The sequence below is a fragment of the Carya illinoinensis genome, chromosome 8 (genome assembly GCF_018687715.1).
Source record: "Carya illinoinensis cultivar Pawnee chromosome 8, C.illinoinensisPawnee_v1, whole genome shotgun sequence".
In the NCBI taxonomy this organism is placed as follows: Eukaryota; Viridiplantae; Streptophyta; class Magnoliopsida; order Fagales; family Juglandaceae; genus Carya; species Carya illinoinensis.
In genome coordinates, this window is record NC_056759.1 from 7,411,609 (window position 1) to 7,465,584 (window position 53,976).

General features: G+C 33.4%; 4 protein-coding genes across 4 annotated transcripts; 1 reads left to right on the forward strand and 3 right to left on the reverse strand.

Annotated features, from left to right (window-relative positions):
- The first annotated feature begins 8,414 nt into the window (after nt 1-8,414).
- On the forward strand, nt 8,415-11,102 carry LOC122318439 (thaumatin-like protein 1). The gene is made up of 3 exons (XM_043135787.1): nt 8,415-8,932; nt 9,026-9,701; nt 10,566-11,102. Exons 1-3 carry the CDS (start codon nt 8,866-8,868, stop codon nt 10,768-10,770), a joined length of 948 nt encoding a protein of 315 aa, XP_042991721.1. The 5' UTR covers nt 8,415-8,865; the 3' UTR covers nt 10,771-11,102.
- A 1,304-nt stretch (nt 11,103-12,406) lies between these two features.
- LOC122318438 (endoplasmin homolog) lies at nt 12,407-18,432 on the reverse strand. Its single transcript, XM_043135786.1, has 15 exons — nt 18,263-18,432; nt 17,938-18,055; nt 17,694-17,847; nt 17,491-17,571; nt 17,231-17,342; nt 16,997-17,123; nt 16,761-16,899; nt 15,652-15,769; nt 15,212-15,417; nt 14,908-15,123; nt 14,637-14,802; nt 14,191-14,332; nt 13,923-14,073; nt 13,401-13,805; nt 12,407-12,957 (listed from the first exon to the last, which is right to left on the reverse strand). The coding sequence occupies exons 1-15, from the start codon at nt 18,327-18,329 to the stop codon at nt 12,682-12,684; spliced, it is 2,478 nt and encodes an 825-aa protein (XP_042991720.1). The 5' UTR covers nt 18,330-18,432; the 3' UTR covers nt 12,407-12,681.
- Nucleotides 18,433-20,251: 1,819 nt separating this feature from the next.
- Nucleotides 20,252-28,273, reverse strand: LOC122318405. Its single transcript, XM_043135709.1, has 2 exons — nt 27,780-28,273; nt 20,252-23,816 (listed from the first exon to the last, which is right to left on the reverse strand). Exon 2 carries the CDS (start codon nt 23,705-23,707, stop codon nt 20,651-20,653), a length of 3,057 nt encoding a protein of 1,018 aa, XP_042991643.1. The 5' UTR covers nt 23,708-23,816; nt 27,780-28,273; the 3' UTR covers nt 20,252-20,650.
- Nucleotides 28,274-35,896: 7,623 nt separating this feature from the next.
- LOC122319211 (synaptotagmin-2-like) lies at nt 35,897-41,064 on the reverse strand. The gene is made up of 12 exons (XM_043137169.1): nt 40,467-41,064; nt 39,676-39,774; nt 39,512-39,562; nt 39,286-39,409; nt 38,781-38,899; nt 38,561-38,662; nt 38,119-38,193; nt 37,817-37,893; nt 37,497-37,743; nt 36,786-37,136; nt 36,408-36,539; nt 35,897-36,177 (listed from the first exon to the last, which is right to left on the reverse strand). The coding sequence occupies exons 1-12, from the start codon at nt 40,731-40,733 to the stop codon at nt 36,046-36,048; spliced, it is 1,776 nt and encodes a 591-aa protein (XP_042993103.1). The 5' UTR covers nt 40,734-41,064; the 3' UTR covers nt 35,897-36,045.
- Nucleotides 41,065-53,976: the final 12,912 nt, after the last annotated feature.

The window sequence follows — 53,976 nt, forward strand, 5'->3', positions numbered from 1 at the left end:
TGTTGGTGAGGCAACTGTCAGTTGGTTGTCCCTTTTTTTTTTAACATTTATTAATGCAAATATATTTAAATCATTATTATATAATAAAATCTAGAGTACTCATTTCACGAAGAAAATGTTGTGGCTATAAGCTGGTAACTTCAAGAGCAAGAGTTAAAAGTAATCTGAACTAAAACCCACAAAAAAGCGATGGCAGTGGCCCTATGGTGGACCCTATCATGATCATCGAATATCCTTAGAGCAAGTTGAGTAATCTCTACATCAAACAAACAAGCTCAACTTTCAAATCACATGCAGTAACAATCAACTTTCTTATGGTGGACCCTTTGATCATTGATTAGCTTAGAGCAAGTTGAGTAATCAGCACTACATCAAGCATACAGGCTAAACTTTGATATCACGGAAAGGGTTAATTTTCTTATGACAACAGGCATATGTCACAATTTAGTCAGCCGTCTTGACCCATGCATAGACCTCCAAATTTGAATTTGGATGAACCATTAGTAGGTGAACCAAAAGAGCTCTACTAGTGGTGAAGGAAGTGCAGGCCATCGGATTTGATCGCATCATGTTGGAAGGATATTAATGACTGTCAATTAACCAGCCATGCTACATCACAACAGATTGGAGAATAGCATATATACCTCGTTAAGGACATGATTGCCACCGCTCTTAATCATCCTCCTGATCAACTCACAAGATACACGTACATAAGTGCCAATTATGCAGTGCCTGCATGCACATGAATCTCGTAAGCTGGGTCGGTTTCCATATACAATCATGGGAAGCATTACTGTATCGAAGATCCCATCTCATGTACTCTCCGTTGACCCCTCTAAACATTCCACCCTTTGTCTCTTTCGTTCAGGAAAAAAAAAAGTTGGAGTTAATAAGTAACAGCTAGCAGCCGATCGATACTAATTGCAACCATGCACGAGTTGGCCGCCGCCTGGCCATTCTTATTTTCAACATCTATTCTCATGTATTTTGGCCAGCTGTCTACGTACTTTAGGAGGGTAACATGAGGTTAACTTCCTAATAGGCCAGGTTGCCGGCTATTTTCCCGAATGAATTTCATCATGAGTATTAAAATCAAGCCTTAATATTGCGATTCAAAAATTAAGGCTGCCCAACTAGATAGATACACAGGTAGCATATGAGCTGGCTAGCGATCTCTCAATTATCTTTATTCGCATGATTTTGCATGCATGAATACACGTACATGACACACACACCCCTATATATAGGTAAATCTGTATGTATACAAAAGCAAGGCGCCAGAACCCTCGAGTCGATCTTAGCTAGTGTTGTGGCACATAAAATATAATAATGTATCGTCGACTTAATTAATATTAATATTTTTAATCTGAATGCATGATTGATGCTGGCATGGATGGCTTAGTCGACACTGCAGATCACTACTGATCAGTGCGTACGTAAGCGTAGATTCGACGTTGTTTGTTGGATTAATGTTCTAATAATTAAATTGTGTGCATGGCATAAAACACGTTGCTTGCATGTCGTCCTTGATCGCGCATGGCATGGCTTTCGGCACGATTAGTCCCAGCACTTTAATCTGTGTTGCGTGCTTGTTCAACGTGATCAATCGTTATTGCATTTGCATGCCCATATTTTCAAAGTTCAATTGGATTAATTAGTCAATGGTACTCATGAATTCGCCTCTCAAATCTCAACTTCTAATCCCTTCTAATTAAGCTGTTCAGCCCCGATAGTTTTATGAAGGACGAAGCCAAGCCGCGGGCGCCGAGGGAGGCCCTGGACTTTTAACAATTTTGCATGTTTTAAGTTTAGGAAAATGATATTCTCACCGACACAACACTTTGTCCCAATTATGAGTATTTTTCTTCCTAAAAGTATCTGTCATGTGTATTTATTTTTTACTAACACAAATAATTTAAAAAAAAAAATAAAACCTAACACACTATTCAGTACTCATTTCGGCATTTTGATACCCAATGTCCGTGAGACTATCACTCCCGGCCGGCCATTAGTTTACGATACGGCGGAAAAAAAAAATTTCTATTGTATTTAATTTGAAAAAATTATAATTTAATATTCATGTATTATTTCTCTTTTAAAATTTATAATTATCTTAATGAAATATATTTAATAAAAAAAATCTACTATGTGATTCACTATTATATATTTCTATAATTTACTATTATATATTATTTAGAAAATCCAAAGCTTTGTTTATCCTTCACTTATAATTATCGCTTTTTTAATAATTCATATATAACTCGTTTTTAAAATTTATTTAAATTGAAATTTATGAAAATATTCGATCGCTCCAAATTTATAATTAATCCTAATTAACTTCGTCCCGATTTTATGAAAATACCTAGCGGGCAAGAGAGCCTCCACTCGGTGCAGAAGCCAGAGTACTCCATGGAGAAATAAATGAAGTTTCAAACTTTGGGGCAAAGGTTCATGTGGACGCATTCCCATAGGCTATAGCCACAAGACTGCATGCAGTACGTTATCTTTTTATGTTTCACATGCTCTCAATCAACGGCACCTTTTTCTCGTAGCAGCAGCAAGAGAGGGGTCAACAAATTTATAAGAAAAATTATATTCTTCATCTTCATATCACATGATATGATCACATATTAAATATAAATTTTTAATTTTTTTCTTTTATTAAATGAGTGGTACGTATAATGATTAGTAAAAGAATTTAATTATTTTAAAAAAAATGAAATTTAAGAAATAAAATAAAAATAAGCTATAGAAGATGATAAATAATAAAACTCTATTTAGAATGTGACTCAACCTCGCTTTTACATCGTCTATATATCAAACAAAACTCTATTTATAATGTGACTCAACCTCGCTTTTACAACGTCTATATATCTAGCTAACTGGGACACGTTTGTCGTTGAAATTGGACAAACTATTTTTCTGCCTAATTCATGAACATTCAGTGAATTTGGTCACAAGAAATAATTTTATAATCTGCTTAGATTATTATTGTACGTCAAAGTTAATGTTCATGAACCTTCTCACAGCTTTAAGACTTTTGAGACAAGTTAGCTTTCAAAACTTCAATCATCGATAGATAGATGGCAATCTAATTAGGAAAAAAGGATCAATCTTTTTAATAATTAAATAAAAGCCCCGAAAATGTCACGAGACCAACCTGGCCCAAAGCATTATTATTAATATTGTCCATGATCCATCTAGCTAGAACCTGAAGTATCCTTGCATAATTAAACCATAAGGATACGGGCCGTACGTGTAATTTCCTTAAGAAAACAAAGAAAATAGGGGCTTAAGCTACTGTTAAGCTACGTTCTTGAATCACTACTACTTGCCTGAATAGTGAATACATCTCGTCTTGTCGTCAAGTTTTGGGATTACTCCAGATTCTCCTAATTAATTTACTGGCGCTCTAGCTCAGATCAATTAAAGTCACGTCGTTAAGTCCCAACGGCGGTAAAAGCTAGGTGCCCGCTAGCACCATCGATCCCAAACTATATACCGTATATACCTGATCCAGAATATAATTTAAAGATTCATGTTACAGGTACCCAATAATTCATTCGAAAAAGTGTTCCGAACAGTATATTTCCCTTTTTTTTCTTTTTTTAAGGCATTTTTTAATCATTATAAACATTTAAAAAAATTGACAACATTATTTAAAAAGACTTCTTTAATTAATAAGTAAAAATAAATAAAAAAATTCAGGACAATCTTTCGGGACAAATAGAATTTCTCTAATCTAAAAGGCCGCACTACATCAATAGAAACAGCTCCAGATCATGCTGTCTATATACGAACCCCTTATGGAATCCAAAACTAAATCCGATAGGGTCCAGATCGATTCGGATATTTTCAGTTTTTATACAGCTTTTAATAATAGAGAAATGCTAAAGCTCCCGAATACGGGAGCTTTTTTATGATAATAATAAAAAAAAAAATAGTGATTAAGTAAATTTTTTTAAGTGGTGGTGTGAATTTAAAAAAAAAAAAGAATTTAAGAATATAAAAAAATAATGAAATAAATTAAAAAGAAGGGTGGATAATATGGGAGCTTTTTTCAGTTCTTATAGCATCACTCCTTATAATAACTGTACGGGTCTCAAGATAATTTATAAACTGACGTGGTTTCACATGATGCGTTATATCTATTTTACATTAAAAATAATTTTATAAATTGATATACTGTATCAAACTATGTAAATTTATAAATTTACTTTTATATCATCTTTTTGTAACTAAAATATTTAATCTCTTATAGATAAGAGAGCTACAAAGGCATCAAATGAAGACGCAGAAAACTTGGCTACGAAGATAATACAGATGATCCACCTTTTGCTATTTTGTGAGAAACTAATTAATGGTCAGAGACTACTGATCATAATTTTCTTTAGTACTGGCCGCTAGTATATGTATGCCTCTTTTGCATGCCCACGTCGGCCATTATCCACTTTCTTCACCTTTAATTCCCATCAAAATCAAGGTCAGCTTAGCATGTTCCGTGGCCCCGGAAGAATATGCATGATATAGATGATGTACACATGAGATGACTCGTCAGAGTCTAGTCATATATTGTTCAGAGAGACTGACCACGAACTGAAGTATTCGAAGTTCCGAGATCAACAAAAGGAAACATGAAGTTTCAAACTGCAAAGGCTGTCTGCTGGTAGGTGTGACGTGACGCAGATCTTCAGTAAAGAGAAAGCAGAAAGAAAGAAAGATCAATGTGAGTCGGCCATGCAAAAAAAATTGCATACGTGCAATAATTATCCAAACGGTTCTTTACACGATAGATAACATGTGTCAGTTTGCATTCTAAATTTGACGTTGAGAGAACATCATTACTGAGTCGTAAAGAGATCGGTTGTTGGATCGTCATCTTTTTGAGATGTAGACTTCGTACGTCCTTATTTCGAGAAATTTCAGCATTCTCGTTACTCGTGGCATAGATTATATATCCAAACTGCATGCATGTTACTTTAATTCCAAGCTTCCAAGGGGTTAAAAGCAAAATTGCTTTACAGAGTTAAGGTTCCCTTCCACTTGACGTGATATATTATATATGTGATCGATGGTAAACCTGTTTTCCCCAAACAGGATGATGATCTGTTGTCGATATTGAATTTATTACCAAAATTATGATGCGGGATGGGCAATAAAGCTACAATATCAAAATGTTGATCAGCTTCCAGCACATGCATGCACGAGACTGTTGGAGCTTTTCTTTTCAGTACGTAGTGTAAATAGAATATGGTCCAAAAGATACAGCGGTAGCTTAAAAACCATAAAAAATTTGGCTGTTTAGGACACATGGCCGGCCGAACAGACATGGGCACGTCACCGACCATGAACTTTAGAGCAAGCAGCGTTGGCATCCCACTTTTTCATGTCATCATCACGTATAGTACTTTTACTGGGTCAACCACTTCTAGCTGCTAGTTTGGATTGAAATAATTGATCTGGTTGGGCTTTCATGCATCCTGATCAGTACTATTTTCTGATCTTTATGTTCTTTTTTTCTTACTTCTGCTTCTAATTCTGAATATTCAAATCTCACATGCATTAATTCAATGAACCACCCTTCTTTTATAAAGCATAATCTCCCAATTAAGATGAAAGCTGTACGTAAAAGTTTTCTTCTATAAACATTAGTACTATAAATATTATATATATTATCTGATTCACTATATATCTATCGTAAAGATCCCTCGAGACTAGACTATTAGCGAGCAAAGTTGCCATAATTCATGTATATGGTGTTGCACGAATTTTTTAAATTTTTTTAGTAAAATAATTTTGATATAAGCTCTACACATCGATTTGTTAATATAATTTTTCTTTAACGTTTAGATCAGCCCAATTACAAACAGCCATCTATAGCTTGCTTATGTAGAGATGAGATTGACGTAGTTTTGAACACATCATGAGCCCTTGTCGCGGGACTGGAACTCGACCGAGTCCTGCTGCAAATTCATAATAATACGTACTCAAAGCAGGCACCAGTACTCTCCAAGTGAATGAGTTGTGGTAACTATAGTTAGGAACCCACAATGAAAGTGCATTCCACGTCACCAATACCAACACAGTGACACGGATCAAGATCAGCATGTTTCGTTTGGTGAGCCTCAAAGTGTGCATGCAAAGCCGGCTCCCCCGACCTTTTTTCTTTTCAGGGTTCCCGGCCACTTCCACCTATGCATGGGCGCATATGCCCCCCACATATATATACATGTGTGTATATATATATATTGAGTAATACTAGATATATATAATTATAAGTTATGCAAACGTTGTGAATTCTTTTTAAAAAAATCATAAAGTCGATTATTACAAAATTAATTTTTTTATATAAGTCTTATATTTATTAATTAAATTTTAAAAAAAAAATATACAACACTGCAAATATAATTTCTTATATATATATAAAGCGGTTGGGTAAAGACAATTTTTGATTCGCTGAGCTTATAATGATCCGCTTTGGACAAGCATCTTTAGATGTGGTGGATCTAGATCAACGTATATCGATTCCACCTGGCTAGCTAGCTAGCTAATAAACGTGTTAGGGCCATTATGTTTAAGAATCTTGGCTTTTGGCTCTTATATTCAATGATTCGAAGTGGAAAATCTTCACACATTTTAAATTTTCATGCCTTTTGACAGCTTTCCTAGTACTATGCATGCATGGAATTGGATTCCAACTGAAAATGAGGAAAGGAGGACAATTTTTAAACATATATATGGATCAATCGTGAGCTTGTTTGATTATAATTAGAATCACGTAATTGAGTTTATTCAACCAACAATAACTTTTTGAAGTTGAAAGTACCTAATTATATATTAATTAATCACGTCCAGTCGACCGACCGATCGAATTAATCTCATCAGAAACAAAAGAAAATATTCCCACCAGATTTCTCTGTTTAATGGTTTGTTGTCTCGACCAAAGAAACAAAAGATATTGAAAGGATCGATTCCCATTTTGAATTAATTATATTTAATTTGTAGTTCACGAAACTACTTAAGATCGATGTTTAATAATTAAATTCCAAGAGCAGTAAAATACAAAATCACCATTAAAATAATCAACAATGGTATTGAGGATTTATAAGTATGATAATTAAAAAATGTTTTCTTTAAAAAAAAAAAAGGAAAAAAAATAAATTTTAGGCTGTGTACACAAAAGAAATAGAGGGAATTAAGTAGTTGTACATATTTGCTAGACAGCTCGCTACGTACGTAAAAGGAGTATTACTGCATGCTTCAAAAACAATACCAAAACCATATTAAAAAAAAAAAAAAAAAAAAAAAAAAAAAAAAAAAAAAAAAAAAAAAAGAACGAAGTTAACATTTATTTTTTCTCATCATAAAACAATTGAGAAATTCCGAAAGGACGGTTACCAAGTTTGTCGTGTTGGTCTCTGATTGTGCGAGGCCGAAGGGACAGGTACCAAGCGTTGGGAGTTTGGGACGGTGGGCCGGGTTCATGCTTCATGGTACTGTTGGAAACGTGTCAACTCAGCAGAGGTCGTTATATTTATTTTTAGTACTCCAACCAATCGTCAGCACCCAGCTGCAGCAATTATTTTTAAGCTAAACTTTTCTAAAGCAATTAAAAAATTGATTATGTAGTTAAGAGCTAGGCTTATAATATTTAGTTAAGAGCTAGCAGTATGTTTTTTAAAAACATAGAAATAAAATTAAGGAAATATTGATCGAAGGGAAATTCTAGAAATGATGGGACGTCGGAGCTAGCTAGTTAAAATTCATTTGACTGTTTTCTGGCTCGTGTTTTTTGGCTAATAAACTTTACGAACACAGGAAGTAAAAGTCGTTTCAAAATCAACGACTACTAGAAAAGTCAAAAGATTTTTTTCATATGTATCTTTTCGATCTGGTTTGACCATGATCATGTCCTAAACTCACTTACCGGATATGCATTATCTCTTAGTAATAATATATTGAGAAATAGTTGCCTCAAAGTTGACAGTATATATTGTGCACATATCATTAAATAAATAATATATATATTTAGAAAAAAAAATTATTTATTATTTCATTTATGAATACACTCGTTTAAGTACACACTAATTAACATTAATATATATAGACTGCGATCAACCACAGCAGTAGGTTCGATCAGTTAATTTCACCATCTAATTTATTAGTAGAAACTGGAAATTAGCTAGCATGCAGGTCCCCACAGACAGTACTATTTTCGGGATCAGTGGGAATGGATAAAAGTAGTTGTACAAGAAATTTCCTCTTATCTGAAGAAATGGGCCCTCCGCAGCATAATGATCTCCTGTTTTGATACCCATCCAATCCGAAAGTTGTTTTTTTCCTTCCATAAGCATTGATGCTCCTGATCTCTTTTAGGCTCTTTTAGGTGTCATCTAATCTATATATTTCATATTTACTCTCTGGGCTCTCTCTCTCTCTCACAGTTGGAGTGTTTGACCATCGTCCTGATGGAACAGTAGATTTCGTTCCAGCTTCCAGATCACGTATATTATATATATAGAGAGAGAGAGAGGTGCAGACTTGGCGTATACTAATCTCTTTAATTCCCATCATCAGAATTCTTCCTGCCATTTCCATTTCTGCCGTTAAAAAACAGTACGAGCATTGCCTCAATACTTTCATGGTTTACAAATCCCATCTTTTTCTTCATTCCTCTTCCCTCACAATCACTTGTATGCATCATCTATCCTATATTTAATCCCTCCCTACATTACCCAGCATCTCTATCATCGTCATCTTCTTTCTTCTTCTTGTCAGCAGGCAATGCAGCTTTTCTTTCAATTCCTTTGAGAAAGTTCTAATTGCCATATTCTTCATCTGTATCGTATTAATTGTATCTCCGAAATGGATCTCATTGTGTCCTACACTTCTCTTTACATCAGTCTCGTAGTTTTGTTTGCATTTTGCAGAGGTAATGAATTCTCAAAGGTTTCCAATAATCACATTATGGTCGCATATAAATCTTGTTGCTTTCACCTAATTAAATGGTCTTTCTTGCTACCAGGTATATCGGCGGCTTCATTTACGATAATAAACAGGTGTGAATACACGGTATGGCCGGGGATTCTATCCAATGCCGGTAGCGCCGTATTAGATAGCACCGGATTCGAGCTCCAGCAAGGCAGGTCTCGCTCCTTCCAAGCCCCGCCGAATTGGTCCGGAAGATTCTGGGGCAGAACCGGTTGTACATTTGACACCAACACCGGTCAAGGGAGCTGCGTCACTGGCGACTGTGGCTCCAACCAGGTCGAGTGCAACGGTGCAGGAGCGACCCCACCGGCAACTCTCGCGGAGTTCACGATCGGGTCTGGAGCCGCGCTGGACTTCTACGACGTGAGCCTGGTCGATGGGTACAACGTGCCCATGATCGTCGACACGAGCGGCGGATCGGGCACGTGCCTTTCAACCGGGTGCGTAACCGACTTGAACCGACAATGCCCGAACGAGCTGCGGTTCGGGGACGGTGCGGCGTGCAAGAGTGCATGCGAGGCGTTTGGGAGCCCCGAGTACTGCTGCAGCGGCGCGTATAGTTCACCGGCTACTTGTAAGCCGTCGATTTACTCCGAGATGTTTAAAGCCGCATGTCCGAGATCGTATAGCTACGCTTACGACGATGCCACGAGTACATTTACGTGTACAGGAGCAGATTATACGATAACATTCTGCCCTTCGGGAACAAGGTAAGGATGGTATTCCCACCTTTTTCCTTTTTATTTATTTATGAAAAATGTTTTAGCAGATATAACCATCATAAATTTATAAATTAATATAATTTAACTTACTATATTAGATTATAAAATTTATATAATATATTATATGAAATTATATAAACTTATTTATTTATTTATAATTATTTCATGATTATTTATTTATTTATTTATTATAAATATGAATGTTTAATATTATAATGATCACAAAGATGGAGTTATTGGGTGAATTTATCTCCTTGCTTTTGTCTTCCACAATCTAAATATATAGGTCACTTGAATTTACTTGTGGGATACATAAAAGGTGATTGATTCCAATAGGTCTTTACAATATAAAATGTTGCTTTTATAAAGATTTTGAATAATATATATAATCTCAATATTATGTCTTTTTTACAATTCAGACAGACCTGTAGAAAGTCTTATTTACAAGCCGTATCGCTATACAATTCTTTACATAATTGGAATTTTCTGAAATAAATCCAAAGTTATGGATAAAAATAGATTGCTGCACTGTTGGGGACAAACATTGATATCATTTTCCTAATTGTAACAAGAGAAATGATATTTTTAATACTAGAATATGTAAATCTCCTACACTCTTTTTTTAAAAAGTAATTAAATTTTATATTTACATGAGAAAATTATTTTTTAATAATAAACTATTTTTTTTCAAAGAAGTATGCAGGAATTACAAATTCATTTGTATTGAAAAGAATATAGTTATAGTTACATATTCTTGGTTTTCAACCAAGACAATATCAATTACTAGTTCTATGTTATCTTCAATGAAATTCATGTAATTTTTCCAACCCTTTTTTTTCCCCTTTTGAACAGTCAAAAATCCGCAAGAGATGCATCTCCAACAACAAGCACAACAAATAGCTCCGGAACAGAGTCACAGGATGTGGTGCCAAACGAAGACAACAGTCCCTCATGGCTTCCAAACTTCTTCTCTGGAGACTCATCCAAGACTCTTTCTCCTTCTGCTTCAGTGATTGCTTCCCTGGCTTCGTTCCTCTATCTCTTTTTGCTGCATTAGTCTCTCTCTCTATCTCTCACACATTCACTCACTGTGATTGCAAAGCCCAATTTTTTGCGGCACCTGTGTAGATAATTATCAGAATTTAAACGTCGAGTCCAATTGTTCCCTCTTACCTTGCGATGAATTTGTGATTAAGAAGTACTATTCATCATCTTCTGATATTGTATCAAATGATTCGCAGATAAATTAAAGATAACAAGTACTTATTTAATTATTTGATACTGTATCAAGAGATAATGAAAATATAGTATTGAAAAAAAATGACGAATAGTATTGTTGAAGTCTAAAAATTCTGAAGGGAAGAAGGATTCCTTCTCGCCCCACTGAAATTGTTCTAGACTTGGATTGGTGTTGAGTGTGGCCCCCGGCAGTGGTTTGGTGCAGCTATATGGTATCTGTGCTTACGCCCATGACGGTAAACAGTAAATAAATAGAGAGAGACACATAAATTTACGTTGTTTGACACTGACCTTACGTCCACGAGGGTTAAGAGGGAGAATTCACTGTAATAAACTTGTTTTACAATCTCTCATGATCACTCATCCTAACTGTACAATAGAACTCAAAAGTCTGGCTTTTGGTGGAAATCTCATCATTGGAACCCTAGTTGTGAGGTTGAAAAGGCCTTATTGAAAAAGTCTGGCCAAAAGTCTCCGAAGTCATATGCGTCTGTGCCTTTTATCTTATATCTCAACTGCTTTAGGTCACCTCACCCCTCCTTTATGTCCCTTCCCCTCTTTTCCTCCTGACACATTATCTTCTCTTGTCCCTTCTCTATTCTCTTTCTCTCTCTCTTCTTTTATTTTTTAGTGATGACCCTTTGATAGATTGGGTCTTAAAAACCATTTTGAGTCTGGTGTATATTTTATCCCGTATTTTTATTTGTTAATTTATACCACAAGATACAAAGAAATCACTTATTTTTTCTTTATTTATAATAAAACTTCATTGTTGGAGCCGACATACATGTGCTAGAAAAGAAGTGTTTGCTTAGCTTTAAATCTACGTATCTTGATAAGGTGATCAAAAACTAAAGTTTGCTGCAATTGCAAGCTTACTGATTGTATATTATTACTTTGGAGGCAATGGGCATGTAATCATTTATTTATTTTGGTCAAGATCCATTCTATGTTTGCCACACTTGTTCTTGGGAATCATGAAGCTTCTGAATAAAATCCATTCCACTAATTAATAAACATATGACATTAAAAATGCAAATGAATACTCCATTTGAAGCGGAAGGGGAAGGGATGTTGAAATTGCCAAGTATTACAAACTAGTTCCAGCTTTGGATTTGCTCTATTTATTTTTGCATGTCCACTTCACAAGTACAATAACTAGACTGAAACTAAAGGGGGAGTGTAGAGTGTCACAGTATTCATTTTATTTAATTATTTGTTACTCTTTCAAAGATGGATATTAGAGGACACAAATAACAAGTAAAAACCTCATGTACAAAATTGAGCTGAACTTCTTGCCCAGCATGAAGGGACAATGAGGATTGGATAACTAGACCATCTGCTAGAGAAAGATGATGCCCTCGCTATTAAACATCACGGACAAATAGTGGAGCATCTTTTCCCAAAATTTTAAAAGGAAAAATCTTGTTTTCCACAAATAATTGCCAAAGAAATAAGGAAATCACAGGTGAAGATAAAATGTATTAAACAGTTTTTGCAAGACACGCATCATAATTTATAGACTCATTAACTGGGTGGTAGAGGGCAAAATTCAGGGCGGTAACAATTACAGTTCCATCTATTGATCTAACGTTTCCTCTTAGTGAGCTTCTTCTACCAACGGAAACAAAATGCGAGTAGGGCCTTTTAAGTCACCTTAACCGCAGTGAAAAACACCCAAAAAAGACAAAAGAAAACAAGTGAGGTTGTCTGATAATCTTCAAGCAATCTACAACTCATCCTTGTCAAAAGAAGGCTTTGAATCTGCATCATCCTTCTCAGCTTCAGCCTCGGGTGTAGCTGCGGCTTCTTTAGAATCAGTTTCAGTCTCAACTTCTTCCACATCATCTTCCTCCTCAACTGTTGCATCAGGATTAATGTTTAGGCTAGACTTCACCGAGCTGTAAATACGAGATGCAAAATCCTTGGGGTCACTCAGCGTGAAGCCGCTCTCCATGAGTGCAGTCTGGTAGATGAGCTGCGCTGTTTGCCTCACGCTCTCATCCTGGACGGCAAACAAAGCATGTTTTTAACAGAAATTAGCAAAAATTGCATGCCTGATTAAACACATTGAATGGAATACCGTACTTCCCTGAGTTAAGTAAAAATCAAATATGTTTTAGATATCCAATGCAGTGCACTAAACATATTGGAAAATGCTACTATACGTCACCCTTGTCCCACTCATATCCTATTCCTTGAATTTATCATCATTTTAAAAATCACGAATTGAACCAATGGACAAGGAATGCAGCCACATCAGCAATGAAATAAGTATAATGTATAGCCTAACTAATCATGGTATTTGCAAGGGATTCCATATCCTCCAATCACTTCTTACAGGGATTGCTGCATGTGATGCACTAATTATCTTTCTAAACCAGAAAGTTGAGATTTTGTTGTTTGAGAGTAGGTCAGATCGAGAATGGGGAAAGTTCTAAAATGTACCTCAGGGTTCGTCACCACTCTCTCCCGGAGCTCCTTAATAATTGGGTGCCTTGGGTTGATCTCGAGTACCCTCTTTCCGCGCATATATGCTTGCTTGTTAGCATCGGATAAAGTCTGCGACTGCATGATCCTCTCCATGTTTGCACTCCATCCATACTTTGACGTCACAACCACACATGGAGTGTCAGCCAAACGGTTGGATATCTTCACATCATCAACATTGTCACTGGCAAGAGCACCCTTCCACCATTTAGTGAGTTCCTTGAACGACTCCTTGAGTTCCTTGTCTTTAGAGTCTTTCCCAAGTTTCAGACCCTCTTTGGACACATTCTGGAATTTTTTGTCTTCATAATCCATAAGGTATTGCATCAGGTATTCATCAACAGGATCGGTAAAGAAAATGACCTGCAGCAATATGAGCGAAACAAAGATGTTACCCAGCATCAAGATCAGGGGAATGAAACACAATACCAAGTGCAGACAAAACAGAAAAAATGATGCCAAGTCTTTTTGCAATAGTACCTCATAATTTTTCTTCTTAAGCCGTTCAAGGAATGGAGACTTTTCCAATTGTTCCTTGTTGGTTCCTGTTATGTAGAAGATATCCTTCTGCCCCGATCTCATTCTTGAGATATACTGGTCTAGAGAAGTCAATTTGCCATCTGATTTGGTACTGTAAGAGAGTTCAAAGATCAAAAAGTCCCTCAGATCCCCAGAAAGATGGATTACATTCAAATGGCAGAAACACTAAAATGACATACTACTAAAATAAAAAATAAAAAAGAAGTACCTCTCAAATCTGAGAAGTTTTGCCAATCGATTCCTGTTAGTTGCATCTTCAACAATACCAAGTTTAATGGACTTGCCAAACTCATTCCAGAATTTGGTGTATTGACCCTTCTTCTCATCGTCATCACCAGATTTGTCAACTTCTGTTCATCCATCAAGATTCAACAACACCAACCAAAACAACAAATCAAGTGAAAATCAGCAACACTTCCAGATCGTTTAATAATTAGCAAGAACAAAACCAAACGTTGTAAATCAAAAAGCAGAAATTTGCATGTTGTTTTCTTTTATAACGTACTAAAAGTGTATGTCAGGGTTGCCAATAACAAAACAGGAACAGAATGGTCGCTTATCCAACCGATAAGCATGACACAAATCTCTAAGTTGATAGTCTGAAACAACAGATGAAACTGTTTTCCAAAACTCAGAAGAAGCAACTGCATTCACCTTTCTTTTCTTTGTCATTGGATTCATCTGGATCCTCATCAGCTATTTTACGGATCATATCAAGAGCCTTGCGGATGAGCTTCTTCTTGATTGTTTTCAAACTGCTGTGTTGTTGAAGCATTTCACGTGATACATTGAGTGGCAAAGTGTCAGAATCAACAAGACCCTGCTCAAAATGTAAACGTAGTTGAGCAGAAATTATAGAAACCACATTTTTCACCATTTCATTGACATAAATCTTCTTTCAGCAATCAAAAATACTCTGATTTACCATTAAAAAGTTCAGATACTTGGGCAAAAGCTCATCAAATTCATCTGAGATGAAAACCCGCCTAACGTACAACTTCAAGTTAGATTTGTTGGCATTGTAATAACTCTCGTATAGATCATGAGGCGCCTTGGGTGGCACGAACAAAACTGCCTTGAACTCAACATCACCTTCAGCTGTAAAGTGACTCCATGCTAAAGGTTTCTCTTCGCCAAAGTCCTGTTGAATGCAGAAGGTACAACTAATGAAGAGAACTAAAACATTAAGTTACTCGGTAATCCAGCAAGTAATCAAATATGCAAATTACCTTTGCGAGAGATTGGTAAAATTTGGCATATTCATCATCTGTCACCTCCTTCGGGTTCCGCAGCCATATAGCTTTAACATCATTCAGAAGCTCCCACTCTGAAGTTGTTTCCTTAACCGTCTTTGTCTTTGGTTTCTTTTCAGCATCTTCATCATCACCTTTCTCAGAATCCTCATCTTCCCCTTCCTCGGAAGAAGCGCTTTCGGCTGTTCAGAGCAATTGAGCAAAGAGAGGGGAATCAGAGTTTGTAACAAGAAAAGATGCAAACACTAGTGCATAAGATGAATTTTGGCTACCCACGAAAGTCTTAGAATACATTAATAAACCTATGCATATTAAATACATACATACATGACAAAAAATATATTTTTTTATATGTACGTATATACACACATAACTAGGGAGTAAGTATAAACATTTCAGTCAGTTGAATTGCATACATGATTCCTCTTCATCGCTAGATTCATCTTCATCAGCTGGAACCTCTACATCAGACTCCTTGGTTGACCAGATAAAGATGGGGAAGTTGATAAACTGAGAATATTTCTTCACCAATTCCTGCAAAAAAGGAACAACCGTGCATTATTATCTTAACTTCATTCAAATAATAAACCAAAACTGGATACCGACAGAAACATTAATATATCCCTTATAATATATAATCTAACAAGAAAATGATTGCAATTGACATAATTCAATAAAATAAATATCGAACCTTTAGTAAGCAACCAAAGCATAAACAAAATGTCATCAGAAGACTTGATGATTACAAAAAAACACAAACAGCAATTGTTCGGAACAAGTCTGGATGGCTGGAACGGATAAGCATGATAAAATCCAAGAATTATCATGTAACAAAATGCATGGTCAAAATGCCACAAAGAAACTAGATACTGAATTATTTTAGAATATATCAATTTCCAAGGTTAAGACAGCACACTGGACTGTTTAATTATGTCAAGGAAAGGGAAAATTTAAAGCCTATAATAAAGAGCTTTACATCAAATTAGAAAATGGATGTGAATGTTCTGGCTGATACTCCTATTGGTTCAAAGTATCTGACGATTTTGCAGACATAAAGGAATTAGCAATGATTGATATGGCAAAGGCATCAACAGCACATTGTCTGGGAAAAAGTTATAAGAGCAGGACAGAGTAAATATTGTTGATGACTGAAAGAAAAGTTTAAGTGCCAGCAACCAGTCGACGATGATCTCAAAAAGGATTAAGAAAGAACCAACTAACCACTGCTTTCTATAGATGCCCAAACCAATTACAAGAAACGGGACAAGGAAGTATCAAGCAGTAATGACAACATAATACTGTAACACTAACCAGCAGCATATTAGAAAGTTTACAGGTGCATGGCAGATCAAAACTATCATACCAAGGAGGGGCAAAATAAATCTCCAACTACATGAAATGATAGTCAAGTGAGTGCTTACCCTATAGCCATAATGCATGTTTTCATGTTTAATACAAGCATCACATGCAACAACTAAAGAGGCAACAAAATTTTTCAAGGTCAAATATGTTCAATAATACGCACTTTTAGTTTGCTCTCCTCCAAATACTCCCCAGCTTCATCTCTGAGGTGCAATCTAATCTCAGTTCCACGTCCTAGTGATTCATTCCAGGTATCCTCAGATACGGCAAATGCCCCATCAGCCTTCGATTCCCACACATACCTGAACGGTGGGTAAATAATATGATTAACAGTTATGTCTGTTCTACAGTAGGGGAAACAGATTCAATTAAGCGTCATATTGAAGCAACAAGTCTTACTGTTTATCATCATTATGTTTGCTAATGACTTCAACATAGTCCGCAACAAGATATACAGAGTAGAAACCAACCCCAAACTGTCCAATGAGATTGAAATCCCCACTTGCCTGCATTTTCTCCACAAACGCTGTGCAGGAAAAAAAATAAGATCCAGATAGTCAACACCCAATGGTTATCGATAACAAAACTTTGGGCGTAAAGTAAGGTACTTCGAATTTAGCGCGACATAGATACCTGAAGTTCCAGACTTTGCTATGGTACCCAAGTTCTTGATTAAATCCTCCTTTGTCATTCCAATACCTCTGTCACGAATTGAAAGGATTTTCTTCTCCTTGTCCAATTTAATCTGCATTATATAAGTTCATACTTCCATATTCAGCATTGGATGCAGTGAATATAACGGAACCATTTATGCTTTCTTATCCCTCTCTTTAGCGAAAAAAATTCTAGATTCACTCTGGTGTGTGAAAATTGCAATGTATCGTCATTCTGACCTGGATCTCAAGCTTCGCGTCATCACCTTCACCCAAAATCTCTTTGTCCGTGAGAGAAAGGAACCTGATCTTGTCCAGTGCCTGCAATATACAAGTAAATAAATTTTCATTATCAAAATTAAATCCTACTATAAATAAATTTTCATTATCAAAATTAAATCCTACTAATAATCAGAGAGAATATCGTTAAAACACAGGCTTACATCAGAAGCATTGGAGATCAACTCCCTGAGGAAAATGTCCTTGTTGCTATAGAGGGAGTTAATGATAATATCCATAAGCCGAGACACCTCGGCCTGGAACTGAAACTTCTCCGCGCTGTTGCGCAGCGATCTACTGGAGATTGACTCCGACTCCCTGCAATCGAAGTAAATTTTAAGTTTCAGCATACTAAGTGTCATATGCATGTGCTGTGGGACTGAGAGTATAATTAAGAAATTCACAAACCTCTTGACAACATCAGAATCAGTAGACAGGCCATTAGGTACGGCACCGATCTTCTCCTCCACCTTCGGGGGATCTACAAGCTCTTCCGAAGCCTCTGCATTAGCGTGTAGCTTCCGACCTACACAACCAAATCCAACCAAGAAAACGGCGCAGTTTAGCAGGGGAAAGCACGAGTAACAAGATCAGAAATGCAAGATCCAGAAATTTCAAAGTATGCATAAACAGAAACTTGCTGAGATCCGATAAGCAGCACTTTCCTTTCCCGTGAATAGCTTTCCGAAAGAAAGTTTAGTGGCCGAAAACAACGAAATGTAGCCTACCGTACCTTGATCTGGAAGAACAAAGAGGAGGCAGAGAACAAGCAGAGCGGAAGGGATCGTCCACTTCCTCATCGTACTCTAGGACTTCTAGTATTCGTTCAGGGAAATCAAATGATCCGTCTAGGTTAGCCAAGGCCCAGGGCTTCGTGGGACTTCCGTTTCTGCGAATGCATATATAGCTCTGTTATCGAACCGGAGACCGTGGTTTTCACGGGACCTTGACCCTCCTACGGGTTTAGGAGGTAAAGCCAAAGGTTGCCTTGGATTGGTTCCATTTTGCCAGCATGGATCATCGAGCGGCTCAAGATTTGTAATGTGAAACGTGTCGTGATTTCATTGGGTAACGTTTGTTTTCTTGACGTGGAGAAATCAAGTGTGGAGGACTGACCCACTCGGAGACTTGGACAAAGTAAGTCCACTTGACCCGTCCGAATTACTTCGATCTGCCACCGTGGATGATCGAACGACTACGTTTTGTTCCCCTCGTTTTTGTGGAAACATGGCAGGGCTTTATTGGTCCCTGCTCTCACCATGACGTGGAGAAGTCGAGCGTTCTAGATAACTCTACGGGGCTTGTTTGGCTACCTTCGATTTTGTAGCGTTGTCCTTGTCCTAGATAAGAATTGACTTCGACTAGGAAGATCCTCCCAATTCCTAATTCCTGCTTTTTAAAAATTAAAAAATATTTTAAATGTAAAATGATTATATAAAAATAAATCTATAAATTAATATAACTTGATATATTACGTCAAATTATAAAATTATTTTTATTATAAATTAAATCTAACGAATCTTATCATATCAATTTATAAATTTATTTTTTATAATTTATTTATATATAGAGCAATTCTCTTAAAAAAATATATAATTAAATGGTTTATCTTAAATCTTATTATTCTTATTTTATGTTTTAAAATAAATGTACAATCAAAAAGACAACATAAATAACAAAAATTAGAAAATAAAGATAAATTAAAATTGAAAAAAGGTTAAAAAATTTTAAAACACAGAAAATAATAAAGTCGTTTTTTGAGAAAATAATAAAAGAGTTTTAAAAAGTATTAATAAACAATGGAAATTAAAACAGAAGTACAAAATTTTAAAATAACATTAGAAAATTATTATTTTTTAAAAATAAAAATAAAAATAAGGTGGTCAACCAGTGAAGTGGTACCAAGGTGAGGGCCACCCCTCGAGTGGCCCGATCTCTTATGGACAGCCCAATTGCGGAGTGGCCACCCCCTTTGGATCGGGGCCACCCACAGGAAGCTGAGCTACAGCCCGATCAATTGGCGCTGCATCTTTTAGGGGGACACGGTTACAAATGCAACAACTCGAATTTATTTTTGTGTTATTTACTATGTAACGTTGTTTCCATGTGAAATGTGGAGATATAAAGGAAAATTGTGGTGTTCCCAAAAATTTATGAAACCGAAGTTTTCCGGCATATTAGTCTATTAGATCCCAAGTAATCGACGTCTGTCCTCCACAACCACGCATATGCCAGACTGGGGAGAGAAGAAAAAACTGAAATAGAGAGGAAGATTGGAAGTGAATCAAATATATACGTAGCAACACGATGGCTGCCACCACAAGCCACATGATGGTTCTAACTTTTAACTTTTAAAGACAGTCGAAGCTCATACGGTTCCTTGCGGTTTCCAGAGGGAACAAAACGTGAAATCTTCTTGCCCACAATTTAAAATACGCTCAAGCTCATTTAGGCCAGAGTTGAGCGATTGGGGCCGGGACAGAATAATAAAAATAAATTCTTCTACTTGGAAGTCGGTGTGCAGCGCACGCTCTATTTTATTTACATACAGACTTGATTTGTAAGATTTTAATTTTAAATTTATCTAACAAATCAAGTCTTGTAATATCAATAAAATAATAGTACATGTGCAAATACACCGACTTCCGAATAAAATTTTTCAATAAATAAAAATTAAAATAAAAGAGGGGGGGGGGGGGGGGGGGGGGGGGAGCAAAAGTCATACACTAACTCATTTATTCTCTAACCTTGAATATAAGCACCATAAAACAATGTAAAAAGAGACCAGTTCCTATAAATTTCTGTGATATAAAGAAAGGGAAATTACAGCTAAATGAACAAAGCCTCCTATGACTGCGATGGCCATCTATGAAACATAAAAGGAGATAAGTAAATCAAAGCTAAATAATAAACCTAATTTGTTTTCCCGTCTTCAGCAATTAATGGTAAGAATCATATAACATTCACAATTCCCCTGGCTTTATTCAGTTCTAATTCCCCTCCCACTAAAGCCAATGGCCTCACCAAATATTCCGCACCATTTTTGGCATTGACGCATCATTTGCTTGGTTGGGTTGATGAACTGATCCAAAGAAAGGAAGTAGCATAAGATAAACCGCCTCTATTTCCACGGTGGTTGTTGATATTTATAGTTAAACGGATGGGATTCCCATGCACTATCTGGTTCCTTTCTTTTCGGACCAATGCCAGAGCTTGAAGAGGGTTGTAAGTTGGTCCTCAGGTGCTCCTCCAAAGACCTGCCTTGTCCAGGAAGAAAAAGCTGCCTGAAACCCGTTGTCTCTCTATTCCCTCCCTCCGTCATAAACCCAGAATTCAGATCAAAATTTGGGCGAGACTGCCCGACATTATTTATCCCTGGCTGCACACCATTCATGCTCATGATGAACGTTGACTGTGGGTAGGCAGACGGAACAGCTGATGCAGACCCCACAATTTGAGGGACAACAGGGGCTCCTCTAGAATCCACCATATATGGGATCGGGCCAGATGATCCATACATGGCTGAGGAGAAAGACATGGCAGGCCCTGTTGCCAGTCCATTGTACCCAAAAATCGGAGAATGGGCATAAGATATGGTGGGGCCTATCCCCAAAACGCCCCCTGCTCTCATAATGCTAGTATCCATTGTAGGCTCTGTAGACTTGCCATTTGACAACGATGGAGTTTGAGAGAGAAACTCTTTCCTATTGACTTCCACTCTGGTGCCCATGATAGAAATAACAGGAGCATCTGGTTTAGAACCACCATAAGCATTTATATGTTGAGACAACTTACTGGGGCCGTGATCCAAAGCATCACTGTGAAAAGGTCTGTCATTCAAATCAATATTTCTCAAAAAAGGCTGCATTGACGAAGATGATGATGCAGGAGATGGGCTCCGATGGTTATTCCGGTTGTTAGAGAGCTGTTCTCCCATAATTGAATTCAGCACTGGAGCATCGCCATCATCACCAATACAGTTTAAATCCAGCTTCAGCCTCCCTGATCTCATCTGGCTCACTTCAACTGAAGATTCCCCAGAAGGAAGGCCGGATGACATGGGAATTTGTTTTCCCAACTCATCTCCACCTTCAGCAACATTCAGATCAAAGTCGAGCCAATCATGCCTCTGCTTTGAAACATCATTGATTCCTTCAATAGAAAGACTCTTAGCAATATCAGGAACTCTGCGAGCAGATGCTGGACGGAAAGCACTAGTAGCAGCACATCCTTTCCATCCAAGACTCCCCTCAAACTGCAAAGGGGCTACAGGCAATCCAGGAGCTGCTGCTGGCCTTGAAGCAGCAACGAAAGAAATGGGTGTAGAGGGGTTCACCGCACAATCTGTTTCATCAGAGGAGACTTCTTGATTCAGATCAAAATCACATAGGCCCTTCTCTGTGTTAGCCTCTGGTTCTTGAGCTGCTTCAGTCACCTGAGAGGACTCCATATCATGTGTGGAGTTCTCTGGTCCATTTTCCAGATTAGCTGAATTAATTGAGCCTCCATCCCCATCAGGATTTATCTCAGCAGAATGACTTTGCCCAGTTGGTACATCTTGTGCGACCCCTGTAGGGAGGTCTTGCTTTCCATTTATATAATTGGGGCTATATGGCTGTCTGATTCCACCTTCTGAGGTTTTCTCCGAAGAAGAACTGCAGGAAGGTTCTCTATAATCCACCACTTCCCTCTCTACTTCTTGAGCAACCTGCCGAGCAACTTCTAGAGCATCAACTATGCCATACTCAAGTTCAATATTGGACCTTCTCCTGTCAATCACATCGGGAACTTCAGTCTCCATTGCCGGCTGGGGAAAATCAGAAGCATTCATCAAATCACCACCTTCATCACTAGCATGCTCCTTTTCTTCATCAGCTTCGACAGCATCTTCCATCCCGGAAAAAGTAGGGTCTAAATCCTCTCGTTTTCCTGATATACTCCCATTGGCAGATAAGTCCAGATAAGCATTGGAATAACGCTCACCATCTTGACCAGTAGTCTTGAACACATTTTCACTGCTATGATTTGTAAGTCTCATATCATCTAACCCACTCTTAAAATCAGAAGTGGGTGTCCTCACATCACCAAGGGCAGTGGTTTTCCAATGGGCATCCCCCTCATTGGCAGCAACACTGTCATGCAAAGCAGGTTCCCTCACACTCTTCTGCATACTTGCAGCATCATCACCAGTACAAGCAGCTCGAGATTCCAATGCACCAGAAGTAGAAGAGACCTTGATCATGCCCAAGTTCTCTGAAGAATCGTCAACTTTAATGACCTGCTTTTCGTTTTCTGATGACTCGTACAACTTGAGATCAGAAAGTACCTCCTCAGTGCACTGCGTTGTAACTGGAACATCACGAGTACTGGGAGAAGTAGTTCCTTCTGCAACACCTGTGGAGGATTCTTCCTTTTTAGAAGGGTTTTCTTGCAAATCATTAGACGAAGATGGTAAAGAGTCAGGAGTCCCATCTTTAGCGTCGTCATCATCGGATGTTATGTGGGATCCAGGCTGATTAGTATGGTCTGGAATCTGTACATGATCAGTCTTTTCTGGCTGGAGATCATCTGATTTTCTCAAAGGTGAGTCTCTGGCATGTTCTAACACATGATTTTCTTCATTAGGACTTCCTCTAGCAAGAGGGTTTTCTAAAACAGATAGCACACCATCCTCTTCAGCAAGCCTTCTACTTTCACCATCAACATCCTGGCATATTGAATCATAATCCTCACTGTGCTTCCAGCTATCAAATAACATTCTTGCTCTATCCTGAACCTTAGAGCTATTGTGGCCAAGAAGATTCTTGATACTTATCCAAATCCCTGAAGATATTGATCTCTCATTGTCTATTTGCAGCTTTTCAATTGCTCGTAACAGTGCAGTTATTGACTCTTCCACAAAACTCTCGCTCGTATCATTGTCGAATTTTTGAGCATCCTTCAACCATCTATCAATAAAACCAAGTCCATCTAACTGAATAAAAAGATCAAGACAATCTTTATTCTCCGTGGCAGCAATAGTGCTGGCAACAGCAGCCCACTGCCTGGTTGCATCACCAACATTCTTCACAACCGAATCTTTCTCCTTCTGCATTACAATGAGGAGTTCTGCAACTCGAGATGGGGCTGTGAGCCCATCTTTCATCTCAGTCAAAGTAAAGAAGTCCTCCAGTGTCATCCTACTTCAAATACCAAGTTTCCAAGCATCAAAGAAGTCCTTGACATGCTGATGCTTTTTCTCCCATTGAAAGTGCTGCACAATTTCAGGACAATGTTTGCCAAATGACCTGCAGAGCATAAAAGTAGTTTGGATAGTGAGAGAGATGAGATGGTTTTAGATGAAAGTTAGTTGAATAAAATATTATTAGAATATTATTTTTTAATATTATTATTGTTTAGAGATTTGAAAAAGTTGAATTGTTTATTATATTTTGTGTGAGAATTTGGAAAAGTTGTAATGATGAGATAAGATGAAACCGTTTCTGTATCCAAACGAGGCCTAAAAATACAGTTCTTATATTAGCATAACTCCTATAGAAGGATAATTCCTACAAACTACAACGATAAGTCATCCGAAATATTTTAATATGGATCAACCAAGGGGAGGAACAAGAAACCTAAACCGGAATTTGTACAAAAAAGCTCAACCAAGCAGTCTGGTGGCACAAAATTAAGTTTATATGACAAGAGTCAAAGTTGGAAACATACTTAACTTTGACTAAAGTGCATTTGTCGGCATTTACAGATTAATTGGAAACAATGAACACAATGCATTAACAGTTTTTAGTAAAGCATAAACAGCTAGATATAAAGCCTTAGCCATGATAAGTATATCAATATGTTTTAAAAAGAGAAACACCAACCAGAAACAGATAAATTAGACAAATTATCTTTCAATAAATTACAGTATTCACAATGATAAAGTCTTAACTTGGCAACTGGCCCAAAAACAACTCCCAGATTTTAAAAAATAGAATCAACTTGAAATTAGGCAAGATTAACTAAACTAATTAGAAATTGAACAAAAGGAAAGAAAATCAATTTCAATACCCTAATTTGTCAAAGAAATTCCAGTAGAAACTCAAAAAAGAAAGGCTTGTTCTCCGCAGAATTAGTTAGGTTAAAGAAGTTCAACTTTGTGAGAGGATCAAACATGCAAGAAAATAATGCGCAGTGCTTTGAAGATAGGGAGCGCACAATGACGGAGCTTCAGAATTTTTTTGCACACACATTATCACTTTGGTTTTCAGCCATTGTGCTTAATGGAAACAATGTTCATGACTTCTTATCCTTAATTTAGCGATTCTAGAATGCATTTAGGTGTTCTTTTGCCTATTTCATTCTTGTCAATAAAATTTACCTCTTACTTATCGGGGAAAAAAATGCAAGAAAATAATTATGCACTACCAGAAGCATGTGCATCCGTGGATCCATTGATGTGCATGGTAATCAAAATTATTAAAAGGTATAATCTCAGAATATTTTTACTGGTTGCACTTTAGAATTTTAGTGGTAGGTTCTCAGCCAACAAACTGAATTAGCATATGCACTAGTTCCAGTTCAATGAGACATGTTACCACTTAATACAAGTACATAATTGTCAGCATATCTCGGTCAGATACAATTAATTTTTGACCAAGACTGAATTTTCCTATCTATTCATGGCCCATTTTCCAGAATCATGCCAAATATAGGGCAAACTTTACATCAGCTAAATTGAAAGTTTTGAACAAATTCAAGTTAAACAAAGTACCAATAGATAAGAGTCGTGGAGATGAAAAGGCATCTGTGTTCAGGATCAATGGTCAAACTACTACCCAATTTTGGCAACATGCACCAAATAACACGAGGCAACTAATATGATAAGAAAAAACATAACTAATTATAAGAAGTTGGTTGTCTATGTTCCTACAGTTCAAGAGAGCATACAGAACTTCTCAAAGGACAAACTTTTTTTATAAGTAAAAGTAACATTGACAAACTTGAGTTAACAAAAGATAAACATTAACTTCCAAATAGCTAAAAGGCACTAAAGCAATATTTTTACAGAATTAGAATGAAGTCCTTTTTTAACGTAACTTTTCAGTTATAACTGGAAAATGAAATAGAAGGAAAAAACTAATAATGAAGTCAAAAAGCTTAACACGAGCAACTTTACAAGGAAATTCATTTTTCTCCTTTTTAGTAACTTTACAAGGACATTCATCAATGATAGAACGTACAAAAAAGTTAATTAAAAACTTTATCGAAAAGCATAAGAACAATAAAGTACAGGAGAAGAACCGTACAGCCCAGGCCAAACATATACAGAACAAAATTTACCACTTGCGGCACAATAAACTTTCCAAATCATAAGGAGCCCATTGAACGAAATAGCTACCAGAACTCTTACCAGATGATTATGCAAAACGAAGGCCATACATTACATACGGGAGGAAATAAGTAAACAAGGACTATATTACTCCACAAAAAGGCAAGCCTAAAAACCTCTAGATGAACCCTACAAAGCAGACAAAATGGTTAAATAAAACAGATGACGTAATCAAAGTGGTTGTACTTTTTTTTACGTAATTCGGAGTGGTTTACACCAAGAACATGTATTGATTATTAATCCTCCCAAAAGCATTCATAGCAAATAAAAGCACTTGTTGTCAGAACCAGTTGAAACAATATTGCCCATAGACAATGTAAACTACAAACCCCAAATTTTTTATTTTTTTTTATTTTTTTAATCGGCACCGGGTGTCCGGAATCAGCGTCCTGACAATTACAAACCCCAAATTTGAAGATCATATTTAGGTTATCCTGGTAAATATCAGGCTAGTATCATGAGAAACAAAAAACGGCTGTCAACTTAAAATGTAATATCATATTGAGCAGTTGTCCATTGTCTTCCTAGGCGATAGTGGAAAGATATACAGCTCCTCATAGTTTACAATGGCCCAATTTTGTGTTTTCTTTTTTTGGAAGACCTTTGGGCACTTTGGATATTTCTTTGAATATTTACAGGCATTCATCAATGTCTTTCCCCGCACGTAATTTGTCCACTCTTTTGCCAAAAAGGAAAATGCATCAACAAGTGAAACCAAAAATATATGGAAATGAATAATGTGGTCATATTGGTGACCAAAGGTAGTAGACTACGTTTGTGAATGAAAAAGGCAACAATACAGTGAAGAAGCTTAACTCTATGTAACAAACAACCATGTGATAAAGAGGATAACTTGTCATTTTTTTCCCACACTCATCTGTCAATGATTGGCAAAGACAACAGTCAGTTAGTATGGAGTTGTCGACATGTCAGGCAAAAGCTATTGGCATCCTTGTTGGGTAAGACTCTCAACGATGGATTTGTGTTCCACTTATCAAGAAAAGAAAATAATGGCCTCAAATTTCCTTAAAAAAAAATAAAAATAAAGAACCTTCCAATGTAATAACATCAATCAATTTATCTAGTAGCGATCTCAATTTATTTTGGATTACATGTGCTATGATCACTTTCTAATTTACATATGTCCTGCGCTTTTAAATGAAAGTGTTAACAAAACACAAGGTGAAAAAAGGACTGAATCAGGCTCATACCAACCTATCGTTTACCAAAAAAAATTCACTGCACCAGAAAATGCTGGCCAAAGCTTGCAACGCGATTAATTAGGGGAAATAACCAATGGAGCAGAAGATTTGAAAACAGTAAAACAAACGCAAATATTTTAACAGAACACCAATTACCTAATTTTTCAATGACTTCCAATGTCACAGAAATCGAAAACGAACTATCAATAAAGGTAATTCAGTCCTTACTCAGTAGCAGAGGGACGAATCAAAACCCCAAAAAAACCTAAATCTGAACAGAAAGATTGATAAAACTTAAGACTCAATAAATCGAAAGCATAATTCTAAACAAAACAGCTTGAAAGTATAGAAAATAACTTCAATGTTCTCTGGAATAAAAAATACTCCCTAAAAAGAAAAATAAAAGAGAGAGCACATATTACCATAGACAGAGAGTACCAAACCCTAGAATTCAAAAATAGCAGAAACAAGAACATTAAGAAACCCCAGGCCGATGGCTCGTTTCAGTAAGAAGTGGAGTGAATATAAATAAATAAGGGAATTACACAAAAAATATTATGATTAATGCTCGAAGACAGGTGATCAATGACGCTAATAACTGAGAATTAATTCATAAACGAAAAAAAAAAACTAGAATGCAAAAAGCAACCATTACAACCGTGACATGTAATTCTTACCTTCGTCAATGCGTTGGAAACCCTAGCCCCGACTCGGTCTTTATAAGGAGAAGCTAAACTCCCTCGCTCTGTCCCTCTCTCTATCTCTCTTTGTGGGACTTTCTCTCTATGTCTCCTAGTGCCCTCTCTCTCCAGACTCCAAAGCTTGGATTTCCTTCTCCCTCTTCACAAAACCCTCGCTTTGTTCTCCGAACCAGAGAGTAAGAGCACCGTTTCCGTTTTCCTTTTTTTTTTTCAATTTAATTTTCTGGGATCGGTCTGTCTGTCTGTCTTGGGTTCGCCATTGGTTAACAACACGCGGCGAGCGTGCGCGAGAGTCTTGGCTGGGATCGAGTCGGCTCGGAAGGGACCGGTTAAACCGGGTGAACCGGTAACGTTGGGTTCTAGGGAATATGAAAAAATGGACGAGGAGGTGTAACAACTATCCAAAAAAACAAAAAAGAGAACCATCAATTCCGGTGTGCCTGGTTTTTAAAAGCAGTTGGGAGTTTTCGGAGAAAAGGAGGAGGGTTTGGACATGGTCCAAGTCGAAAAGAGAATGGACCTATCGTTGTCGCCGTCTCACTTGGACTTGGTCCCCGTTTTGTTTACCATTTATCATTTTTTTTTTAAAAAAAAAAATTTAGATTTATTCTTTTTAAAATTCTTCTAATCATTATTTATATACCAAACATTTGATAAAATTAAAAAAAATATAGTATATAGTGTGTGGGCTTATGTTTAAAATTTTTCAAATTTTATATACACACATTCACCTAGTTGGCATGTAATTTATTATTTTTATCTTTTTATTTAAATACATATATATTTAAGCATTAAAATAGAATAACAAAATTAACAAATTACATATTAATAAGGTAAAATTGTTTGGTGTAAGACTTCCATGTATTTTTTATTATTATTATTGATCAAATATATTTTAAGATATTTTAATGTTAAATACAATCGTGTGTTATATAAGCGTTATGTACTTTTTACGAGATAATAATAAAATTTATTATTAAAATTTTAATTTTTTTTATAAATTTCATATTTATTTTTTTTTAAATAAATGCATCACATTTATATACTCTATAATTATAAATAACATTTGCTAAAAATAGAAGTGGTTTAGATACTACGTGGATTTGAACTAACAAGAGGACCAAACTTGACTTTGTTTCTTCCGATGTCCGCATAAAATGAATCAAGCATCGAATACGTGATTTTACTCGTACTTTTGTGCAAATTTGTCGACTGTTCTTTGTGTTTCTTTTAAATTATTAATTATTCTCTATGGTCGTCATCAGATGAGAAAGGTTGTGTTGTTTAAACGTTATTTGTCTTAAAATTTAAAATTAATAAAAATTGATGAGACTAATCGTTTATAGATTAAGTTCTTTATGTTTATCAACCTTTTATTGTGTCAATAGTTTTTACATAATCTTTAAGAATTTGGTTTTGAGATTTCAAATATAACCTTCAACGTTGACCATTAACCAGTCAACACTGACATAACACATGTAATGCATGTCAACACATATTTAAAACATTCACACATAAACGTTACATCATCATTGAATGGCCAATGGTCGGTGCACATAGTATCATAATGATTTGGATAGTCAATTTAGATGAGATGAATTAAAATAAAAATTTAAAAAAATTATTTTTTAATATTTTAATAATTTTAAAAATAAATTATTTATTATATTCTATTTAAATATTTTAAAAAAAATATAATAATTAAATAAGATAAAATAAATTAAAATGATCTTGAGAAACAAACCACCTGGTCTTGAATTACCATTGAAAAATGGAATAAAACAAACGATACACTACTTACAAAAGGTCAATAATAGGGTGGGTTACAACCCATTTACGGCATTTAATAAAATAATATTTGAACTAAATATAAAAAATATTATTTTAATCCATAGTTTTGTAAAAGTTGCGGACAAGTTGTTGCTTTATATTTGTTACAACCAAATATGTACACATTTATGTTCAAATTATTAATAACAATTTAATAGACTGATTTGGATGATGAGATTTTTTCAAATATATACTAATTAGGTGCCCCGCGTGCAAGTTACGTATGCCTTATCGAAATTGTTTTTGTCTTTTTGCCATTAAAAAAATACAAAATTCAATATACATATTAATTAGAACAAAAAAAGAGGTTAATCAAATGATAGTCGTAAATCAAATAATTATAATTCCTAAAAAATATAAAATTATGGAAGATATATAAAACAAATAAAATATTTACAACTTATTATAATATAATCCATACAGATAGGACATGCATTTATCCACTTGGTATAAGATCAATTATCCATGCACAAAATAATGATATTTATCAATATGAATTTTTAAAGAATAAGAAACGTAATTATTATTTTTATTAATAATTTAACAAGTAGATTACCATAGATTAATCTAAATTGCATTACCATAGAAAATAAAATAGTGAATATGGTAAATGAAATGTTACTCATAAATTGATGCATAAATTAGAACCCAAAAATAATAAAAAAATTAAATAAAAATAATATTACTTTAATGTAATTTGATATAGTACGTTTTTTTTATTACTTAATTAAAATAATAAAACAATTAAAACGAAAATAATAAAATTATATAAAAATAGATTTATAAATTGATATAATTTTATATATATTATAAAATAGATATAATAGAATCGTACAAAATTCAATTGATGTGTATATTCGTGTAAAGAAAAATTTCTGTGCCATAACACTTCTTAAAAAAGATAATATTAGAGGTAACAAATCAAGGCTACCAAATTCACAATGGATCATCTACATGATGGGGAAAATGAGGTCACAACATTCTGACAAGACCTCAAAAAGATAAGAACAAGGAGTTTGAAGCTACACAGTTGGGACTGAGACGTTGAAAGCAGTCACGAATCACGATCTCTTTCATTGGGCCAAAGTCGGCTTAGAATATAACGTAAAAGTTTTTGAAAGGAATTTATGGCCAGAAAAAGCTAAACTTTTCAATTTCACAGCTTTTCCAATGCTCGAATCTTTTTTAACACCACTCCTCCAATTCTTGATAAAAGTCTAAAGAATTTCTTTTTTAAATTTTTTTTAGAGTAAATATATATTTATATAACATAATTTGATTTAAAAAATAAATTTAAAAAATATAAATCTTACAAATTAAATTTTACTTTTTAAATTATATAAATAATATATTTAAATACCAAAATTAAAAATAAAATACCAAATACAAAACTCCCACTTCAAGTATTTTACTATCAAAGACACTCTCTCCCCGAAACCCAATAGGAAAATGATAAAATAATTACTCATTTATAATTTCTTTACGATCTTCTAAAAAAATCATATTTTTTTAAATATTTATATTAATTTTGATTTTGATTTGATAGGTTTAAAATTTAAAAAAAAAAATTATTTTATTGATAAGTTATATATGAATTGTAAGGCTATCATCTCTTTTTGTAATTTTATTTTTATTTTTCATATAGATTTAACTCTTCCCGCTATCTTTAATTAGTTTTCACGTTTTAGGTTAGATTTGGATAATAAGTTGCGATAAAATAGTTGAAATAAAAGTTAAAAATTAAATAAAATATTATTAAAATATTATTTTTTAATATTATTATTGTTTTAAAAATTGAAAATATTGAATAGTTTATTATATTTTGTATAAAAATTTAGAAAAATTATAATGATTAGATAATACGATATGAGTTGAGATCAACTTTAAATCCAAACGAGGCTTAAAATATTAAAATCATTACATAATTTATTCCAGTTTTGAATGTATTTTTAACTTTTTCAGAGGTTAAATTCATTTTAAAAGAGAAATCTATTCTTTTGAGGTATTCTGTTTTTAGAGAATCGAAAAAAACTTACACTATCAGCTTCAATTATAAATTATAATCTCCAAACTTGTAGTTTCACGTTTAGATAGTGAACAGTATTGAGAAAAATTATAAATATTTCACGTAATGAAATATTCTGAAAATATCTGAAATATTCTTAATATTTAAAATAATAATAAAATAATGAATTAGAGTAAAAAATACGTCCTGTCTAAATTTATTTTTTTTCTCTAAATAAATACTTTCTTTTGCTATTATTTTCGGGAATTAAATCGAGTGGTAGGATACAAATTACACAGATAAACCACATGGGGTAACCAACAGCAAGCTCATCGTTAAAAGCCACGGCGTAGAGTCTTCAATCTTGTGTGCCATTCGGCTCAGTCGCAGAATGCCTCTAAAAATGCCCCCATTCTCATTTCTCACCTACCAACAACTCTTATAACCTCCACGCCAATTAAATCATAACACGTCTATGTATTTGATGTAAAAATATTAGATTAACATTAATTTTTAACTGTCACGTCTTATAAATTATGATACATTGACGTGTTATTTAAAGATATTAAAATAATATTAATCTTTTACTGACACATCTTATAAGCTCTATAATTACTAGGGAAGTACAATTGTGAAAATGAACCGTAAAAATAGAAGAAAGTTATTAATTTGCTACCTTATTTTATTTCTTGGTTCTGATAGCTCATTTTAATTATTATTTTTTTAATATTAAAAAAATAACTATTAGTATATTTATGTATTTTTTAAAATGCTTAAAGAAAAATACAATTACATTTGAGACACCTCAGAATGATAAATACTACGGCCGAGTAGCATCCAATAGCATCCAAAATAGGATAGTATTAACTGTTTATTGTACCCTTTTTTTAGCTTATGTTTGTTGTACGTTGGCTCAAAGAATGACAGTCTAGGAATCTATTGATAAAGGTATTTTTGTCACTAGGAATACAACTATGTTCTACAGAATCTATACACTGTACACAGTCAATGTTCTACAGTTCCGAGTTAAAAAAATTTGTAAGAAACTGTATTTGAATATTGAGTTAAGTTTAATTTTTTATGAATAGTAGTGAGTTGAGATAGTAATTCTGTAAAACTCATCTAAGATGAATTAAAATGTATTTAGATGTAAAGATGAATTTAATATTATTTATAAAAAGTTAAAAAAGGTCATGGGTCTCATATGTAAAAAAGTTTTGAATTGAGATTAGTTTAATAATTTAAAAATTGTATATTTAGACGTTAGACTTAAATTAAAATTAAACTGAACTGAATTGATCTCAGTACATTTCAATAACCAAAGTAGCCTAAAATTTTGTGTTACAAACACTTTGGACTGCACTTCTTTCAATCTCCTATATTTCAGTATCATTCTCTGTATCTTTGTCTCTCTCGATGTTATTTTAGATATTTCAATCTTTATACACTTGGTTATGTTTGATCTCGAAACATATTAAACTTGTCTCGCCGGACATAAATGGGAAAACTACTCAAGTTATCGAAATCGTCCCAAAGGTTGGAACTTTGTACAAAGGAATGGCGAACCTTTTATAAGTTATATTCAAAGACATACATGCAAAGGCATCAATTAGATATGTCTTTCCTTGTTATGTTCCTTATGCAAGCGCGGGGCAAAAGGTGCTGATGTGGAAAAATCAAAACGGCACCGTTTCAATTTTTAGATATTTTTTCCCATTTTCCCAAATTAGATAACTCTCATTCCTTCTCTCTGTGTTCTGAAGACCCTCTCTGTGTCAATCTCCCTCAAAACCCTTTCCTTCATTTCTTCTAGTTTGTAACCTTATGTTAGAGAACTTTTGGAAACTTTAGGAAAATTTTGAGGGCAAAAACAAAAGAAAGAAATCTTGGAAATAGATTTGAGAGAAACCTATTAAACAAGAAATCCAAAAGGTGAGTTTGTTTTTGTTGGAGGAGAAATCGCCATCTTCCTCTTCCTCTATCTTTTTTTTCCTTACATAATTTGTACTTTGATGAGAAAGTAGAATTTGAAAAAAATAAAGCGAAGAGAAGATGCGAAGTGCAATTTGTGGCTAGTATTCTTCAAGAGAGAATGGAATTGGAATTGGCCTTTCCTAGTGGGTTTCGTTATTACTAGAACCATCATCACCAAATTCTCTCTTGGTCTCACTGAGGAACGACTCTTGTTGATTGGTCTGTGGCCTCTCCTTCATCCATCAGATGAACTTTGCATTATGGGATCCACAAAAGGACCTTTTATCTGAGATTTTTGGATTTTGAGTCTTGTTGAGCACTTTCAGAGAAGAAAGTTTGCATGGGAGAGGGGGGTTTTGGAGCTACAGACATCAAAACATCCCATCTCTACTATTGTGGTTGCTTTCTTTGGCTTAAAGGTAACTGTATTTGTCACATAACTACATTTTTATTTTTTTATTTTTTTAATAATAGTAGACGTGGCATGCCGACTGCATAGAAACTACATGGTGTGACTATATATAGAATAAGAAAAAGTCTAGATGCAAGCACACTCGTGCACTAATATGTGTACTAATTTATTGTGATTGGTCAAAAAGTAGATTTTATTAAAAACAGTACTAATTTAAATTTTAAGTATGAAAGAATTAGTATTGGTACGCAGATTAGTACGCTACTTTGCTTGTATATAGCAAAACCCATAGAATAATTGTTATATAAAAGACTGGCAAACCTTTTATAAGTTATATTTGAAGACATACATGCAAAGGCATCAATTAGACGTGTCTTTCCTTGTTATGTTCCTTATGGTTAAAAAAAAAAAAAAATCCTCCAAATCGGATCTAAACCATGTTTTATAACTTTTATGCATGATAGGCATCATCATCTTGCCTTTGTATACCAGATCTACTCCCACAAAAGCTTTGCAAACTCAATTTCCGGCCCCCTGATATGTACAGATTGGACATAGTACCTTGCCCATCTTCGGGAAAGCTTGTCGGCAGTAAGTGGATTTATTGTGTCAAACGCCGATATGATTATGGTGGTGAAGCTTAGCAACCGTCGGTTACTATGATGATTATGATTAATTGTACGTGCCAAGATTATGATGAGATAGTTGCGCGCATGCGACAAAAATAACTATGATTTGCACAATTCTGTCTGTAATTACTTGATAAATTTGGCCTTCATCATTACTAAATTCAGAATACAAGAACCAGTATCATTTCTCTTAAATTCTTCTGAAATAATGGAACTTTGACCAAGTTTCCAAGAAAGAGATTTTATTAAGATGAAACGGAATAATTAGAAAATCATAGTTTGAACTTTGACCCTTTATGAGAAAACTTGGGTTCAACGGCAAAGAAAGTTTCTTGAAATTACACAAAGTTTAATCATTTTGTCCATTGAGCAGTGGATTTATCTCCCTCCTACTTATAATTTGTTGAGTTGTGCCACTAGGACCGTAGAAATGGACCGAAGTTTTTTTGTTTTATTTTAAATCATTTTTTTAATTTTTGCATCTTTAAATATTTTTAAAAAATTAAAAAAAAAAACTAATTTATTAATAATCACTTTCTTAATTATTAAATAAAAATAAAAATAACAAAAAATACAATCGGTCAAGATTGCCGTTTCATTTTTTCGGTTCAAGAAGCATTTACCTCATTTATTTGAAGGATAAAGTTGAAGAGAATGTCAAAGGTCAGGAATAATTGGCACATGGGCTTGCTAGCTGGGCAAGGAGACTGATTCTTTTGACAAAGAGAACCTATTCAGTTTGAAGTTTGATCTTGAAGTAGGCTTAATTCATAAAACAAAAAAAAAAAGTTTGAAGACTGTTTATCAAGTTTGAAATTGCCTGTCACAACGATAGATATTGGAAGGTTATTTTTAATGAATTATTTATTGCTCTGGTTGGCATTCAAGAAGAGTATTTACTTTAGGAAAATACTATAGCCACCAATGAATTATACAAAAATAAATTCACAAATTAATGTGACTTGACGTGGTAAATCGAATTGTAAAGTTACTTTTATCATAAAGTAAATCTAATAGATTTCATAAAACCATATCAATTTATAGGTTTACATTATGTAATCTCTGTATCTGTCTGTAGCAGTTCTCTTTACTTTAATGAGTGTATTTTACCACGAAGTCCAATGTATTCATTTAGTAATTACATACGAATTGAGGAAAAATGATGCCCCTCGAGGTCTGGGGCATGAGAAAGTCAGAAACCCAACATTGAATCAGCTTCTACTAATAGTGTTAAGAACACAAATTTGGTAAAAGCAAACTTCAAGCTGGAGTAAATTGTTTTTCTTCTTCGGTTTCTTTACAGAAATAAGTTTTTGAAGCATATATCAAACCCTACTGTGAATACAAGAAGGAACACCTTTGAAGCATATATTCCATGTGGAATTGCTACTGTCAAGATGAGGTTCTCCACTGCAGCTCAATTTGGATACGCCCATTCTTTGAGTCGATGAGATGATACTTCTCATTAATTCTTTTGTTGTTGACAACATCAGCCAGATTTATATCCACATAGCCCAGAGTTTCCTGATGGAGAAAGAAAACAACACAAGGAAACATAAAAACCTGAACTATAAATGGCTCAGTTTCGCATGCTAAAGAGAATGCAGAAACTAGACTCATTTCAGCATTTTAAAAATCAGCATTTAAATTTCCTGCAGTGTACCCCCCAATAGATCTGATCTGCATGAGTTCAATGTGTTACCATCTTAAAATTGGTGCTAAGACCATGATTTTGTAGTGAATGCAATGTGTACCTTCGGATGCAGCAGGCCCATCCTTGAGGAGGCACTAAGTACTTCCACATGAAGCCTATCTTTGGTGGGTGGTTCCTCAAGCATAAACTGAAACTCCTCGTCCCATCTTGGATCTCGGTTTTTCTTCACATGCTGAGCCAATTGCACAAGATGGTCAATTACAGCTAGGCTGGAGGTAGGGACCCCATGGAAAAAAGAAAAAAGAAAAAAAGCGCACTTGGGCACTTTCAAAAACAATGTTAGAGCTAGTTTGTAGGCAACCGTTCGAATGAGCAGGATGCCATATTTAAAAGAGAGATCTTTGCTGCTTTGAACAGGATAGCTGTAAATAAGGAAAGAATGCTGGATTTGAAAAGCAAACTAGTGACAACAATATACCTTGGTTCTTCTCTCTTCGCCTCTGAAAAGCAACCGGACATATGGATTTGTATGATGCTTTCCTTCCACATCTTGGGCTTCATGGACAATAATTGCAAGTAAACCACCGCCAGAAGGTGTTCCTTCTGGAGCCTTTTGTACGTCATTCTGATCTTCCATTTCATCAGGAATTTGTTCGTCCTTGAAAGGTTTGAAAAGCACTTCCACAACAAGTTGCCCACGTGACTTCTCATTTTGAACATCATTTGGGTCCATGGTTTTTAGTAGTTCAAGAGTTATAATTTTAGGCTCATCAGGTGTAAGCTCTTTCAAAGGAATAACATTCATACCCATCTTGTCATGCTTGCCAACCTGAGTCAAAGGAAACAGAACTTGAGAAACATGAGGAAAAACTAAAGAAAATCCAACTAAACATCAATAGTTTCATAATACGAAGACCTGTACAACTCAACCAAAGGATGATTTTGGACTAAAGAGAGGCTCTGAATTTTCCACTTAATTTCTAAAGGTGTGCAGTGAAATCCAAAAGTTGTACCAAACAAAGAAGGGGCTGGAGGTAATGAGTGCACAATTTGCCACATTTTCAATTGGAAAGTTTCTATGGACTACAGGTAGGGGTGCACTTGGACTCGCGTATTTACCAACCACCACCACCCCCCCCCCCCCCCCCCCCCCCAAAAAAAAAGAAAAGAAAAGAAAAAGAAAACACACCTGTTCCCAATCATAAACAATTATCTCTAGGGCTTGAGATTCTGGATCCTTAACAGCCATATTAAATTCCTCATTCCATTCAGGATTCAAGTTCCTGTGTTTGACAGTTGTTTTCTTTGAGGGAAGCTTGTCCTCAGTGAGCTTAAGTTTCACGTAAGGATCTGATGCCCCCAGTAGATCTTTCTTCTTAAGCTTCATTGCCCTCACAACCTTCATATGGAGAAGCCCAACAGGTTTTTTCATGGCTCTGCAAAAAATTAACATTAGCAAATCCTAACAAAAGGCTTGCATCATAATTTAAAGTATAACGATACACTTACTTTGATGGATCCAATATTGGTACTTCCAGGGCTTTTGGCCACAGATACATGTTTGCAACCTGTTCTTTAATAAGCTCCTGGGAAAAATGGGATATCAGGGAAAGAAACATGATTTTACTAAATACAAATAAGAAAAGTGGAGTAAATTCAATCATATTTTCAGTGAATTTACCAACCAAGTATTTTGTTAGTAATTTACTCCTCCCCCCCCCCCCCCCCCCCCCCCCCCCCCCCCAAAAACAAAAAAATGGACTCATAAATTAAGCCTCGAGAGGAGGGGGAAACGAAAATAGAACTGTTACCTGGACAAACCTATAAAGTCCAGGAATGGACATAGCATCTGCTCCAAGCAGTTTTAGTCCAAAGTCAACATGTGGCTGCAAAAATCAGAATAAAATTACCAAAAGTGGACAAAAGAAAAAGGACAGAGAGACTGAGACATCATATTATGGATATTATTCCTGGAAAGTTCTCTTGCACCCTTCTTTTTTCTTGTAAAAAAATACATATTATGGACATTATAACTGCACACCAACACTGGCAATTGTGCCCTACATAAATGAGATAAGTTTTTGACTAAAAACAGGTGCTAAGAAATTGTTCCTTAAGCATGAAACCTTCTTATCGAGATTTAAACACTATTGGCATCAGCCCAGATAAAGCACATGTAGCAACAAGGATAATTTTTCTGTAAAACTACCACTGATAACTTAATATTTTAAAATTTCAATCATTGACACGCACCTTCTCCATGAGAGACACATATATTTTAGAAAAACAAGGAAAGGTTGGAACCAAAGGCTTCAGGGTGATACGTGGAGAAGCAAACACTTGCAGATCAACAACCTGAAATGCTCCCATGAAATCAAAACTCTTTAAGGAACTTGAATCCATCAATAATTCTCTCAACTCAACTGACATATAGCAGTATCTTTCCATTCACCAGCTATTGTTTAAGAAATACCTGTACTGTGGCTCTCAACCCAAAAGCCTTAACTGCAATCGTGATGTTAGGATTCCCTGCCCATTTCACTGATGGTTCCATTATCAACTCCTTATCGTCAGTGGTATAAACTTTCATTCCTGGCATGGAACAAGATCAAGAATTAGCATTCTACCTCTAACACACTATATGGGATAAAAACGTGCACATAGAGTAAGGAAGGCTCAAGATGAATGAAGTCACTAGTCATTGTTGAAACTCGGAATATGAGTCAAGACAAGGAAAAGAATTGCTCTGATGGAAACTAAGATTTCAACAAGGACAAGAAGAATGGTGTGATAATGTGCCTTATTTGGAATGGTATATATTACATGGTACAGCCCAAACTTAAGCCTCTTAAGTTCCAGATCGATATAAACAAAAATAATGATAAAGGAACATAGATAAATTTATAAAATAATTTAATACTTCAAAAATAATCCCTCCCGGCAGGTGCGAGTATGAGAGAGATGGAGATCGGTTCCACCTGAAAATGTTGGTGGTAGGGAGCCCAAGGTCAGTGCTTCAAATTCAACGGACTCAATTTTGTATTGTGGAATTTTCTCAGCAATAATGGGCTTTGCTATACTCCTTGCAGTCTTGCATATTGCCTAGAAATACTGAACATTCAATACTCAAATAGCAAAAGGAGCAAATTTCTTCAAAGAATAACGTCCACTACAAGTAATAAACATTATCACAGGTATGCATACCTTGTCCAGATAAGGCCACATAATTTCAATAAATTTGTTAAGCCAGTCAAGCTTCAGAAAAACCAAAGTACAAGAAACTTGTTATTATTTTTTAAAAAGATAATTCATATAAGAATCAATCATTATAAGAAATGAGGGAAAAAGAGTTCTAAAGAATAACATACGCGATCATGATCAGGATTTTTAACCCATGGGGGTATCTCTGGAAGCAAACGTAGCAAAGTTTTGGTATCTTGCTCAACCAAAGGGCGAACCACAGGATCCTGGACGTGCAATATATGTGAAAAATGCAATCAACTTACATTGTAGGTTTAACATGCTACATAATTTACATTCATTTTGCTTTTCTCTCGAACTCTTGCGCGGCTGTCCTTAACAATAAACAATTATTTTAACTAAAACTTTGTCATAGCAGTAAAAATTAAAAGAGCCAGATCGCGATTAAGAATTGGACAAATTTGGTACCATATATTGCGAGAGAAACCAAGTTTATGTGATTTTAGCCGACACAAACTTCAAACCATTGCGAAATAGAACTTGAAGTCGCATACACTGCACATCCTATCCAATTAGATTGAGATTATGGTATAGAGAATCGCTTCCCGAACAGCGTTCACACATTGCCAATATGCAATGCAAGCACAGCAGTATCTTGCAGGAGCTCAGACATGGCCATGAAATATTCATAGTGTGTATGATTTACTCAATAATTTATACGGATGAATGGCACTATCATGACACACTGTAAAAACCCTTTTATCGACAATATTAGGCTTAGCAAACATTCAGAGCAGCAAAAGCGTGAAAAGAAAAGATACATTCAGACAAACACGATCAAGAATAACCAATGGAAAGCCAAAATTGCTGTCAAAAGAAAATTTATACGGAGCGAGTGAGAGAGCGAGCGAGGGAGAGAGAGAGAGAGAGAGAGAAAGAGAGAGAGAGAGAGAGAGACCTTGACGTCAGTCGGCTGGAAGTAGATGAACATGTAGTACCCAATCACAAGCCCAATTGAAGTTCCCACTCCAAAACCCCAAAAACCCAGAATAGTACTGAAAAAACCCATCTCAAACCCAGTCCCAGACCACCCCAAATCTCCAACCACTCCGTCCCCAAACAAAACAAAACAAGAAAAAGAACAAAGCGAAAGACCTCCCGGGTTCACTTCCTGTGCACAGAAAAACACCTCAAATGAAACCCACAAGCGAAAGAGATCAAGCATACACTAAAATATCTCCGCCTTGCTGCCTGCCTTATGAGATTTGTGAAATGACGTTGTGTGGGTGTGGGAAAAATAGAAAGGAAATACTTTGCAGCAGTTACTGGACAAGATGTGTATCGTATTCTCATATGCAATAAAGGAGCATTTACTCCTGTGACCAATCTCAAACGTTCCACAACGGATTGAAAAGGAAATTTCAGAAGCGTGAAGGTTGAGGTAGTGTCGGTAACGTTTCAAGTGGCTGTGGCTGGGGCCATGACTTCTCTCACAATGTTTTGAAATATGCATCTTTTTGACGGAGGGAAAGGGACCGTGCCCGGTTGGCCATCGCCACTGCCGCTAGAGCCTACAGCGTTATAATAATAAATTGTCATTATTATTATTATTATTTAAAAACTTTCGATCTCTCAATATTTATTTGTGTCTTAAAAAAGCGATTATATATCTTCTATATATAAAAAGTGTGTATGAAACGGAAAATCTTGTTTTAACGGTTTTTCTTGTTTTTCCGTTAAAGTTAACACCGTTTGTTTAAATACGTGTGAATGTAATCGGCATATAGAATGAAGACATAAATGTTGAGAGAGATAACATTCAATGTTGTTATATGATTTATTAATCACAATAATTACAATACTTAATAGTTTATATAATAATAAGTAATTAAAGATTAGTTATTATATTTTTCTCTTTCTCCTTAACATATACACGTGTATTAGGTGCATAAGACGTGAATTCCTAAGTATAATACATGTGTATTATACGTTTCATTAAATCAGATTATTGAGTATTCTAAATTTAAAAATCTCATATAATATATAATACAAGTGTGTTTAATCAAAGTGTTTTTTTTCCATGGTAGTAAGACGTAGCTTCCACTAAGTCATATTCCACATGTGGGCTTGCTATGATGGGCATGTGACAAAGGTCGTGATCCTTGAGCTAATCAAGAAAGAGTAAATTCGGCCAACAACTTCAAAATATATTTTAGGATTTATATATATGCTATATATAAAAAATATTATACCACAAATTTTATAAAAAGATTATGTTTTAACTTTATGTTGATCCTGATCGATTCAACCAACAGCAAAATAAGAATTTCAATGTTGTCTCTATTGATCGTCTACAGGATTACATAAATTGATGAATTATAATACAAACATCAAACGACACATATTTTGAACTACCGTTTGTGTTAGACTTTTATTAAATTTTTCGTATACATCTTTGCTAAAATTATGGATGTTATAAATATGTATTAGATTATATGATATTTTGAACTAATTTTTTTATCTTCTCCAATATGCCTTAAATTATTAAGTGACATCAATAATTTTTATAAAATATATATTATTTTTTACAAATAATCATTTCATAAAATTAGACAAACGTGCTTTGCACGTTGCTCCCACCTAGTATATATATATATATCTCTGTGATATTAGAAAATATTAGTTTTTCTAATTAAACTACTAACATCTAACCAAAGAGAAAACATCAAATTGTAACAGTTTCATGTTTTTAATGGCGAAGCTAACGTTTTTAGTTATCTTCTAAATGAATTTTTAGTTTGATTTTAAAAATCAAATCATATTATCTCATCTCATCTCATATTATTTTTTATAATTATTATATTTTTTTTAAATTTATACACAAAATACAATAAATAATTTAATTTTTTAAAAATTTTAAAATAAAAATTATATAATAATAATAATTTATTTAACTTTCAAATGTTTATCTCACTTTATCTCATTTATATAACTAAACGAGATCTAATAATTTTTAAAGTTTATAGACATATTTTCACCCAATAAAAATTAAGAATCAGAAAACTTGTGTTCTTTTATTCTCCTTTGAGAGTTTTTTCAAGAAAAATCCCAAACAACAAAAACATAAATATATAATCCCGGTTTTATATTTTGACTTTTTTATTACGATCTTTTGTAATAGGTTTGTACCTTTTAGTTAATGCTGCTTTAACGAGGCTTTTTGCTACTTTCTTTGTTTGAAACTATTTGAATATCTTATCTGGTCTTAGGACAAAGATACTCAATTATGATACTTGGATTCCATCTTCCATTCGCGGCTTATTTAAACCCGAATCCAAGTTATTTCATTCTAAATTCGATGTCAGACTTCCTCTAATAAAATAAATATATGATAGACTGACAACATATGATTCGATTTTATAAATAAAAAGTTCGGATTCGAAATCCTCCATCCTTATATAAACATATATATATATTTGATTACATGTACTAATTTTTAATTATATATGTAAATAAAATACTCAGACATATTATGGCAGGATAAGAGTAACAATATATATAGATATTTTAATATTATTTAATAATTATTTATGATAACGTGACCAAGCAACACTATATTTGTTTATTGAAAAGAAAGAAATAATGGTATTATTGTGGCAAATGACGATGAATATTTTAATATTCGATAGGCTATGGCTGACTCAGTGATCTTTTATTGCTGTTTTACGCATTATTTACCTGACCTTTCAACGGAAGAATAATTAATTTCCTTTTTGGGTTTATGTAGGGCCAACCAGCGTCGTCTTTGGACAAAAGCAAGGAGGAGGCCAGGAGCAGCAGTACAATTGACCCGTTGAATGGAAGCAAGATAAGCTTGAAGCTTCAAAAGGACAAAACAAAAATGGAGTACTACCAAAGGCTCGTTGATCTCGATGATTTATTTGGGTATGGGAGAGGAAATCTCGGTTATGTCTTTTTACCATTTTCTCTATGACGGGGATGTTTACATGTTTCTGTAGATCCATTGCTGCCTGGCTATCCCACTGTCACAATGTGCCCCCCTCGTTGGTTGGTTTGGAAAATCTATCGTTCCTGCCAACCAGATAAGTACGAAGTCACGAACCTCTAAACAAAATGTGAAAAATAATATTATTTTTTAAAATTTTAAAACAAAAATTCTATTTAAATAAGTTTGTAATTTTATAATTTTTTTATTTAATTTTGTTTTCTCATTTCTCTAAAACTAATGAAACATCTTAATTTAAATTATTTTACTATATTTACAAATATACTGAAATATTATAAATATCCAAAACAAACTTATTGAGTTTCTCCTCCTCCTTTTAGAGGTAGCCACATATTACTCTACTTAGTGTTTTTTTTTTTTTATTACTCTATTTAGTTGAAAGTAAGTATTGATTGTTATTTTTCGGTACTGTTTGGCCATTAAAATTTTTTATCTCAAATATAAAATTCTCATATCATCATTACAACTTTTTCAAATCTCTATACAAAATATAATAAACAATTCAACTTTTTCTTAACTTTTTCAAATTTCAAAATAATAATAATATTAAAATATAATATTTTAATATTTAATCTTAAAACTTAAAATTCTCAGTAGCCAAGCAGAATCGAAGATCTCGGGAACCCAGAGAACAAGGCAAAGAAACCTCTAACAAGTACCTTAAAAACAAAAAAGATCATACAAAAGGAAATTTACAAATTTATATGATTTTGTGTAGTATGTTAGATTATAAATCTATTTTTATATAAAATTATTTTAGTTTATATATTTATTTTTATAGATCTCTTTACGTATACAGTACTTCTCTATTTAAAAAGAAAAAAGAAAAAAGAAAAGAAAAGAAAAACTCGATCTTCTAAATCTATCCATGAAATACGCCGTTTGGACCAATATTTCGGCGTTATTGCCCGTTTCTCTGCTTTTAATTCACTGGTTTGATCCATTGTAATAGGTTGTTTTCTTTGCACTTACGAATCTTTGATATCTCTCTTTTAGTTTCAATAAAGTCTTATTCAAAAATAAAAATAAAAAGAAAGGAACAAAAAGTGAGCTAGCTAGAGGAAACGGTTGCAAAGTCTTCGATGTTCATGAACTTCATGTGAAAATTGAAATACACCGAGATACAGACATCATTTTCATTTTTTTTGTAGCCACTAACCGTTGCATCAAAAAGCCCAATGAAAGCAACAGGTTGCCCATCCTAGACACCTAACACATAAAACATTATCTTCTTTATTCTAAAAAAGAGAGAACAAATCCATATAAACAGCTGCAATTACATTAGAAACACTGCTAATTATTGAGGGTCGTGGTGCTGACTGTTTGTTGGCAGCACATTGAATATACAAAAATATCAGCATCCACTACTACTAGGGAGAGACTTTTATCAGATAGTAGTAACATGGTGGGACAAGGAAGTGATCTGTCTATGCCCCTATAATAATTTCATCTTTTGAGTTTTAAACCTTACCATCATCATCAACCACTATTTGCAACCCACTCTGGACTGTCTTTCCAGTACATTATTGGGAAATCACAGTGTATTTAAAAAAAAAAAAAAAAAACACACATACAAAAGATTGATTAAAAAGACGCTAATCGATAAAATGCTTTGGTAGTGTTTCTCGGTGGACCTAGCATTACCCTACATCATTAGTAATTTAATATGGTCTCTTTTTATCTGGGGCTCTTATCTTGCACTATACTATAATGTTACCTTCCGTTGCTGGTGGCAATATTAGCACGAGTAGTGGATTGGAATCTTGTGGTTGGTGGTGTTTGGAAAGAGCATCCCATTCTGTGGTAGGACATTGGCTGTGTTCCATTGATGAGAAATAAAACAATTTTTTTTTTTTTTTCACAAAATTTGAGTTTAGAACTCATCCACAATTCCCTTTATAATAACTGAGAGAGATATGACGAAGAAATTATTTACCGAAATATGAATTTTTTATAGTATTTTTTTTTTAATTATTTGTAGACATCATGTATAATTGTTGTTTGTTAAAAATGTATGAATTAAATAATTATATATATATATATATATAAATATACTATAAAATAATTAGTATTTATAATTGACCGAAATAAGACCTTTTTATAGTATTTTTTTAAAATTATTTAGATATATTATGTATAAATTAGTATAATTGTTAAAAATGTATGAATTAAATAATTATATATAAAAAAAAAATGTTTGGATAAAATAATAAGCGTCTCAAATCTGGGCCATTGCGGACTTGAAAATGGTTCGTGGCTCTAGACAAAACTTGTGGGCCGAATGCTTTTTGGACTCCAAAATCTTTCATGGCTCGTTTAGGAACTACCCTGATATCTTAATAAACAGTTTGCTTTCTTCTTCTTTTCTTATTGGGCCCATCTCCTTCAGCTTAGACTTTTGGAAGGCGCAGGATATACAACTTTTTCTTGTTAAGAAGCTTGGGCCATCCTTAAAAAAGGCCAGGCCCATAAATGTAATTTGGAGGGTAATTCTGCATGTGAAATCGGAAAAGGAGTTAGAAAGTTGTAACATCAAACATGCATACTCCGTTCGACCATTTATTTAAGGTGCCCACTACCAACCTTTCCTTTCTCTATCGATTCACCCTTTTATGCATCAGCAACATTAGTTTTTTTGTTTTTTTTGTCCCAATGATGATAGCTAACCAAACACCTTAAAATATCAATAGTTCAATACACAGTGGCAGACCCACTGTGTATGGCTGAAGGGAGGCCATACCCCAATTTTTTTAAAATTTCAAAATTTCCGTACATTTCATTTATAATTTTATAAATATAAACAATGGCGCCTCTAAAAAAAATCATAATCAACTTTTCTAAAATTTCAATATATCTAAAAATATTTCTCTTCAATTTTTTCTTATAGTCTCAAAATTTTATGTAATTTCTATATATTATCTATTTTTAAGAACGTAACTATATTAACATTAATTTAAACTAAGTTTATGAGAAATAATAAATTTATTAATATGAATCATATAGTTTTTTGTTATATAATATTTGACTTTTTAATATGAAATCTAAAGTGAAAATATAAGAAAGATCATTTAAGGTTAATGATTTATATGAAAATAGTTGAGAGATTTTATCTTCTAAATTTCATTAAACAAAAAAACATTTATTTAAGATCTTAATTTATTATTATATGTTTAATGTAACACAAATATATCTATATTTTATATCAAACTTAATAAATTAGATTACACACTAGAATGTCAGATTGCCTTCAAAAAGATCACTTGATAGATTTTTTGAAAAAAAAAAGAATTCTAAATATTTCATCACAAAAAATAATAATAGATGAATATTATTTTATGAAATATTATCATCATATATTTGAAACGAATATTATATTATATTTTTATATATATAATAAATTATCTATATATAATTTTATTTATAATTTTAATTTTAAAATTTTTTTATTTTACATAAATATCTCACACGATAGCAAAGTTCATTCCGTAAAAAAATTGTTGGTTCGCTACTGTCGATACATGTGACTTTGCTAGGAATAAGGCGTGCTGATGACGTGGTAACCCCGTATTAAAGATGACCCAAGCCAACATTGTAAAAAATAATAAGCACACAATGTTACAAACATTTTAAATTGTTAAAAAAAAAAAAAATCAAATATTGCAACATATATATAGGTTAGAGTCTGAGGTTCGCTAGCGTGGTCGGTTAGGTCAGCCTCCAATAAGAATGCAAGAGACGCGATTGATGACACATGTCATGAATTGTGGATTTATTGCCAGTAGCTTTCAATGCCTTTAGGTAAGGAAGACTGCAAAAGATGCTCATTGTTATTACTATTATTTTTGTTGGCAGCAGCAAATTGCAAAAAGATGCTTTTAGAAGTTTGGACTTTAGTCCTGGAGATATCTAGAAGATTTTTCATATCATGTGCAGTTAAATTAAAAATACTGTTTTATTATTTGTTGATTTTCTTGAAAGCATTTTTCTCCATGGTAAGTTAAATGATCATGGCACGAGTGATAGATTTATCTTGTTTCATCCAATAAAAAGCGTTATATTTTATTATTTATATTATATTTTTAATACTCATCTGAAGGTGTATCTGGTCTGATTTTGAATAAAATTTAGAATCAAATCGATATGTATCGATTTTATATTTTTAAAAATTGATTACATACCGGTTATTCTCATAAATTGTTATTCCAGTTTTCGGTTCAGTTTGATACTGTTTTCCCATTTTAATATATTATACTATATATTATATAATATAGTATTTTATTGTGTGTAATATATTATAATATATAGTAATATAGTATTAGTATAACTATTAATATAATAAATTACAGTGATATAAGATTTAAAATTTAATATTATATCAATTAATAATTTATCATACAATACAAAACTATTTTATATATAATTATATATTATATACAACAATTATATATAATATAAGAAATTAAATTATATATATGAACCAGTCCGATTCAGTTTAAAAAAAAAAATCAGAACTTGATTAATTTTGACCGATTTTAAGAAAAACCGATACTGGATCAAACCAAATCGCTACAGACCAACATTCACTATTTTTTTTTTTTTATACCCTTACACTCATCCTCAAGTGTGGGTTAGTCTCTCTCCTAACGAGTAAACTAAACATGCAAAATATTTAATTAAATTGGTAGAGTATAGAGTAATAATTTAAACTCAAAACTTATGCTCTGATATCATGCAGGATCGCTACTTGTTCTATAAAATTTAAGTTAATGAAAAGAGACATATTTTATTTTTTAATTTATATCTTAACACTCATCATTGTGTAGGCAGGCTTCCTTTTAATGAATAAGTCTAACACATAAAATATTTAATTAGACTAAAACATATATATATATTATTTGTATTATATTCTTAATGTCTCTCAAGAGACTATAAAAAGAACATCATGCGTACTATTAATTGAAATGATGATTGCATTGACGAGAAAAATACACCATTTATCTTCAAATTAATAATATTGTTTAATATCCTAAACTTCTAACTATTAAAGTTTACACGTTGCACCATTAATTATTATTGATAATAAATAACATCATTTGTTAAGAGTCAAGACCCAATAATTTCATTCATGAATTGAATTGAAGTCTATTTCAAAAAAAAAAAAGACCCAACAGCTTGAATCGTATCAATATTTTCTTTATCGTTTCGAGAATCAAACTTGGGTAAGCAGTGCTATTTGATAATAATAATAATTAAAATAAAAATGTGATATTCAAGATATGTAATGTAGAGTACAAACTAAGTAGAATGTTGAAAGTACACTTATATTTTTGTTTACACAATACATGCAATCTACAAAGTACTAAATACAGGTCCGGGCTTGAGTTTGAAAGCTTAAAAAGTATTTTCAACATTTTCAAAAATGTTTTAAAAAATGGATTTGCTTAGAAAAATTTATAAAAAAATATTTAACTACTTAAAAAAATCCCGAAAATCCACATTTCTAAAAAAAATCAAATTGAAGCTTTTGTTGAAAAGTTATAGACAAATTTTATAATTTTTAGCATTTTAATAATTGACATATATAGAAATAAATTTTTTGTAAATTTTTCTTAAATACATTTAATATTTTCTCAAAAAAAAGAAAAAAACTATTTAGACACATATATACATAAGATTGGAATAGTAGCTTTTATAAGACGTTAAAGTAACAATTTTGAATATTAAGATGATAATAAGTTATCAATCATACCGAATTTAATATTTCAACTCGGTATATATGCATAGTTAATTACCATTTATTTATTATATTTGACAACAGTCTACTAAGGATTATAGCTCAATGATCTTTTAGGTTACTCTCTTGTGGTTTGCCGTGTATTAGGTATTGAGTTTGAATTCGGATATATATATATAGATTCGTTTTATACTATTAATATTATTTATCTATGGATTTTTATTGAGTCTTTTTATGGGTTGGGATATGGTTTACGACTCAAATTCAACTTGAGAGCAAAGATATTTATTTGTAGAACAAGAGGATGACAATGGAGCATGTTAAAGGTAGGTAAAGATGATTTGACGATGGTGGGTTGCCGATAAAAAAAAAATAATAGTTGAAAAGTCAGAATAAAGTTATTCACACGCACGTTCTGTCGTTCTAAAATATGTGGCCTTGGTTCTTCGTCGTTTATGTCTCTCCAAAAAATCAACCTCCTCGATTTTAGGTCCCGTTTCATCTGACCGATGGTAAATTAACCTATTTCATTTTTTTTAATATATAAATATTATTTAAATATAAATTGTTTTTAATTTTTTAATCTAATTATTATCTGAAACTTACCGATAAAAGCACGTATGGGTCGACTTCTTCAATTAAAGTCTTGCCTTTAACACGGTTTTTTAATTTTATAATTTTTTTTATTTATTTAAAAAAAATTTATAAAATATGTTAATTTAAATTATTTTACTAATATTCTTAAAACTATTTCATTATTATTCATATATTTTTCATATAACTTTTATAAGCAAACCCGTCCTTAACTTTGGTTTCTTAGAAACAAAGTCAAGCATAATTAGATCATTCCATCTCCTTCTTTATTTGTTAAGTCGGTTTAAGAAATCTTCCAACATCAATCTAATATGTGGGCCATAAAAAACAAACAGATTAAAATGAATAAAAAAAGACATTCAGGGAATACCATCTTATCATGTTTGACGTTGCAGTCAAAAAACGGGATTGCATACTAGCATCCTTATGTTGAGAGACTCAAGAAAAATCGCTTTTGCAAAAACATAAACCCAAACTTTGGGGAAGCAAACACAACATTAATGACTATTGAATAAGCAAAAAGATAAAGTCTAGAAAAAATAATTCTAAAAGAAGACTCAAGCCCTACTAAGCATAGAACGTAATTACACTCGTGGCGACCAAGTACGGTTGGCCGTGACTTTACTAATTTCACCAAAAATATTATAGCCTTTGCGTAATAGTTACGGAGCAAACTAGCTCGAAACGTTGGGTTGAAGTACAAAAAATTGAGAGGAATTCTCCAAATTTTTTACAATTTAATTTTTAAATATAACTCAAATATAAAACATAAATTATTTTTTAATTTTTTAATTTAATTTTTTTAAATATAAAAATTAATATAACTTTTACAAACTTCATAATATTTTTTCTTAAGACTCAATAAAAAAATTTTCAATTAAACTATTTCACTCTAACACAAAATTTTGAAATAATCTAAATATCCAAGCACGTTATAAGATGATAATATTATATTTTTAATTATTCAAAAAGCCATAAACAGAATATGTGGATCCCAACATTAAATACATTATGTGTTGTGTCTATTTTTCTCTAAATTATAAAAAATATTTAAATAAAAAAATTATATGAACTCATCTTCTAGTCATATCAAAGCCAAGGGACTTGATCATTATTTAATTATTTTTTAAACCTGAAATTCATCCGTAGTAAGACATACTAAGAAATTAGAAGCCTCACCACAACTTCCATCAACAGTGATAATTAAACCAAATACTGTATTGAATGTCCATATTGGGCCAAACACTCAATTTAGAAGCAAACAGAATCATTGATTGAAATGAGTGCTAACATTTAGCTGGCTTGGAAAAGAACCTTTAACTATGAAAGAAAAGGAATAATTCGGTTGCTAAGGCAATAATTTTTAATTTTTATTTTTGACCCCATACTTTTTCTCTCCTTATTTTTACTTTTAAAACTATTTCCTTCAAAGCTATATCGAACCCATCCTATTTTGACAAATGATATTTGTAATTATAGAATATATAAATAGTATATATTCTTTTTTTAAAAAGTGAGCATATATGATATTTATATCAAAAATTAATAGTAGATTTTATTCTTTTAAAAAAATAATATATAGTATTTACATAACTTATAACTATATTTAATATTATTCTTATTTGTTTATGATTAAGATTGCTCAAATTCTTATCTAAATTCGAGGGTCTAAAATAGAAGTTAAGATAATGATAAATAAAAGGAAAAAGCTTGGTGTCACAATGGGTCTCGATTGTTTTTTCCTTAATGATTAAGTAAGGATTTTTTAATGAAATTATGATTTTTTTTTAAATGTTTAAGAAGATTAAAAAAAAGGCAAATGGCCTTCTCGGTGACTTTTATTGTGTGGATGTAGCATTGTCTTATATAAAATAGGCTCTATAATATTTATTACTAATTTAATAATATATAATATATTTATAGAACAACAATAAATATTATAGAATAGGTAACAATTTATTTATTTATTTAAAGGTCTTAAATTCTGACAATGACTTCAGAAGATATATATATATATTTTTTTTTCCACAACACCCACAATCTAAGCCACAAGTTTTTTTTAATAAAAAATTAAAAATAAAACCACAAGTCTTTTACCCTTAACGCCCCAATCTAAACCACAAGCTTTCGGTGGTTGAGAGAGCTGTAAAGCAAAAAATAAGATCCCCCATCACCATCAATATTTCTAGCAACCAAATTAACATCACGGATTAGACTCAACATAGAATGCCTGTCCACATTACACAAAAAAAAAAAGAAAAAAAAAAAGAAAAAAAAAAGGAAAGATATTGTCACTTATTTTTTATAAAAATAAATATTTCTTTTTAAAATAAATTTATTTAAAAAATAATAATTATTTTTATAAAAAATAAATGATAATACCTACCCAGTTTTCATATTGAAATTTCAAATTCAAGTGCAAGGAAGAGGGTCCCGACAGAAGTTAAATTAAAGGCTCAAAATACTGTACTGGTTGGTCCGTGTCATGTTCCCCTACGCAATGTTAAAAGCTGCACCCATCCTGCATGTTATGATATTAACGTAAAGCCGATTCTATTATTAAAATATATATTCGAGAAAATCCATCCGTTGATTAAAAATTTGGTTTTCTATTTTTTTCATGACCGACCAAAGCAAATAACTAAAAAATAAACAAGAGCTTGTCACGTTTGACTTGTGCCCAATGTTGTCATTTAAGAATTCAGATTAGTTTGTATGTTTATCATTTCATGATGATCTTTTTCTCTCACGATATTTTATTAATTTTCATTATTAAATTATAAATAAATTAAGGAACACAAATAATTCATGATATGACAACTTGTCAGAAAATATTGGGACAACATCGTGATCATCCAACACAATTATTGGCGTTGATATTTTTTATTTTTTTTATATTTTAGTGTTTCCACCTGTCATTTTTTTAATAGAGAATCTCAATCATAGCATTATTAAATTAGAACCGAACAATAAAATAAATATAATTAAAATATATTTGGTTTGCACGCGATTCCAATAGAAATGAAATCCATTAAACGATAGACGTGTATCTTGAATGAAAAAGTGTACAAACTATACTTTTATCCGACTCTTATCTCATTGTGATAAAAGAGATATTATCCATCAACTTTTATTTTATTTTTTTAAATAAAAGACTATTCAAATGATTAAAAGTTATTATTTTTTACACACCAACATATTACTGATGTGGAAATCTTTCATATTAAAAAACAATTGCCGTTTTAATTTTTTTAAAATTATAATAGATCTTACTATAAAGTAGTATATTAACAAATCGTGTAGCAAAACTTTTAATTTAATATTATTATCTAAAATTCTTAGCATTATGATTTTCCTATTAATGACTTAATATTTGATTTATTTGTCTACAATTGCATTAAATAATCAAGAAAAAGAATCTCAAGCCATATATCTCTCAACGGTGTACAATAGATTCGTATCCCTCCTTTTTTAAGGTATTTTACGCTGAAAGGCAGCACTACGGCCATCGTCCAAATTTGAGTTCGATAAGTGTATTTCATGTTTTTATTATTTTTCTATATTTTTAATATTTTTCAATACTTTAATATCATCAAAAAAATTATTTTTTTCACTAAATTAAAAAAGAAACATCAAGACCAATTGTGGATTTAGCATTTCTCAGTTGAAATGATCGATGCCTTGTAAGGAGGGAAACCCAACACAAGAACAGGTCGTATGGAAAATGGATTCAGGGTCCAGGCCACGTCAGCAAAAGACTTAAATGTATACGTACCCTTGTTATAATGGCACACATGGACATGGGGCCCTCAATGATTCATTAGAAAATCTAATCGAGCTACGTAATAAATGGCCAACATGTCGCCACGTGTAAAAACTCAATTTGGTCCACCGCAAAAGATCTTTTAATTTTTGTGTAGCGCTCCCTCATTCCTTCCACGTGAGGTCACAGGAGGGCTAAACAACAAAGTCATGTGGGGCCCATATTCTGGAAACGTGTATGGCTTGGATCCATCCGGTCTCCATTCCCACTGACCAGAACCCGAGGAGGAGATCCAACGGTTATGATATCTTCAACGGCTCTTTCCTCAGCAACAATCCAACGCTCGAAAT

Excerpts from the sequence above, each read along its gene's own strand:
- LOC122318439 (XM_043135787.1), top strand. The coding sequence starts at position 8,866 with ATGGATCTCATTGTGTCCTACACTTCTCTTTACATCAGTCTCGTAGTT. Across the intron at positions 8,933-9,025 it reads TTTGTTTGCATTTTGCAGAG|GTATATCGGCGGCTTCATTT; the intron begins GTAATGAATTCT and ends TCTTGCTACCAG. Across the intron at positions 9,702-10,565 it reads TTCTGCCCTTCGGGAACAAG|TCAAAAATCCGCAAGAGATG; the intron begins GTAAGGATGGTA and ends CCTTTTGAACAG.
- LOC122318438 (XM_043135786.1), bottom strand. The coding sequence starts at position 18,329 with ATGAGGAAGTGGACGATCCCTTCCGCTCTGCTTGTTCTCTGCCTCCTC. Across the intron at positions 16,900-16,996 it reads AAACATAATGATGATAAACA|GTATGTGTGGGAATCGAAGG; the intron begins GTAAGACTTGTT and ends CCCACCGTTCAG. Across the intron at positions 14,803-14,907 it reads AGTATCTGAACTTTTTAATG|GGTCTTGTTGATTCTGACAC; the intron begins GTAAATCAGAGT and ends CATTTTGAGCAG.
- LOC122318405 (XM_043135709.1), bottom strand. The coding sequence starts at position 23,707 with ATGACACTGGAGGACTTCTTTACTTTGACTGAGATGAAAGATGGGCTC.
- LOC122319211 (XM_043137169.1), bottom strand. The coding sequence starts at position 40,733 with ATGCTTGATCTCTTTCGCTTGTGGGTTTCATTTGAGGTGTTTTTCTGT. Across the intron at positions 39,563-39,675 it reads AAAATCCTGATCATGATCGC|CTTGACTGGCTTAACAAATT; the intron begins GTATGTTATTCT and ends GTTTTTCTGAAG. Across the intron at positions 37,137-37,496 it reads TTGTTTATGATTGGGAACAG|GTTGGCAAGCATGACAAGAT; the intron begins GTGTGTTTTCTT and ends CCTTTGACTCAG.